Here is a 72,089-nt window from a genome sequence, read left to right as displayed (position 1 = left end):
ATATCTCCTCAGATCGCATAGGATATCCACACTCGCAAGCGTGTGGTGAATCCTTGACAACAAAGCATTGACTCCTATAAGTGTCGTAACTGTACCCAATCTCGACACCTGATGACCCTCATAGAGTTGGTAAACGAGTCAAAGTACAATACTAGCATATAGAGCCTCCATGATGTTTCAAGTAGTAAGGACTAATGGTGTACAACCAAAACCGCGGACTTATCCACTCAATTAATGATAACCACTTGGAAAGTCCGAATAGGGTAGTTCGATCATCCATCATATGAATATCCATTTGCATGCTTCGAACATCTCTATGTTCCATACCAATGAAATGTGGTACTCAGCATCGCAAATGTTAGTCTCAATCTCGAGCGATCCTTATCCTTATTTGCGGACGGCTCAATTAAAAGAGTGGGTGCCCGGTGAGCCAACTTGTGGCTAAGGGCTTTGATGACTCTTTGTATAAACAATCTTTTGTTTAATATTATTTACACTTTTATTAATGGCAATGACTTTATCTTTCTTCATATTGTTATATTGTGATATACTATTGTTGTTTTGATAAAGACCTTGAATATACTATAGTGTATGTAAGATGTGGAAGAACATGGGGATGTCTATCATGAAACACATCTTATAGTCACTGTGTATTCTAAACTGTTCCTAGTCGATTGAGCCGTCCGATAATAAGGATAAGGATCGCTCGAGTTTGAGACTAGCATTTGCGATGCAGAGTACCACGTTTCATTGGTAAGGAACATAGAGATGTTCGAAGCATGCAAATGGATATTCATACGATGAATGATCGAACTACCCTATCCGAACTTTCCAAGTGGTTATCACTTATCGAGTGGATAAAATCCGCGGTTTTGGTTGTACACCATTAGTCCTTACTACTTGAAACATCATTGAGACTCTATATGCTAGTACTGTGCTTTGACTCGTTTACCGACTCTATTGGGGTCATCAGGTGTCGGGATTGGGTACAGTTACAACACATATAGGAGTCGATGCTTTGTTGTCAAGGATTCACCACATACTTGCGAGTGTGGATATCCTATGCGATCTGAGGAGATATTAGTGTGACGAATCTCTGGCCAGAGTACATGATGTGTTTTAAGAAATGGTTTCTTAGAAACACATGCGATGTCACTATTTGATCTTCAAGATGTATTGCATAGTTATCGAATCTCGAACGACTCTCGATATACCAATGGTTGTTGATTCGATCGGGATATATGGATGAAGGGACCGTACTGTACGCTAACCAAAATCTATTGGTTCTTGCAGGCACTATCAGTGATACCTAGGGAATCATGGGGCGATGTTGCTAGGCGCTCTTACCATGATTCGATGGGCAAGTCGGAAATTGTTGTTCTGAGTCACAAGGAGTTGTGAGCCCACGGCTAGCTGTATCCCTGAACCATTGAGGGTCACACAGAGTAATGGATTTTTAATCCCCGTTGAGATAGTTAAATTTAAAGAGTTAAGTTTAATGAACAAAGAAGTTGTACTTCTTATTTAAGAGTAGAGGAGTAAGATTTCCTAAAATGACATAGGGATGGGCATTTTTGGAAATCACTGAGTTCGGATTCAGAAAAATTTATTTTGACTTTAAAAGGTGCAGAAATGGTTTCTGTGCACATTGGTGAAATCGGTTTATCAATCGGAGTCATGATGAATTTTATATTAATTTCTGAACATGCGGGCTTTGCTTGTCGGGCTTGAACTTATGACTAATGGGCCCTAAGGTGTTAGCGGCCTACATTATAAATAAGTTATTGCAGTACAGAAATTAGACACAACAGGTCACAAATTTTCAAAAACCTAGTTATTTTCTCTCAATAGTGGCCGCCCCTCCTTCCCTCTCTACTCGGGAAAATCCAGCCTGTGAATTTTGAATTACAGTCTGGTTTAACGGATCAAATTCGTTAATTCTCTTCGTAGAAACTTCTGATAGATTTTCTAGTGCAATCTATCAGAGGGATTAATTATCCGTTCATGGACCTGATTGAAGAACAGTTCGTCCATCAGTTCCAGGGATATACAACAAGAGCAGAGCAATCTGTTGGTGTCCATAATCTCGATTCGAGATTGGAGGTAAAAATTTATAATTGTTATTTAATTTTTATACACACAATTTAATCGTAAGGTTTTGATACCCAATATGGAATCGTTTCATATAAAAATTTTAAACTTCCGCTGCACCGGGTATCAATCCTGATTGATCTGATCGCCGCATTCTCCAACAGTGGTATCAGAGCCAGGTTGCTCAGATCAAGCGATTAAATTAATCGATTGTACAAAAATTTTTAAGCCTCGGTTTTTGAAACAAAATAAATATTTTAAAAAAAAAAAAAAATTCGGGAAAAACCCGGGTCAGCGATTGGATCGCTGCCCGGGGGGGGGGGGGCAGCGATGGTCGCTGCCCATGGGCAGCGATGTGATCGCTGCCCAGGGCAGCGCACGGCGCTGCCCAAGGCAGCTATCGTCGCTGCCCTAGGGGCAGCCGGGCTTCCCGGCCCGAGCCCTTTGGGGCGCGGGCAGCCCGGGAGTGTCCCGAGCGGCCCGCGGAAAAATTAATTTTTTTAATTTTAAATTAAATTTTAATATGTTAAAATTATATTTTTGGTCCGATCGAAAATTGTTTTTGATTGGTCCACGAGGCGTCGGATCGAATTGTTCGAGTCCGAAAATTTTAAAATTGATTTTTGGATAAATTTGAATTTTTGAAAAATTTAAATATTTTATCCGTTAAATTGAATTTTGAAATTAATTATTTTTGGTACAATTGATGATAAGATATGATCTTATGGATATATTGAGTAAAATATGATTTTATGTATAAAATTGGATTTTATAGATAAAATATGATTTTATTTGATAAAAAGATAAAATAAGATTTTGTATGTAAAATAAGATTTTACATATGAAATATGATTTTATCCTTTTAAATTTAAATTGCCATTGCATGTTATCCAATAAATTAATTTTGAATTAAATGTTATTGGATAAGGATGATCGATTGTCATGACCAATTTTGTAGGTGTATGTTAGGAATTTACATTTGTTTTTATTGTTGTTGGATTTATTAATGGGCCTGGTTTATGGCCCAATATGAATTTTCATATGTAATAAAAGTGGGCTTGGTTTATGGCCCGTTCCCACCCCTTAAAAATGTATCCCCTACTTGTCATTGTTATTTATTGTAAATACATTAGATTTAGTGGGACATGAAGATTTGAAGATGGAGGTGGGCCCAGCAGACAATAAAGACAGAAGAAATGTAATAGGATTGCATTGCATACTGCATATTACCTAGGATTGGACTAAGACTCGTGATTGGCAACCACGGGTCGATTAGAAATGGAATCGATCATCCTATATAATATGTGATATTATTGTTGTATGCATGTTTTAGACAAAATTGTGTGAATCCGGCAAGCATACAAAATTTTAAAAATGATGAGACAAATTTTCAAAATTAAAATCCCTCATTTTAAATATGATTTAAAATTGATATCAAGATAAATAAAGGAAATTTAAATTTGTTTAAATGTTCCTACCTTCCATCAACGATCAATGTATGAGATGCTACCCGCGGATATGGTCCGGCTCATATTATTGGGGGGGCCCGTTCGTTGGAAAGCTGTACATTGGATCGACACATGTTGTAAGTTGGGTGGAACTCCCATGGGATCGGCTCATATTATTGGGGGATCAACATGGCGACCGTCCATCACAACTTAATATTGATGGGTCATCTTGACATGTCACAATAAACGGCGTCATATTATTGGGCCCTTATTGGACATGAGGTAAAAACGTGGAGGTTGCTTTGGAAGCAATTGGGCTCTACCTTTTGAAAATTATGGTTGGCTGATATTATTCGGGACTATAGTTTGTCAATTGGACTCCATGTTCTCACTAAGGAAAACAGTTTCCCGTTTTCACTAGAGGGTAGTGAAATCGTTAAAATAGTGGGAGTGAGATTCATAAAATAAATTTCGCCTATTTTATGTCTTAGTAAATTACTTAAACAATCACTGATATTTGTCTGTTTCTTTTCAGTATTTCATAAAGATGAATTCGCGTAATCCACGTTTCTCGATCCTCGAACAAAATAAATTGACTGGCGCAAACTATACGGAATGGTTCCGTAAGTTGAAGATTGTCTTGACTTCGGAGAAGATGCTCTACGTGTTAGAAAAATCTCCTCCGAAGGAAGCACCAGCTGACTTAAGTCCGGAAGAGTTAGCCAAACTTGATACATGATGGGACCATGATATCAAGGCCAAATGTTATATGCAAGCCTCGATGTCTGATGAACTCCAGAGGCGATTTGAGGATACCGTGAATGCTGCTGACATTCACGTACAACTCAAGAAACTTTTTGGGGCTCAATCGAGGGCTGAAAGGTTCGCTACTGTAAAGGAGCTAATGACGTGTCGCATGCGTGAAGGGACTTCGGTCCGTGATCATGGGGTACGAGTGATTTGGCTCATACAGAAGTTGGTAACCCTTGATTTGGTGTTGGAGCATGAACTCAACGTGGACTTACTACTTCTATCTCTTCCTTCTTCGTTTGACGGATTTGTGGTGAATTTCAATATGAACAAGATAGAGGTCTCCCTTGAAGAGATGGTCAATATGCTTGTGACATATGAATCCACATTAAAGAAGGATAAACCGGCTTTCTTGGTGGGCTTCTCTTCTTCTGCTAAGAAGGGGCCAAGTACAAAGGGTAAGAAACGTTCTGCCCCACCCAAGAAAATCGAACCCGAGAATAAGTACAAGACAAAGGCTTCAAACATGGAAAAATCCAAGGATGTTTGCCATTACTGCAAGAAGCCCGGTCATTGGAAGCGTAACTGCAAGGAATATCTAGAGCAGTTGCGAACTGCGAAGGGTATGTTCTATATTGAAATAAATGTTTCACTTAATACTACTTCTTGGGTATTGGATACCGGATGTGGATCTCACATTTGCAATGATTTGCAGGTGATGACAAGAAGTCGCAGGCTTAGAATGGGTGAGACCCAGCTGAGGCTCGGAAATGGTTCCAGAGTTGAAGCTAAAGCTGTGGGAGATATTTATTTAATTTTGCAGAACGGTTTTAAGTTACTTTTGAGAGATGTTTTATTTGTTCCGGATTTGATTAAAAACATTATTTCTGTTTTTATGCTTGATAGAGATGGTTATTCTTGCAATTTTGTGAATGGGATTTGCAATATTTACAAGAATGAATGTTTGATTGGAAATGGACAACTTGAAAATGATCTATATAACTTAAAACTAAAAGACGTTCCAATAAATTATGTTGATAAACCGGCAACAACAAACAAAAGGAAAATCGATAGTCAAAACCCGGCAAACCTTTGGCATGCTAGGCTAGGTCATATTTCCTCAAGGAGGATGAACAAGCTAGTGGGAGAGGGCATGTTTGATATGTCTGATATTAACTCTCTACCTACTTGTGAATCCTGCCTGAAAGGAAAAATGACTAAATCTCCTTTTAAGGGAAAACCTGAGCGTAGTCAAAATCTGTTGGATTTGATCCATACAGATGTTTGTGGTCCATTTAGAGTTGGTACTCAATATGGCCACACCTACTTCATTACCTTTACTGATGATTATTCTAGTTATGGGTATTTATATTTAATGAAATATAAGTCTGAAGCATTTGAAAATTTCAAAGAATTCAAGGCTGAAGTAGAAAACAAGCTAGGTAAAAGTATTAAAGCACTTCGATCGGATCGAGGTGGAGAATACTTAAGCACCGAGTTTTTGGACTATCTGAAAGAGAATGGGATTCTCTCTCAGTGGACTCCTCCTATGACACCACAGCTGAATGGTGTATCGAAGCGTTGTAATCGAACTTTGTTGGACATGGTTCGATCCATGATGAGCTTCACTGAGCTTCCACCTTTGTTTTGGGGCTATGCGCTTGAAACGGCGGTATTGTTGTTGAACAACGTCCACACTAAAGCAGTGGACAAAACACCATACGAGTTATGGAATGACAAAGCTCCTAAGTATTCGTACTTGAGGATTTGGGGATGTCCTGCTTACGTGAAGCAGACAGTGGGAGATAAGTTGGATAGTCGATCCACCTTATGTTATTTTGTAGGGTATCCGAAGAATTCAATCGGATATTATTTCTATTATCCTGCTGAAACAAAGGTGCTTGTTTCAAGGAATGCCACCTTCTTGGAGAAGGAGTTCTTCTTGGATAAGAAAAGCGAGATGATGGAACTCGAAGAAATTCGAGAAGAACCCGAAATACAAAATAACGATCCTACACCTCAGGAACCATTGATAGACACGCCTGTACCTAGAAGATCCGAGAGGACTTCTAGACCTCCTATTCGATATGGTCTTCTTCTTGAAGGGGATCAAGATGAACCCGATGTTGGATGTGATCCAAGAAACTTCAAGGAAGCAATTTCTGATGCGGATTCAAATTTATGGCTTGAAGCTATGCAGTCGGAAATAGATTCGATGCATACAAACCAAGTTTGGTCTTTAGTAGATCCTCCCGATGGAATTGTTCCAATAGGGTGTAAATGGATCTACAAGAGAAAGCTTGGGCCTGATGGTAAGGTATTGACCTACAAGGCGCGATTGGTGGCGAAAGGTTATACTCAAAGACAAGGAGTTGACTATGATGAAACCTTTTTCACCAGTTGCAATGTTCAAGTCCATAAGAATCCTTATTGCCATAGCTGCTTGGTATGACTATGAGATATGGCAAATGGATGTGAAGACTGCTTTTCTTAATGGAGATATTAAGGAAGAAATCTATATGAAGCAGCCTTAGGGGTACACATCCATGGGAAGCGAGCATAAGGTATGCAAGCTTCAGAGATCAATTTATGGTCTAAAACAAGCATCAAGAAGTTGGAACCAGAAATTTGATGAAACAATAAAGGATTTTGGTTTCATCAAGAACCCGGAGGAACCATGCGTGTACAAGAAAGTAGTTAAGGATGCTGTGACATTCTTAGTACTTTATGTTGAAGACATCCTACTCATTGGGAATGACGTAGGGATGTTGCAGTCAACAAAGATATGGTTATCAGGTAGATTCTCGATGAAGGATTTGGGTGAGGCATCCTATATTCTAGGGATACAGATCTATAGACATAGATCTAAGAGAATGATAGGACTCACTCAATCAACCTACATCGACACCATATTGAAACGGTTTTCAATGGATGGGTCCAAGAGAGGACATATACCCATGTGTCATGGAGTTTCTCTATCCAAGTCTATGTGTCCCAAGACGGATGAAGAGATAGAGAAAATGACACATGTACCATATGCGTCAGCCATAGGTAGTATCATGTATGGGATGATATCTACCAGACCGGATGTAGCATTGCTCTGAGTGTCACGAGCAGATATCAAGCTAATCCCGGTCAAATGCATTGGAAAGCCGTGAAGGACATTCTTAAGTACTTACGAAGGACTAAGAATATGTTCATGGTATATGGAGGAAGAGAACTAAAATTGGAAGGCGATACTGACTCTAGCTTCCAAAGTGACGTGGATGACTCGAAGTCAACCTCTGGATTTGTGTTCATGCTCAATGGCGGTGCTGTCTCTTGGAAGAGTTCCAAGCAGGACACCACAGCGGATTCCACCACTGAGGCAGAATACATTGCAGCATCAACTGCTGCTAAAGAGGCCGTTTGGATGAGGAATTTCGTCCAAGAGTTGGGCGTCATTCCTGAAGTTGTTGGTCCAGTCCCGGTGTACTGTGACAACACGGGTGCCGTTGCTCAGGCAAAGGAACCAAGGTCTCATCAAAGATCCAAACACGTACTGAGGAAATACCACATCATCCGGGAGATTGTGGAAAGAGGAGACATCACTGTCGAAAGAGTGGCCTCTGCAGACAATATCGCTGATCCACTTACTAAGCCCTTGCCAGGACCATTATTTGACAAACATCGCGAAGCAATGGGTCTACGTAGTATGACTAGTTGGCTATAGGGCAAGTGGGAGATTGAAAGAGTGGGTGCCCGGTGAGCCAACTTATGGCTAAGGGCTTTGATGACTCTTTGTATAAACAATCTTTTGTTTAATATTATTTACACTTTTATTAATGGCAATGACTTTATCTTTCTTCATATTGTTATATTGTGATATACTATTGTTGTTTTGATAAAGACCTTGAATATACTATAGTGTATGTAAGATATGGTAGAACATGGGGATGTCTATCATGAAACACATCTTATAGTCACTGTGTATTCTAAACTGTTCCTAGTCGATTGAGCCCTCCGATAATAAGGATAAGGATTGCTCGAGTTTGAGACTAGCATTTGCGATGCAGAGTACCACGTTTCATTGGTAAGGAATATAGAGATGTTCGAAGCATGCAAATGGATATTCATACGATGAATGATCGAACTACCCTATCCGGACTTTCCAAGTGGTTATCACTTATCGAGTGGATAAAGTCCGCGGTTTTGGTTGTACACCATTAGTCCTTACTATTTGAAACATCATTGAGACTCTATATGCTAGTACTGTGCTTTGACTCGTTTACCGACTCTATTGGGGTCATCAGGTGTCGGGATTGGGTACAGTTACAACACATATAGGAGTCGATGCTTTGTTGTCAAGGATTCACCACATACTTGCGAGTGTGGATATCCTATGCGATCTGAGGAGATATTAGTGTGACGAATCTCTGGCCAGAGTACATGATGTGTTTTAAGAAATGGTTTCTTAGTAACACATGCGATGTCACTATTTGATCTTCAAGATGTATTGCATAGTTATCGAATCTCGAACGACTCTCGATATACCAATGGTTGTTGATTCGATCGGGATATATGGATGAAGGGACCGTACTGTACGCTAACCAAAATCTATTGGTTCTTGCAGGAACTATCAGTGATACCTAGGGAATCATGGGGCGATGTTGCTAGGCGCTCTTACCATGATTCGATGGGCAAGTCGGAAATTGTTGTTCCGAGTCACAAGGAGTTGTGAGCCCACGGCTAGCTGTATCCCTGAACCATTGATGGTCACACAGAGTAATGGATTTTTAATCCTCGTTGAGATAGTTAAATTTAAAGAGTTAAATTTAATGAACAAAGAAGTTGGACTTCTTATTTAAGAGTAGAGGAGTAAGATTTCCTAAAATGACATAGGGATGGGCATTTTTGGAAATTACTGAATTCGGATTCAGAAAAATTTATTTTGACTTTAAAAGGTGCAGAAATGGTTTCTGTGCACATTGGTGAAATCGGTTTATCAATCGGAGTCATGATGAATTTTATATTAATTTCTGAACATGCGGGCTTTGCTTGTCGGGCTTGAACTTATGACTAATGGGCCCTAAGCTGTTAGCGGCCTACATTATAAATAAGTTATTGCAGTACAGAAATTAGACACAACATGTCACAAATTTTCGAAAACCTAGTTATTTTCTCTCAATAGTGGCCGCCCCCCCTTCCCTCTCTACTCGGGAAAATCCAGCCTGTGAATTTTGAATTACAGTCTGGTTTAACGGATCAAATTCGTTAATTCTCTTCGTAGAAACTTCTGATAGATTTTCTAGTGCAATCTATCAGAGGGATTAATTATCCGTTCATGGACCTGATTGAAGAACAGTTCGTCCATCAGTTCAAGGGATATACAACAAGAGCAGAGCAATCTGTTGGTGTCCATAATCTCGATTCGAGATTGGAGGTAAAAATTTATAATTTTTATTTAATTTTTATACACACAATTTAATCGTAAGGTTTTGATACCCAATATGAAATCGTTCCATATAAAAATTTTAAACTTTCGCTGCACCGGGTATCAATCCTGATTGATCTGATCGCCGTGTTCTCCAACACAATTGACTAGGAACTGTTTAGAATATACAGTGCTTATAATATGTGTTTCATGATAGTCATCCAAGTATATTATCACATCTTACATGCACTCTAGTATATTCAAGGTCTTTATCTAAACATCGTATAGTACGTCACAACATAATAATATGATAAAAGATAAAGTAAATGCCAATATAAAAATGTAAATTATATTAAACAAAGATTGTTTACATATAGAGTCACAAAAGCCCTTAGCCACAAGTTGGCTAACAGGGCACCTACTCTTTCATCGAATAGTAACTAATTTCGTATCTCTGATCAAACATGTTTGACGAATAAACAAGCTTTTGCTCCCTTAATAACGCCTTGTGCATCGCGCAACACTACCCCACACTAGATCGATAATTTTGACATCAAATCCTACATCAACATCTAATCTTGAATTGTAAAGTGCCAATGGTTTCCACCGCCAGCCTCTTCAAATCATTCACACTGGCTGCACACTGTAGAAGCTAATCAGAAAATAATATTTGCATATATCTCAAAGAATGAATACACGAGATTTTTATATACAACAATAAAATCCTAAGAAAGATAAACATTACAAATAGGGGTGCAAACGAACTGAATCGAGCCGAATAATGGCAAAATTTTAAGGCTCGAATTTGGCTCGATAAGAGAATATATATTCGAGTTCGAGTTAGATTCGAAGCTCGATAATTTCAAATATTTTGGCTCGAGCTCGGCTCGAAACATTCGAACATATTCGTGAACTATTGCTCGGATAATATGGTTCGAAAGCTCAAAATGTTCGAAAAAGTTCGAAATCACTACAAGAAAATATGGAAACAACAACATAGATATAACAATGCTTTGATCATGAAAGTGTTGTTAAATGTTGTTTGTTTACCTTTAACAATGTTTTTAATTAAAAACGTTGTCTATGAGCGTTATTTTCGTCTCAACGACAACTCTTTTAATAAAAAACGTTGTTAATTGTGTTGTTTAAAATGTCTACGACAACGCTTATTATAAACCTCTTGGATGAGCGTGTTTTTCAGAAATATGGATATACATGGATACACAAATATATACATTGCATAGATACATACACATATAATTAGTCTATTTCTCTCTCTCCTTCCCAAAGCCATTCTCGCGATCACCTTTCTCTCCGAACCCTAGCAGCCTCGCCATGCCGTCGATTTGCCGCCATAGCCACCGGAAAGCTATTGGTTGAAGCTAGAAAAGGTAAGAGCTCGTACTTGGCTTCAATTTAATACCAAAATGTTGAGGAATCTCGGGCCAATGCTCAAATCATCACGTCCCGTTCGTGATTGGAGCTGCGCAGGTTCTTGTTCTTTGCGACTTTGTGCTATTTTTGGTCGTCTCTTGGTTTTCCAGCTTCACTCAATCGATCGTCTCTCCCCTTCGCTCAATCGATCGTCTCCCCTACTCCGCGTTGCTCTGTCTGAAATTAGCCACCAAAAAACTACCAATTGCATATTTGGTTCGACGTTGGGTAAGATTGTTCTTTTGCATCAGTTGTTTTTATGGAGTAACTTCGAGGATTCGATCAGCAGAGAGGTGAGTTTCTCCTCGCGCATTGGATTTTTGAAGTTGTATTCATTTGTGGCGGATATGATATGAAATATGTTGATTTCATAGGTCGATCCCACTGTTTGGTATCTTAGTTATCTATGTTTGGGAAATTGTAGATTTGTGAGTTTACTAAGGAAAGAATGAGCTGTTTTTTAGTTCCTCTGTTTTATGGTTGTGGTTCTTTCTAGTTTTTCTTTCAATTTTGGCTATTTTGGTTTCTAGATTAGTTTTGGGGAGTTCTGACCACTGGCCACGAAAATGTTACGAGGAAATAAGAATTTTTTGTTTTCAACACGGGATTAAATTTCTGAAACTTGAAGAACTACTACTGTTTATAACTGAAAAAGGTGAATATTTTATATTTATATGGATCTGAACACTGATATTTTAGTTGATTTTACTGTGTCTCCATTATGTTTCTTTTCTTTCTTTATTTTGGGAGGAAGGAGATGATTTGTTTCTGCCGAACCTCATTATTTTTTTTTTCAAGTGTGTCAGATCAAATTGCACAATCTCTTTGGAAATTATTTGGGGTAGACCTCATATGGAGCTGAGTCTAGTTATTTTTCATGTCTGATCAAATCGAGCATTCCTAGCAGACACACATATATGTTGGCAGATACAAAGCAGTTCTTTTAGCAGCTTATGTTGAGTTTCTGGTTAGTTTTTCATGAATTCAGATGCTTCATTTCTCAAAATCATTATAGTCGCTGAACTTTTCCTTCATTTAGGGACTTGGGCTGCTAGCTATGCAAGCTCATTATCCAAAACTGAAGCCACCTCTCTACAATATATATGATAAAAACTCTCATTGTGTTCAAGTCAGTGGAACCAAATTTGTGCTCCTATTTGTTGGCCTTTACTCCGCAGCCATTGGATTTGGAGAAATAAAAGCTGCATTGCCATCACATGGTGCTGACCAGTTCGAAGATAAAGATCCGAAGGAGGAGGGACAGAGGTCGAGTTTCTTTAACTGGTTGATATTGGCAAGATGCTTAGGAGGTGCTATTAGTCTCACTGTTTTTGTTTGGATCCAAGATAATAAAGGGTGGGATTGGGGTTTCTTCGCGAGCACGATGGCTATGTTCTGTGGCTTACTGATATTCGCTTCTAGGATTCCACAGTATCGTATCCATGTAACAAATGGGAGTATTGCCCTCTCTGAAATAGTATAGGTGAACATAGTAAAAGAAAAAATTAATCTTTGTTTTATATTCTTGCATGGACTAAAGTTGATTTATTTTTTGTTTGTCCGAAAAAGGTGTATGTCGCAGCCATCCGGAACAGAAAGCTTAAACTTCCTGATAAATTTAATGACTTGTATGAGATCAATAACGACAGGGAAGCATCGAATCAATCAAAAGTTTTGCCACACACCAATGCATTCAGGTTCCCTCATTTTCAAAGGAATTTAAATATGTATATGACATAAGATGAAGAACATGTTATTTGCACTTTGCCCCCTCTTTTTCCTTCTCCTTCCGAACTTTTTCCCTTCCCTATTCTCTCCCTTGTCCCGTTCGTTTCCTTCACTCCTCTCTGTATGCAATTCTTCAATTTCTCACTTTTAGTTTCATTTGCATTCTTTTTTAACTCTGAATTTTTCATTCTTTTTTTTTCTTTTTTAGGAATGGAATGCTCCAAAGCCATGCACTTGAATTTACTGAATGGTGCTATGCAACGAGTGATTGTGCGCCTTGTTTTCCTCTTCATGTATTTTCCATTTACTTTGAGTGCGGTCATCTTTCCTTTGTATAACTGAGAGAATATTATGGGGATAAATAGGCAGAGGAAATCACTCCAACTAAATCACAATAAAACAATAATAATTGCTTTCAGATTAATCAGATCAAAGTGTTTGCCAACTCATCATTTTTTATCAAATAGAAATAATGTTTTTAGTGATTATGTCATAGTATGGTGTTGTACATCTCAGTATACACTTAAAAAATTATTTTGTTAACATCACTAAGTTTACGCTTCCTTGAACAATTCTTATGGATCATTATGCTATTGAGGAGGACATGTTTGTTTCCATGTATTAGTAAGGATGTGCTTATCTCGCAGGGTCATGACATTTATGGACTAAGTGATTGGAGTAAAGTCGCAAAACATGTAGGAACAAAAAGTAAATCACAATGTATTGATCATTATAACATGATGTATATGAACTCCCCATGCTTCCCTCTTCCGGTATGATATATTTTCCCACATTTGTACTTTAAAAAGGTCAGTTCAACAATATAACCTTAAGAACTGTTTAATGCAGAATTCCCTTGGACATGTCTTATGTCATGGAAAAGAAAAAAGAGGAGCTCCAAGCTATGGCCCGAGAACTCAGTGAAATCAATAAAGGTCAGCCAATTCTGTTAAATATTTTGCTAACTGGAACTAGATAAACTTGCTAGAGGAGAACTACAAAGTCATAAAATATCCTGCCTATGTGTTCATTTGTTAACATGGTAATCTGTTCAAGAGAAACATGGCTTATTTATTCCTTCTCACAGTGAACAGACGTGACTCTTTCCTTCAGGTTATTTTCTTAATTTTATGTTTTTACAAAACTTACAAACTTTGGCATGTTTAACGAATGGTTCCAAATTTGGTAAGCTGGGCCAGCCATATTGTGAGAATGTTTTCTATAGGTCTGTTGATGTCCTGACGTAGTGGAGATCCTTTAGTGACTAGGTTGTGAGTTCATTGGAGTACATGCTCTACATGAGGTGAAATAATTTAATTTCCATTTTGTATAACTCATAGGAAACTGTTTAAATTTACTTCCTAGCGGCTTATCTTTTGATGATTCATGATATGAATAAAGATTTCTCAACGAGTCCATTTATTATGCTTAAACAACTTATATTTTATATCTCCAAATTTTCAAGACGTATTCAGTGGAGAGCAAAAACAACACATCGCGGGGATGTTTCTATGAAAGAATTGTTTGGATATAATTCCAAGAGGCAAGATTTCCAGATTGAACATGATAACGTTGCCGAGAAACTACTGGCTGATATGGAATTTAAGGATAGCAAACACAGACACTGAGCCATTTTAGAAACGACAGATGTTGCATGTATACAGTAGAAGGTAAATTTTAGTTTCTTGTTTGTTTCTCTATATTTCTTGAGTTGCATTATTTTCTTATTATTGATATATTCTTTCCCCTCTTTATGCACACAATCCAGTTGATTCCTGGCTCACGTGTCATAAATAAAATGTCAATGATTTTTTTTTTTGACTTTGATTTCTTGGTTTTTGCTTTGAATTGGAACTATAGCAGGAGTTTCAGGCCTTGACTACGGTTCCTCTGTTTTTATTCTATAGGAATTGGTTCTCTGCTAGCTTCTGTTCACTTTGTAAGATTCTTGTTATCCCAACATTAATCTTATTTGTTAAGAAATGTGCTTCTAGATTTTACTACATATATAGATTTTTAGTTGGGAAGTAATAGTTACAACATCGCCGAGTTTACCTCAAGAGTACAACACCGTAAGTTTCTAATTTTCGTTCGATTTAATCTTCTGCAGATTAATTGTATTTTACCCCATATTAGGAATTTTGATTATTATCGGTAATCATTTTTTTCCCATTCATTCTGACATTTTCCTGCTAGTAAGTTTAGTTCTATGATGAAAACGGACATATGCAAGTAATGTATGAGTACATTTCATTTATTTTGGGAGGACCTGGCCGTGTCGATAGACTGGGGACCTTTTACGCCTCTAATTTTGAACATGGGCATTTTCATGTGAATTATGATTCATGAAACTAGCATATGACATTTACATCTTCTATTGGATTTTGGTTAAAGATATTGTGTGAGAAAGAGACAATGAAATGTTGGTACCTATCTTGTCTGAAAAATTGGAGTTCGACACAGAGAATGGCAGAGTGAGGGGATGATTAGAACTAATTAATTTTTTATCGATCTATTCTTTAATATAGCTTAATAGCCAAGAATGATAAAACAATTTTTGGACTATTTGAGATTGGTTTGTAGATTTAGTTTTTGGCTATTTTTTAATTGAAAAATGAGGCATGTGTTTAGTGTAATTTTTTTTTAAAGTTTCCATATTTCAAATAGAGTTGGTTTGAAATGATTTTAATCTCAAAGATTTTGTGTCGACATTTTTCATGCTTTATAGTGCTACAACACCTTCTATTTGTCACAGTGCTCTAAAATTTTGAATTTTGAGTTTCGTAATTCGTAGTTACTATATTTCTCTACTGCCAAATGTGATTAAGTTTAATTTTCATTTTGATCTATTCATATTTGTTTTATGTTTGTTTTTAGTTTTAATAATTTACAGTATGAAGTTACGAATTAAAAGAAAAGAGATTGTTGCGGCTTTTATGAAAGCTTGGGATGTCAATTACATGTGTTGAACGGAAGAATCAAAGTTTTTCGAGATTAATACATAGTTTTTTTTTCTAGTGTTCATTCATTTAGAGTTCTATTATTTTTTATATTTGAATGATTTATAATATTGGAAGATTGGATATTAAATTTTATTTTACAAATTTTTGAATTTTGAGTATAATATTGAAATTTTGTGAATTAAAATTTATTTATTTTTGTTTTTTATTTGAAAAAAAGACAATGCTTTTTAAATGTTGTCGTATGAGATTTAAAGCATTGTTAAAGCCAGTGTTGTAAAAAAATCCGCTCAACGACAACGCTTTTTATGCATTGTCTTTTTGAGAAAAAAAAAACGCGAAAAAAACGTTGTCGTTGACCGAGATCTTTTACAATACTAGCTTTGACAACGCTTTTCCGGTGACATTGACAACGCGAAAAAAGCGTTGTCTTTCACCTTTTTTCTTGTAGTGAATGTATATATTTATTATGTGATTATATTATATTAATTAAATATTAAGGTTCGCAAACTATTGAACAGAATAAGTTTGGCTCGAGTTCGGCTCGGAAAAAAGTTCGAACATGTTTGAATTCGGCTCGAGTTCGATAAGCTCGAATATGAATCAAATATTTATCGAGCGGGCTCGTAAAGCTCACGATAAATATACAATATATTTCAATAGGCTCTCTCAAGATGGTGAGCTCATAGAGACACCAATCTTGGAACATAGAAGATGAAGGCGAGAACCAGAGAGCGGCCTTGTTAAGGTATCATCCAGCTGGTAAGAGGACGAGACATGAGAATCACAAACTTTGTAGCTCTGAACCAGCTCACGTACAAAATAATAATCCAAAGCAATGTGCTTCATGCGAGAATGAAATACATGATTCACACATAAATAGGTAGCACCGATGTCACAATAGAGAGGAACCGGAGAAGACGCACGAACAACACCAAGTTCAGCAAGAAGAGAGCCAACCCATTGTACCTCCGCAGCGGCAGAGGCGAAGGCACGATACTCAGCTTTCGTAGAATAGAGAGCAACAAAGCCCTGCTTTTTAGAGCTCTAGGAAACTGGATTGGGACCTAGAAACACAATATAAGCACCAGTGGACGTGCGATCATCCACATCACCAGCCCACTCCGCATTACAGTAAGCATGTAGAGATAGAGACTTTTGACGCTGGAGAAGAAGACCATAGGAGCACGTACCATTAAGGTAACGCAGAAGCCACTAGACATCCATCCAATGCACAAACGATGGAAAGTGTATAAACTGAGATAGCTTGTTCACAGCAAATTCAATATCTGGGTGAGCAAACGAAAGATACTGTAGACTACCAATCGTTTTACGATACAAGGTGGCATTGGAAGGGGACGAGTCATCAGACAGGTGTAGTGCAGGGGACGTGTCCATAGGCGATTGAGTCGGCTTCAAGTCAGCCATGTTAACTCTGGTAAGGATTTCAAGCAGATACTTTTTCTGATAGAGACGGAGGCCCCTACATAGGAATCCACTTCAACACCTAGAAAGTAAAACAAGGAGCCCAAATCCTTGACAGAGAACCGACAGCTTAACTGATCAATGAAGTCCTAGATGGCGCCATAATTATTTATGTGAGAATCAAATCATCAACATGGAAAAGAAGATACATAGTAACACTTTGAGAACATAAAATAAAGAGAGATGCGTCAACACGGGAGATAGTGAAGCCAAGACTGACTAAAATTTGCCGAAGGACCGTGTACCAAGCACGGGGCGCCCGCTTAAGACCATATATTTTTTTTGTTCAACTTGCATAAGTAAGATGGAACATTAAGATCAACAAACCCAGGAGGTTGCGCCATATACACACAATCATCTAACTGGCCCTACAGAAAAGCGTGATTTACATCCATCTGACGGAGAGGCCACCCATGGGAAATGACAAGGGTTAAGAGAATGCAAACTGTAGTGGGTTTCACCATATGACTGAAAGTATTAGTGTAGTCAATTCCAGGGCGCTGATGAAATCCCTTCGCAACAAGGCAAGCTTTGTAGCGGTCAACAGAACCATCATGTTTCTGCTTAATCCAAAACACCCATTTGCAGTCGATCACATATTGATATGGGATAGAGGGGACAAGATTCCAGGTGCCATTGCGAAGAAGTGCATCAAATTCCTTAGACATGGTATCATACCAACGGGGATCCTTGAGAGTTGTAGTATGCGTGGATGACTCAGACGAATAGTTGTTAGTGATAGCAGTGAGGACAAAGTGAGGGTTGGGCTGAAGATATTATTTCTGGAGCGGGTAACCATAGGATGAGGAGAAGGATGAGAAGTCTAGGGAATGCGTGGGGTGGTTGCGGCCTATCTGGGAAAGGGTTTAAAAGGCCGAGGTATCGTGGGTTTGGGCTTGGAGACGAGCGCAAGCTAGAGAGATCATGTGGGCAGAATAGTGTATGACAGAGGAGGACAAGGAGGTGAAGAATCACCAGACGGGGAATCCTCCACAGGGACACCACCAGGCAGAACTCCAGGAGGGGAACCAGCACCAGCGCCACCACTAGTAAAGGAAAACACAGACTCAGCAAAAACAACATGGCGCGAGACAAAGATTCTGCCAGAGAAAGGCTCAAGACAAAGATAGGAAATCTGGGTAAGGGACCAGGGAGAAGAGCGATGGGAGAGCTTATGTGGAGCATAGGGGAAAAGCCACAGATAGCACAAACATCCAAAGATATAGAGCTTGGAGAGATTAGGAGGAGTAGAAAAAAGACATTCAAAGGAGGACTTGTATGAAAGGTTGCGTTTAGGTAACTGATTAATGAGATATACTATAGTGTCAAAGGCATATGACTAGAAAATGAGTAGGAACCGATGCATGGTGAAGGAAGGCAATGCCTGTTTCGACAACATGACGGTGACGACTTTCAGAGTAGCCATTATGCTCAGGAGTGTGAGGGGGGTGTTCATGTGAGAAATATCTTGCAAACCAAGATCTTCTTTGAGTGCCAGTAATTCACCACTATTATCAGTGTAAATAGTGAGAATAGAATGATTAAACCATTTTTCGACGAGAGATTTACACCATCGAAAGACAAGAAGAACGTATTTTTGTTTTAAGGGATAAAGCCATATATATTTACTTTAATGATCAACAAATATAACATAGTATTTATAACCATCACATGAGAGAACTGGGGAAGTCCAAACATCATAGAAAACTAAATCAAGGGCAAATTGCGAAGAAAGAGAGGAGGCATGAAAGAGTAATTTATGACTTTTATTGCATTGGCAAGAATTACAATTAAATTGACGCAACGGAGAATTAAAAAGACGATAGGGACTTAGACACAACTAAATGACATAAGACTCGATCATACGGGTGACCTAGACGACTATTCCAAATAGGTAATGACACAAAATGTAGTAACCCGGTTTCCGTTTTAAGCAATTGAGTGTTTAAGCATGTTATAATGGTTAAAACATGACCGATGAATCTTAATTTGGGTTTATTAAGTATAAAATCAGATTCAAGACGTCCGAAAATGATCCAAAGGGTTCCAAGGACTCGAGTGGTTCGAAAAGTCCAAACTTGTGAGCAAGGAGGATCAGTGGTTCTGAAGTGTTTGGAAGAGGCGTTGCAGTTCGGAAGGAGGGTGAGTTCGAAAGATCCAAACCCACGATCAGAAGTTTCGAAGTCCATTAGTCAGAACAGGGTATGAGTTTTGATTGGTGATTTGACTCGAGAGATTTCGGAAGGTCCGAAATGTGTCGGCATCAGTGTATTGTCCAATCAGGGACACACGTTTGGTAGTGAAAGATCAGAAGGATGATCAGAAGCTCTAAAGAGCGTTCGAAAAGTCCAAACTGTCGATCGGAAGCTCTGATCTTTGTCTATAAATAGGGGCCAAATTTCTCATAGTTAGTGCATGTTTTAGGTGTGAGTTTTGAGCCAGTGTCTAAATCTTAGTGTTTTAGTCTTCCTCTCGAGGGTCGGACATTAGCGAGGTGCTACGAGACTTGTAGCGGAGTTGTGCTTGGATCAGGGCCTTCGATATCAGTAGGCGGACAATGGATGTATGTATAATTCTGGGCTCTTATTAGCTATTAGGAGTAGCTATTAGTTTAGTTAACACTTTTAGATAAGTATTGGTGATTGCAGGCTTGGATTGTAGACAGTTGTTCTACTAGACCAATAGTTGAGGTACGTAAGTACTGACTAAGATAGCCAGTGAGTATGCATGTTTATGTGTTGCATTATTATGTGATGCATTATTATCTGGAATGAGATGCATGGCATTAATGTTCATGATTTATATGCGGCAATGACATATCACGTTGAGCATGTGTATTCTTTTGAGATAGCCTGTTGTTTCTAGGGTCGCCCAGTCCTAGGATTTCTTTGTACGATCAAGTACCGTGCGACACCCACTGTATCGACAGAGAAGCGTGTGCGGTTTACCTAGGACAAGTGATGGTCCAAGATCAAATTTCAATATGTGTGGCACCCACTGTATCTTTGTAGCAGCATGCGCATACTGGTGGCACCTGTGTTTTGAGCATGATGTTCCAGATCTTGATCCCAGTGTACCAGAGCAATCATTATTTCATATTGCATGCATTATATAGACTTGTGTGCTTGTATTTTTCGTTTTGGGCGTTAGCACTCACGTTTTTGTTTTTATCTCGGACATCTCATTCGATGAGACAGGTTTGCAGGTGGATCATGAACGAGATCCATGGTTGATCGGTGACCAGGGCTTAGGTAGCAGGGGTCACCAGAGGTTTCTAGTTTAAAACTTTATTTCGGTATTTATTCTTTGACTGGGTTGTATTAATCTTACTGTTGGGTTTCCAGTGGTTCACCGGTTGTATTCTTTTTGGTTGATAGTATTTGGTTTAAGTTTTCGTAATTTCTTTGATTATCATTGTTTAAGTTTTAACTGCATGTGCAAGTGTGATTAGTAGGCGATTCCGGAGTGGTTTCACTAAATTTATTGGAATCGGAGCATGTATTAGATTTTGGGATATTGAGCATTTTGTTGGGATTGATTTATGTTGTGTCTTTGTAGAGATGACTAGACATGATGAGGAGAGTAGTCTGGGCAGTGTCAGTATGTAGTGACCATGCATGGAATCACCTACTAACTGTCAACTAATAGCATGCATTAAACTTAATACAGCAAAATACTTAACAGAGTAAAACGTGCGGAAACATAATCCATAAATTACATACCAACTTAGTAAAATATATCCAGGCTTAATACTGTAGTGATACAACCATATCGAAAAACTTAAAAGTAAACATTATACAGCTATATTAAATCCTGCTGTATAATAAACTCCTCAAGTCTCCTGCTCCCTAGTCCTGCCTTGAACTACCAGCTCCGTCCATCCTGTGACCTGCCCCATGGAATATGGTGTCCAAGATAATAACTAGGACGTGAGCACTAACGCCCAGTACATAAACATGAGTAAACATATGTATATAGTGCATGCAACATGATGACTGGTAAAGGGTCATCTGAAAAGTCATGCTCAGTACCGGCGCCACATGAGTGCTGCCACCGCACGGATCAACCTCTGGGTGCAACCACACTCGTCAAGTACACCAGAGTAGTCAGACATAAATGTCCCCGCCGTCGCGGTACTCTCAGTGACAGACTATCGAGTATAGAGCTGAGCGGCTCTATAATCAGGTATATCAAGGTATAGGCTCAATGTGTATATGCACATGACATATGAATATAGAAAGCGGTAAATCATATATCATGCCATATAATAATTCCAAATAAATGCAAAATATAAACATGTATACTCGCTGGCAATCTCAGTCAATGTGAACGTACCTCTAAGCTAGTTCAAGTATAGTAGGATCCTAGGTTCCAAGCTTATATTCAGAAGTTCATCGTATCACTACAAAAGTTCTATAAGCCTTAACTAAGCTAATAAGTACTCCCAAAACTTAAATAGATTCCCGGACCATACCTTCGTCCGTCGATAGCCCTTTGAAGTTGCTAGTCCCGGATGATTATAACCACTCCTTGGTTATTCTAGAACCTCTATTATAACCGATAGGGCCCTCAAGGGTATAACTCACACTATATAACTGAAGAAAAAAACTCGGGAATTCGTATTCAAATTATGACTCCGAAGAGCCCTATTTATAGCCAAAAATCCGTCGGAGTTTGGAGCCTTCGAACTGGGTTCGGACCCTCCGAACCTGCATGTACAACACTTGTCAAAAATTGCGGATTAGTCATCTAGCATTGCTGTCTGGGGGAGTTCGGAGCCTCCGAACCCAGGTTCGGATGGTCCGAACTTTGTATTTGAGTTCGTCCGAACTCATTTTGGTGCCTCCGAACTGTCCGAGACCCCCAGGTCCCTTCCTACCATTTTCGGACGTTCCGGAGCTGATTTTCTACTTATTTTTACCAAATAAGGACTCCTTAATCATGTTTTGCCATATTTAAAATTATATGCCATATCATAGCATGAAAAGTGGAACTTGGCTATCACCCTTATATGCAACGATCCCTCTGGTAATTCTGAAGTCCAATTATGCCCTGGAATTGGTTAATTACTGACCTTTAATCATGTTTAACATATCATTATCTTAAAATGGAATCTGGGTTACTACACAGTAGTTGGGGGAATGAGGAGGAACAGAGGTATCCTCGAGATCGTCATCGTCGACAAGAGGATGATCCTCGTTTGTTTGACTTGCATAAGTTTATTCAGTAGGGGCTTAAGCTTTTGGTAGGAAGTGAGAACCCAGAGGCTGCAGAAGATTGGTTAGAACGCATTGAGTATTATTTCAGGTCTTTTTATTGCTCGAAAGAGCATAAGATTGAGGCCACCGAGTTTTTCAAATAGCAGGGCTCGCAAATGGTGGAGGTCTGCGTCGGCATCTGTGATGGCTGAGCAAGGGCATGTCACTTGGGCAGATTTTTGATGTGTTTTCAGACTTTCAATTTCCTCAAGCACTCCGTCAGACAAGGGTGATGGAATTTTTGAGCCTAAAGCAAGGGGAGATGACAATCGATGAGAATCGGCAGAAGTTCATCGACTTCTTGTTGTTTTTTTTCTCATTTCAGTGAAAGTTCATCTGCGAAGCATGATCAATTCATGCTAGGGTTGAATCCGGATATCTATGAGAGTGTGACTGTTTTTGACAATCCCACTACTTATGGGAGCTTGGTGAATCGGTGTAGGTAGGCTGAGAATAGTTCATTGAGGCGGAAGTCTCTACAGGCAAGTAGGACCCCGAGTGTGTTGACACCAAAAGGACAGTCGTTAAAGAAACCCGGATCTTCTTCATCTGCAAGATCTGGTGAGATTCATAATTTTGGTAAGATGAAGTTTCAGTGCGACCATTTTCTGAGAGAGCACCCCACTGAGAAGTACCGGGCAGCCGCAGGAGCTTGATTTATTTGTGGAAGTGTGGAACACTTCAAGAGAGATTGTCCTAAGCATGGAACATAGTGGACAGGGATCGATGATACCATCTCAGGCTAGTAGACCATCAGAGGTTTCAGTGCAGCAGAGAGCCGAGAGTAGGCATGGTGTAGGCAGCCAGCAGTATCGATTTTTGGGGCAGGTATATGCGCTTCGGAGAGATGAGTTTCAAACTAAGATGGATGATGATATGCCAGAGGAATTTTTACTATTTAGTTGTTTGGGTATCCTTGTAATCGGTTTGATTTTGTTTGCTTGTTTTGGGACTGAAATAATAATCGTATTGTATTTGGATTTTCGTTGTTTAATTCCAGTATTGGTTCTAGTTGATTTAGTTTTCGATTGATTGCTCAGTTTTGTGCCTAGAGGATCTGGTGTTTTATTATTTGAATCCAGAAGAATTAGTTCTCTTGCGTTTAGATCCGTGATGGATCAGATAATTTTGGAGAACATTTTGTGGTTACCTTCTCAGGATTGACCAAGACCTGATTTCAAAGATGAAATCTCTTAATGTGGGAATAATGTAGTAGCCCGATTTCAGTTTTAAGCAATTAAGTATCTAAGCATGTTAGAATGGTTAAAACATGATAGAGAAATCTTAATTTGGGTTTATTAAGTAGAAAATCGGATTCAGGACATCTGAAAAAGGTCTGGAGGGTTCCACGAGCTCGAGTGGTTCGGAAGGTCCGAACTTATGAGCTAGGAAGATCGGTGGTTCCGAAATGTTTGGAAGAAGTGTTGCAGTTCGGAAGCGGAGGGTGAGTTCAAAATCTCCGAACTCAAAATCAAAAGTTTTGAAGTCCATTAATAAGAATAGGGTATGGGTTTTGATGGGTGATTTGACTCGAGAGAGTTTGGAAGCTCCGAACTAGAGTTCTGTAAGTCCAAACTGTGTCGATAGCAATGTGTTATACAATCAGGGACACGTGTTTGGTTGTGAGAGATTGGAAGGATGATCAGAAGCTCCAAAGAGCGTTCGGAACGTCCGAACTGGAAATCGGAAGGTCCGATATTCGTCTATAAATAAGGGCCGAATTTCTCATGGTTAGTGCATGTTTTAGGTGTGAGTTTTGAGACAATGTCTAATTATTATTATTTTAGTTGTCATCTCGAGGGTCGGGCATTAGCTAGGTGCTACGGCTCTTGTAGCAGAGTTGTGCTTGGGTCAGAGACTTCGACATCCGTGTGCTGACGATGGACAGAGGTATAAGTTTGCGTTCTTAGTAGTTATTGAGAGTAGCTATTAGTCTAGTTAAATCTTTTAGATAAGCATTGATATATGGAATTATCTTGACTTGTAGGCTTGGATTATAGACAGTTGTTCTGCTAGACCATTAGTTGAGGTACGTAAGTACTGACTGAGATAACCAGCGAGTATGCATGTTTATGTCTTGCATTATTATGTGTTGCATTACTATCTGGTATGAGATGCTTGATATTAGTGTTTATGATTTATAAGCGGCATTGGCATATCATGTTGAGCCTATGTATTCTTTCAAGATAGCCTGTTTTTTCTAGGTTAGCTCAGTCCTAGGGTTTCTTTGTACGATCGGGTATCGCGTGAAACCCACTGTATCGACGGAGCAGTGTGTGCGGTTTACCCAGGACATGTGATAGTCCAAGATCGGAGTTTAGTATCTGTGGCACCCACTGTATCTTTGGAGTAGCGTGTGCATACTGTTGACTCCTGTATTCTGAGCATGATGTTCCAGATCTTGATTTCATTGTACGAGAGCATTCATTATTTCATATTGCATTCATTATATAGACTTGTGTACTCATACTTTTTGTTCTGAGCATTAGTGCACACGTCCTTAATTTGTTGTTGTTTTTTTTTTAATCTCGGACATCTCATTTGATGGGACAGATTTGCAGGTGGATCAGGAGTGAATCCGTGGTTGATCGATCAATGACCAAAGTTGGTAGCAGGGGTCACTAGAGGTGTAGTGACCCATACCGTGATCACCAACTAATCAGAAACTTAAGCATACAATTAAACATTAAATAAGCATAATCAGAGTAACTGCGGAATTAAGTCAAAATATTGAACCGACATAATACAACCGGTAAATAAATCTAAATAATACAACCCAAACGAATTAACTTAATACAATAAAAAATAACCTAGCGGCTAACCCTGGAATCCTGCCTTGACACCGCCTAACACCAAATATCTGGATGAACTACCTGCAACTGCCCCGTCGAATGAGATGTTCAAGAAACATAAAATATTGGACGAGAGCGAACTACGCTCAGAACGTAAGCCTGGGTAAACATACTAATATGATGCATGCATAATGAATGATTGGTTATCCATATCTGGGAATATTGATCTATCTTACTTAGACTGACGCCTAGAATATGAGCAGTACCATCGGAGAATCAAACCACTGGGTACATCCACTCAGTCCTACCCGGACGTGGATATACAATGTCCAAGAACACTAGAGTCTGCTCGACCGGTCGGTCACTGTGACTCTCAGCGTCTATCCATCCAAACAAGGGCTGAGTAACCCTACTACAGGTTCATCTCGAAAGAGACACAAGCTCAATATCGTCTATGCACGTGCATCATAATAATATCAAAGAAATAACATGTAATCATGCCACATAAATGCAACACATAAGCATGCATACCCGCTGATAATCTCAGTCAGTACTTACGTACCTTAATAATAATCATAGACATCCCAGCTTCTATAGTCCAACACTACAAGTCAAGATTACCAAGTATCACTATTACTTATCTAAAAGTCTTAACCAAGCTAATAGATGTTCTCTAATTCTAATAGGGATCTCATATTATACCTGCGTCTGTCGTCAGCTTGCTGATGTCGATAGTCCCAGAACTTGAGCATAACTTTGATACGACTCCGGGGACGCCTCGCCACCTTTCGGATACCAACTAGATGGCTAGAACCGCCCCTAACACTACTAGAAGAGAGGGAAAAAAATACCAAATTGGTGCAAGATTTTGAATTTTGGACCCCTTATTATAGACGGAGAACGGACGTTCTGAACTCCCGATCCGACGTTCCGATCTCCACATGCATGCCACTTTCCGAACTGCCATGATCGGAAGCTCCGATCACTACTTTAGAAGTTCCGATCCCATGCATGCAGCTACGTGTTCAAACATCAACGACATGTCACAAGTGCGCGTGGCCTAACTCGATCGGACATTCCGATCTCACGTTCGGATGTTCCGATCGCACCCTTGGCTTCCGAACACATTCGCTTGATCCGATCACTTCGGATCTTCTGATCTCGTTCGGACCTTCCGAACTTGCCCGAGACAAAATATCCAAAAATTCATATCTTAATATTGATTAAGTCTTTAATCAATCTTTAATAATGTTTAACCAATTAATCTTGTAAAATGAAACTGAGTTATTACAAGAGGTTTCTAGTTAGTCTTTATGACATGTTGATTAATAATAATGTACATTTTTCAATAAAAATACAATCTCAATTTTACAATACAAACTAAAAATAAGATTATATATAATGAGCAAAGGATAAATTTGTAACTCGTCACTTAACCATAATTCAATAACAAAATTGATCAATCAAAGTAAATATGTTATTGTTTATCCATAATTATTCCACTTGTTATAAAATTAGTTTAGTAATTTCAGTATTATTTATCTATTAACAGATATTTTAAAACGGGCTAGGCTCACCCCGCCATATAAAATAGGTGGGTTGGGGTGACAATTTCCCAACACACCTAAAAGGTGGGTCGTCCTGCCCCGCCTAATAGTGGGTTGTGGTAGGTTACGGGTTGGCCCGCCTAAACCAGTTAAATTACACGTAAGCCAACCGTGTTGGCTCATCCTGCCACTTAAAATAGGTGGTATGAGTTGGTTTTTTTCCAACCGTCTTAATTTTGGGCCCATCCTGTCCCGCTCCGCCTAGTGGTGGGTTGGGACTGTTTGTGGGCCGACGTCCACAGCCTAAAAATTCATCTTCATACTAAATAAGTGTTCAAATTTAATTAATAATAACAACAACAATAATAATTACAATTTTTTTTTTTAAAAAAAAAATCCAAAAGTACTTTTATAATATATATTTATTTATTTTTAATTTGATAAAAAGCTAAAAACTATGCACTATACTGACATGTACGGCCAATTCTTAATAGGTAAGTAACTAAATAGGCTGCATTTGGATACACTTGTTTGAAATAAATTTGATTTTCGATTCGTAATTTAAATTTGCAATGAATGTTTTGGAATATATTTTAGTCAGATGGTTTAAATATCACTTTTTCCTTTATTAGTTTTATGCTTTCAGTATTTTATTATATATATACAATTTTTTTGACGGACTTTTATTTTATTTTATTATATATACATTTTGAAGCAATTAAAATGATTACCATCATATATCATTTCAAATCTACCAAGACCAATTGATTTTATGCGTAATTTTTTTCGAATGCGAGCTAAAAATATTATGAACACTAGATAACTTGTTGCATGTATTGCATATTAGAATTTTTTTTATTTTTGTTTAAAAATTGTCTTTGGATATTAATAATTTTTTGCGATTATTTTGATTTATATATCATAAAAAATGAGGTATTATTTGTGAATTTTTATTTTGGTGAGGGATATAGTAGTAATTTTATTTTTGTGAAACCCGACCATACCAATAATGAATTGTGACTTTCGTGTATTCGCACATACATTTTTGTGTGACGAAAAATTGATTTTTTTTTATCAAACGTAATTTCAATAAAAAAATCTAATCAATTTATGATATAAAAAATAAATTTTTTCTAGGTTAAGAATAGTAATAGTAAAAATAAGTTAAAATATCATGGCTTATTAACCCACTCATTCTTTTATTCAAATAATTTGAAATTTGAAAATTAATAAATAAATAGAAATTATGATTAATTTTGTGGTATCATACCAAGAGACCATACAATTTCTCTAAGATACTCTTGTTCAATAAATACAAGTGTATTGATATACAGGTTATGTGCTTATATAATATTTTTGTAATTAATTTGATTTATATTTAAATAAGAGTAACATCATAGTTGTAAAAATTATTGAGATACTAAACTGTAATTTAAAATATCGAAATATAAAAAAATAAAACAAAACAAAAGTGTAATATATATATATATATATATATATATATATATATATATATATGAGCAATTTTGATTAAAAAAAAAAGTGTCTGAAAGACATTCTTTATATACATGAGAAGATGTATAGATATAGACTAGTGGACTAAGCATATATATTACATGTATAAAATAATAACTATAATTTATATAAATGAAATTAACATATTATTTTTCTTATTTCATTAAAAACTTATTTTTATGTGCTTTTATTTAATTATTATTATTATTAGTATTATTATTATTATTATTATTATAAATGCAATATGAGATCATGACTAAAAAATTATACGATGCTTAAAAAGAATTAAAAACCGATGAAACTTGAGAAAAAAGTTAGACGGAAAAATGCGTACGGAGTTTAGAGAAAAAATAGGGATAAATTTAGTCGATTGAGATATAACTTTAAAAAATATTTGTTAAATTTTGGGATAAAATTAAAAGAAATTTTGGTATGAATTGATTCATCAAAACAATTTTTATGAGATATGCAATATTATATAATAGTATATTATAGAGTATTTTGTATTCATATCTTACACACTTTTTGTTTTTGACATTCACCTTCCTTACATGTTATAAATTTTACACTCGATAACTGAAATGAATGTCAAGTACGGAAAGGGTAGAGGATGTTATTGCAAAAAACCCTTATATTATATTATAGTTAATATAAATATATTAAATAAAAAATGAAATTAAATTAATTTTTTGTTTGCTTAACACAAATATAATATTTATTATTGTTGTTAAACATATAATGGATTTATTAATTAAATAAATCCATCTCTATAAATATTTCCAGAAGAAGAAGGCCAAGGGTCTATGAAGTAAAGCATCTTCGCAATCATTTCTCCCGCAACAGAAAAAAGGGGGCGCATTTCACACTCAGCGCAAGTTAGCGAAGAAGAGCCACCTCTGTTCACGCCTTTTATTTTTTTCTGTTTTTGTTCCCTGAACTTAACTTCATGCACTGTTTCCACTGGCTGTCTTTTGCGCTACCTGCCGTGTGAAGCACAAATTTCTCGGTCTTTCTCTGTTGAACACATTGCTTTTTCTGTTGAAAGGAATAATCTAACTTTGTTGTTGATCAACGAAAAAGGTAAGCTCAAAAGTTTTTGTAGGAAGCCATTTCTAAGGGAACGTGTAGTGTGGGAGTGTATTTTCTTTGTAGTGTTTTTTTTTTTGGAAATGGGTTTAGCTTCATGTGTTCTTTTGTTTGTTTTTTTGTGTAAAAATCGGAGCTTTGTTGGTGTTTTTAACTTTTTCGTTGATCACGACGATAATGTGTTGTTATGTGCTTTACGATCACAATGATGCTGTGTAGTTATGTACTTTTATGGAGGTATGACCATACGAAAGTTTTAGTTGTTTTTGAAGTTTTTTTGTCCATCTATTCTTGTTTTGATTTTGATTATTTGAACGTAGATTACAAGTATGTAAGACTTCCCCTTTTGTGAGTAGCCCAAGAAGTAAAATGAAAGATCAAGTCTAGTTAATGAAGTATTAATTTTAAGAGATTTTTCTTGACGCAGATGTTCTCAAAAGCACCTCCGAGCATTCTGGGCAAGAGGCCTAACGAAGAGTCTAGCATAGAAAGGCCTAAAAAGAGTCCCTTTGGAGATGTAAAGGTCGAAAGTGATGCGCCTCTTGCTAGCAAGAATTTCTGGTTTCACGTTCTTTTGCCCAATGGCACGACCCTTGAGCTCAAAATGACTGAGCGTCGTAGCCAGATGCCAATTGAGGAGTTTATAGATGCAGTCAAAAGAGAGTACTTTAGTACTGAAAAACGAACTGGATCTTCACAGAAAACAGGAATTAACTGGACTTATGCAGATTTGCATTTTACGGATGCAGACGGGAACAAGATCAGAACTGAAGTGAAATTTCGTGATTTGCTGCCTAATAAGCGGCATATCCTTGTTCTTAATGTGAGATAATGTTTAGACAATCAATTATAAGTATATGTATGTTTCCATTGAACATATTCATAACTGTGTGCTCACCTTGATATAGGATGGTTCGGCTGAGCCTGAAGCATATGAGGTGTGTTGCTCGGATTGCATTTTGAAGTTATGCTATTTTATGATAAGAGGCTTGCCGAGTTTCCTAACCCAGAGATACGGGTTATTTGGCTGTCATGTTTCTTGATTCATACTTGGTAGTCTTCTTATTGGATTGTCCACTTTTGGCTTTGTAGGATATGTGGGATCTCACCCCTGATACGGAATTATTAAAGGAGTTGCCTGATGAATATACATTTGAAACCGCCCTTGCGGACTTGATAGTAAGAATTTGATGTGATTGGCTTCTCTGTTTGATATCAATAGTTGGTCACCAAAGGTATTAATATGTTGACTAGGATAATTCATTGCAAGCTGTGTGGTCAAATCGCAAAGTCGAGAAAAGATTAATAAGGTATGCCATTTTTTTTTCAGTGCTCGTACTTGAATCTAGATAACTGTTGGTTTGTTATCTTTTGGGAAACAATAGGATAGGAAAAATCCAGATTTCAAACTCTAAGTTGGAGAGAGTCGTGCTTAAAAGGATGCTAACAAATAAAATTTTATCGAGAAATGTAGTAGAGGAAAAAACTCAATTCCCGAGCATAACAATTTGAAAGAATTTGAAGGAATTCTGCTGGTTGCAAATTAACTGTCGTGTGAACACTCCCTTTTGTTGTATATGCACAAATAAAATTAAAGAGCTGCTGACTAGTCTATTTTCTTTGTTGTGCATCTCTTTTATATTTAGCTGGCCTATTTTAGTTTTTTACTTTAAAATCAAATTCTTCATCTTCTCATATGATTTGATGCTCACAAATGTTCTTCCATTGTATGCAGCGTGGAATTGCGTAGAAACAGAATTTCTATTTTCGACACCGGACCAGGAATGGATGGCGTGAATGAGAAAATTGTGAAGTGGTACAATGTTTTTACATTCTTGGGACATGTAGATGTATCTGTTCAAGAAATTTGATTCGTAAATCTTCTTGTAATATTATCTAACCTAAATCGGTTCTTTTTCTCAAGTCATTTGACGGGAAAAACTATTTTGGGTTACACAAATGCGAGTCCATTCCTTGTTTTGATGCTTGTAATGTTACGTATGCTCATCTGTTGAGAGCTATGTTCATCAACAAATCAATATTTTAGTTTAGAGCTTTGCTGCTTCTTTTTGGAAGTATTTTTGGGGTCAGACAGATTTGTCAATATGGATAGCTCGATAAGTGTGAACGTACACGTACACATGAGGTTCACTAGTTTTTCTCTATGCTTCTTCCATTTTGCAAGTTAAAAATGTTGTGTATTTTCTTTCAAGCTATCATGTTAAGCTTATCTGTTTAATTTTGATTTGATAAGTTCCTTTCCGTCACCATTATCTCATTTTTTTTACATCATCCAGGGGAAAAATGGGAGCATCCATGCACAGAGCAGAAAGGGAACAAGCCATAGGGGGGAAACCACCATATCTAATGGTGATAGTAACACGTGCACTATCTTATTGGTTCTTGTGAAAGATATAAATTACCTTGTGGTCATTTGTGTACTCCATTCATATAAAATTTATGGTCCTAAGGGACATGAGTTTTTTTTCCAGTCGCTAAGTATGCGAGGGTAATATGTATGAATCTTGGCAAGCGTGACTTGATTTTTTCTTTTAGAAGATATTTTGAGAAACATGTTCTGGTCTTCATCTTACACATTTTGTAAACCTTGCAGAAGTTCATCGCATATGAGTTCCCCTTTGGATCACCAATACACCATTGAGAAAGTCTTCAAATGCCTTGAACCCTTTCACCTTTATATCCTCCCTTCTGTGTAAACAGCTCAAACTTTTTTATGAAGTTCCCGTGATGCAGACGTATCACTCTCTTGGTCCAACTTTAATGGATTATCCTTAGAAAAGAAAGAATTAAAAATTTCCATGAAGTTGCCTTGAATCAAAATAAACTCTCTTGGGGGCCGACTTGAAATGGAAAGTACATGAAAGGCTCAGATTTTTGTGTTATCTTTTTCAACTGGTAGATTTGCTGTTCTTTTTTGTAGTCCCTCGTTAATCTTTTTGTCATGGTGAATTGCAGCCTTTTTTTGGAATGTTTGGCTATGGAGGACCTGTTGCCACAATGTTTTTAGGAAGGTATGAAATGCAAAAAATATACATGTGGTACATGTTCTTTAAAATATATTAAATAATAAGAGCCACTACCTGGGAGGAATAGCTTTATCTTATTTTTGCAACCATGTGTAGGCATGCTGTAGTCTCATCCAAGACCAAGACCTGTAATAAAGTTTTTACGTTGCACTTGGAAAGAGAGGCATTAATAAGCCCTTCAAGAACAGAAAACCAGTGGAAGGTAACTGACATATTTCTATGATTTCATTAATGGCTCTTCCTCCCCCTATAGCTGCTAAGTCAGAACTTTTTCCTGTCATTCTCTGAAGACAAAAGGGGGGATGAGAGATCCTCTTGACGATGAAATGGTTAAATCCCGTCATGGAAGCTTTACAAAGGTGACTTTTGCTTCACAGTTTTCCTCCACTGTTATCATTTTAAGTTGCAATAATTTTTTCCTATTCAGTTCTCAGTGCTGATTCATTTGTCAACCTTTATTTATAATTTTTTATTTGCATTATGACTTTTGATTTCGTGGCTTCACTGTAAGAGAGTATGTCAATGTAGTTGTTTTTGAGCAATGCCTGAAAGACATTCATTGCTAATAAAGTTCTGATGGAGAGGCAGAGAGCGTGGCGTTATTAAAATGAAATGCATTGCATCTACTGTTATGATCACTTAAGCCACATGACAAGCATGTACATCCATCGATCCCATTCTACAACAAAGGTGAAGTAGATGCACACAGTATGGGACATAGACTATCTGGATTGTGCTATCTATCCAGTAACATGTAGAAACAATGATAATAGGGCTATATCCTAGGTTTATTTATCTTTTACCTTCTTGCGTTTTTGAGGCAAAGTTAAAATTGAAGTTCTGCAGTTCTTCTTGCTCATTTCCATGGTCAGCATTGTCATTTATACTTGAAGAGTGCAGCATTGCATATCTATGATACAGTCGGTTTTTTTTGTCTTTTTTTTTTTTTTAAATCCGAGACTGTTTCCAGGTTTTCTAAATACAGATTTAGTGGAAAAAGCATGATATTTGCATGGAACAATATGAAAGTCGCTCATAAAGACAATACTCAACTGGCTTCTTGACTAAACTCTGATCGAGCAAGTCGAATTTTATTAGCAAAAGTTTACTTTGTTTTTTGTTTGATAATTAATATTGTTGCTGCTAACGCTGTCCCTTTTCTCTCTTTTTAAAGCTCCTGCTGGCTGTAAGTAGTAGTTTGAAGTGTTAATTAACTATTACCAATTAAAATGCAGTGTTTATCTTCATCATTCTTTTCCAATTTCAGAAGTAGAGTTTTGCACAAGCTGACAGATATCATGTTGTATTTCTAATTTTGGTTAACGTTTCATCATTATTGTATTGTAATTTTTTCGTGTTAGGAAATAATTGGATTGCTAACTAAAACTTAACCTTTGTTCGCGCCATGCTAACACCACCATTTATAAAACTTAACTCTGGCGTTTTAAGGTTTTGTGATAATTTGCTGTTATAGCATAAATTTGAGCGCCTTGCTAACCAAAGCTAAAGGAATAGAAGATTAATTTTTATGGGCTTTTTAGATCACAAACATATTCTACACGTCAAGAGGCAAATCACATGCATATTTCTTTGTTTTTTTCCTTTCTTTCTGGGAATATTGGTTTCTGATTTGCTAATTGCTATTCGGAATTATCGTTATCGATGTCTACGTTCACAGGTTGACATACTGGAGCCTAAAACAAGTAACGTGGATGTAAAAAAACTCCAGTGCAAATTGAAAGACATTTACTTCCCCTATATTCAGGTTTTTCTGCACATTATTATGCTCTTCTGGCTATTTCTACCATCAAATTTTTTTTTTTATCATTTCCTTGTCATTCTGTTGGACAGTGTGACGAAATGTCAGGCAAGACAAGCACACCCATTGATTTTCAGGTGAGTTTAAGACTCGAACCAAATTTTTGGTGTTTTCCTTTGGCAATTCCCTATCTGATGTTTCCTGTATCATGAATTGAATGCACCTACTGGTTAACTGTCTGCTTTTCCATGTAACAAGATTGAGTGTAATTTAGGGCTTCTGAATATAAACACCTTAATCAGTCAGTGTCGTGGCTGTGTGGTTCAAATGTCAAGATGGATTCAGGCACTCTTCTATCGTCGTAACAAATTTTGCAAAGGGATTCCGGAAATAACATCATGATGTAGCTTAAATGCCCAAATGATGCTCTCAATAATTCTGTGTATTCATGGAAGCACAATTCACAATTTTGTTCGAACCCTGTTTCCTCAGCCGTAACTGAGCTCCATGTCATTTTTTATTCATTCATTCGGCTAGTTTTTCTTTAAAGATATTGATGTGAAGGATGATTTTTTTCTCATTTCGATGAAAACTTGAGTTACTCATTTTAGTTTCAGTGCAAAGATTTGGCTTATGGTTTTAAGTAGAAAATTTTCATAATGAGCAGGTCAATGGAATTAATTTAACTGAAATAGAGGGAGGGGAAGTAGCCATAACGAACATGAATTCTTGCAATGGTCCAGAGTTCACACTGCTACTTCACTTTAGCTACAGCGACGATGCTTCTTCACAGACTTGCCAAAGTAAGCACATGTTTTTTTCGCTTCGATGATAACTTATATGTGTGATACTCTTCATGTGATGGCATGAGTGCCCTGATGTTGCATGTCTCATTTTGTACGACGGTCTCTTAAAAAATATGATACCTAAATCTCCAGGACAAAAATCATTTCTTGATGCAAATGCCCGGCTGAGGTGTGTTTACTTTCCAGTAATTAAGGTATGAGCAGAACTCCTGTCCATACGTTCCAAATGTTTCTAGATATTGTTGCTAATTTGCATGCATGCGCCAGCGTCGGTGGAATTATGAAAGCATGCTCTTACCCAAACTAATCCGCTTTTGGTTGGTTTCAGGGAGAGGAGAGCATCACAAGAATAATTGATAAGTTAGATGCTGATGGATTTGAAATCAGAGAGACCTTTGATAATTACAGCAGGGTTTCTGTCAGGCGCTTGGGTCGTCTCTTGCCAGATGCCCGCTGGGTGAGTCAATTCAACTTTCTTTTAGGCTTTTTTATTTTATTCATTTCAATCATTATAGCAGCTTGAAGTTTCTAGAGTATCCTCGTGGCTACATTTTTGAAAATCTATAACTAGAATCATGAATATTGCTTATGCTTACAATTATTATAGCACCTTGCAACTTTTAGAGTATTTTCTGAAGTGTCATAATATACTTGGCAAAATAATATGATTGGATCTCTATTGCACTCAAATTCAGTGACTTGAGAGAAATATATAATTAAAATGGTAAGAAACATATAAATAAATGTTACGATTTCGAGCTTTTCTTGCACTATGAAATCTAAAAATAATTATAACCTTTATGTTCGAAATAATCGCAAGTGCACGACTCAAGTTATAGTATAACGTATGACATTGAATACGAGTATCGTGCATAGAAACTGTATCACACAATTTCTACTTTTCGTAGCAAACTTTGTTAGCAAAGCTCAACGAAAAATGACATGTTTAATTCAACTATTAGAAAATAAACAATTTCTGAAACTCAAGCTCAAATAACACCAAGAGACAAGTATGCAGGAAATTTGAAAATCAAATATTTAACGAATAAGTTAGAATTTCGGTTTACCTTCCCCTTGATTGAATTAAATAATTAACTTCAACAATTGATTCGTGCTTTTGACAAGACTCCCTAAATTATTAACGTACTGTTTCAATTTATGCTAAACTAAATCGACACTTTGAAATAGCTAAATCTCTTCAAGTGTTTATCATGGTGATTGCATGGACGTTCCTTGAAATCTCCTAGCTTTCGACCTATTGGACTATCAATATCAACATGTATCCAATTTCATATTTCCATGCAAATTTTAGATCCACGGACTATGTTATTCGTTCATATTGTGATTTCTTCCATACGAAACCAATCACAATATAAGATAATGAAGAAATTAGCTATGCTTCAATAATTCAAAGAAAAACAATAACACAATCAAGCACTTGTCAAAGGTCAAAGATATATTATTATGGTTCAAAGTTTGGGGTAGGATCCCTAAATGCCAACAAAATAAATTTAGCTATGCCTAGAATCCATAATCTAATCACAAGTTAATGTTTGATAAAAAAATTAAATAAAAGATGACAAATGTTGAAATGAACGCAGCACACCCATTCTTTGTCTCTTCCTTCCCTCCTGATTGTGGCCGTCCAAAATAGTTTTCCAAACTCTAATTTTCAGTTATTTGTATCCTCCAAGATTCCAAACTTCCCATCTTTCTTTTTTTTTTTTTTTCTAAAAAAATATTTCCTTTTTTGATTTGTGTATCTCGCCTGGGCAGCAACTTCTCCCGCCCAGGCGCGATGACTTTTGGTTCCAACCTGGCGAATTTCACCTGTTCCCCCTAGGAACAGAAACTTTCCGCCTAGGCGTATCCTGTTTCTCAATTTTTTCTCATCACCCACCTGGGCACAAAGCCTTCTGTCCAATGCATAAAAATCGTCCTTCCCTAGCTCCAATTTCCGGCTTTTTCCTACATGAAGTCTCAAATATGTGAGTAAAGTCCATAAAGCTCAAAAATTTAAATTTTAGATGAAAATACGGAAGACTAAAAAATTTCATGCATTTTAGGGACTAAAATAAAATGAACTATTTTAGTATGCAATTTTGACTCCTATCATTTACTTTTCCACAGACTTGGCTTCCATTTATGGAACCAAAGGCAAAGAAAGGTGAGAAGGCCCAAAATCTGAAACGATGCCGCTACCGTGTCAAATGTTTTATAGGTATATAAAACCCAGTCTTGGAAACAGGATATTTCTTTTTCTTTTTTTGTGGTTTTTGGCATGGATGTATATTTGTCTTAGGAAAGCAATTTTATGGCTGCAGAGACAGATTCTGGTTTTAATCCAACACCATCCAAGGTATGAACTCAAGTATCATCCATTGCATATTAGATTGTTTAGAACCACGTAATACATCGATTTCATCGTAACATTTTGATAAATTTATGAACATTTGATTGTTAACCTATTTCTGTTTGCTCATTGAATTTTATTAAGGCAGCTACAGAGCCAAATTCTCTATTCCAAAGTGGAATTTTTAGTGGATGATAAGGCTGTGATGTTTCTGAAGATATAATCTCCATTACTTTTCATGTACTAATACATGTTTTGCATAGCCAATGATGTTTCTAACGCACACGTGTGAACTATGTGAAAGGGAAAATATTTACTCATTACTCATATATGAACACATGTTATGCATTGTATATGTCCATTCGGTTTTTAAATTGCTATCAAATGAAAAAAGGTCTAAAATCTCAAATCCACTTTTAGTTAATGTCTGAATTCCTTGTTCAGATCATACAATTTGTGTTATATATATTGTCCAATTGTTATGATTGCATGTTGGAGTTTCTTTCAATAGCTGCTGTTGTGTTAACCGAGTCTGCATTAATGATCTGTTAAACTTAAATATTTATATGAAAAATATGTTGTTTAAGATCATGACATAAATTGTGTTATATATTGTCCATCTGTTTTTTCGGTTGCACAATGAAACCTTATTTTGATGGGTGCTTTTGTTTAACTAAGTTTGCTTCGGTGTTCTGTCAAAGTTAAATGTTTAATATAAAATATGGCTCCACCTAAAATAAAGAATTATGAAATTTTACAGACAGATTTAGCCCACCATCACCCATACACCAATGCATTGAAGAATTTTGGCAGTGGGACCCCTGTAAATGGGAAAGGTAAAGTTGTTGGTTCTTCATATTCAAAAATGAAATTTGAACTTGCTACAAACTAATACCGACAACCATTGAATTGAGTCTTATTATTGCTCTTTAAAAATATTTTTGAAACAAATAGATTTTCTCAAGTAAACATAATTTTTCATGTCATGTAGAGGTGCAAATTGAAATCTGGAGAGATGGAAAGAAGTTGACTCTCACAACACTGGAAAAACAGTACAGTGATTGGATTTCGGAAATGCATGATCTCTATGATGATGAAATTGAAAGTGGTCTGGATCAACCCACTATTCTTATTTCTCCAAAGAGTAAAAAGCTTGGCTTGTCTTCGGATGGTAAGTTTAGCAAGAGTAATCTAATGGCTCACATTACTTTTAACACAATATATTGTTAGCAAATGATTTCCTCTTCGTTTCTGGTTTTTATTTAAAATGTTCATAATAATAATAATAATAAAATTGAAAATTACGACTTATTTTTTCTTGAATGTGTATACCATACATGATGAAAGTTTGTACACTTAGTTGTTAGGGTTCATAAAGAGATTAAGAGAAAAGGGACATGCTGGAAGGCAGGTCAGAGGATGAAGATATTAAAGGGGGCATGTGCTGGATGCCATAAAAACAATGTATTTGCTACACTAGAGTACATAATCCTTGAAGGGCTTCTGGGGGACGCTTGTGGTAAGTCCAGTGTCAATCAGGAGAGATTGTGACTTAGTTTCTATTTCGATACTTCTTATTGGCAGTTATGGTGATCTTCAATGTGATCTACTTGCTGATGTGTGATATATTGATATGTTTCAAAATTCAACCTCTGATACTTTTGATTTTTTTTTTCACTGTCCTTATCATCTGATTTTTTTTCTTCATGTCAAATTAGGCGAGGCTCGACTGATTTGCAGGTTGGTAGCTTTATTGATATTTTTATTAGACTTGGTTTATAGTTATGAACTAGTGACAGTTCTTACCATAAAAATTTTCCTCGGTCAGGCCACTCGGTCTACCTGAAGGAAAAGGTTGCAGTCTACCAAACAATGGAAACGATGTCCTTGACATTTGCGAGTCTCTATCATTACCAATTAGTGTGATTGACTCGGAAAAGGTTAGCCACATGTATCTTGAAATTGGTCATATTATGGTTTTACTCTTTATTTGTGTATCAAAAGTTAGTGACCCTTGCACCCCTTGAAACAGTGTGTAGCTGTCGGTGATATTGAGTGGGAAAGCCAACTTGATAAACATAGGCAGAAATTACCTTCTAGCATTGATCTACTAAGTTTTGAAGAATGCCAAGAATTGGAAATTGGAGGGGTTAGTTGATGCCATTACTTGTCTACTTCAATTTTCTTTAGGGTACCCCCAAGCCTCAGTGGCATGAAAGGTTTTCACACTTGGGACCCAGCCTCAGAAAACTCAACCATCTTCATACAGCTTCTGTTTGGATAACCATGTACTTCGATTTACAGGGATTCCCTACGGATGTTATAGAAGCTGGAGATGCATTCCCTCAGAAAATTGTGGCTGTAGTGCGACCAAAGGCTTTCACTTCTGCCTCCAGTCCTAAAAGATTGGACCAGAAGTTCATTGTGAGAGAAAATTATGAGATGATTCTAGAAGTCAACTTCAGAGTTTCTAAAAAGAGTACCAAAAGTGATCATATTTGTTCTGTGAGGATTAAACCCTCGTCCCACAAGGGGTTACAAGGCTTATACATATTTCTTTTGAGTTCAAAAATTGAAAAGTTTCAGAAAGCCGGGTTATATACATTTTATTTCTCACTGGTAAGTGCTATGAGAAAAATTATGTTCATTGAATAATAAAATGATGTGGAACCATTTGTGATACACTTCTACATTTGCAACTTCAATTTATTAGGCTGATTTGAAGGATGTACGTTTTCGACAAGTAGTGCAAGTTCAGGCATTGGCTGAAATTGGTAGTTGGAGGCTTGTGAATCATAGTCAGAATCCCCAATGCACAATCAGGTGGGGCCCTTCATTTTCTATTTGTGGTGATCCAATCGTTCTCTTCCTTGATCATCTTATAATAAGCCTTGTATAGTAGATATGTTTCGCGAATAGTTGTTCTACATTCCAGAATATTATAAATGAAATTTTCAGTGGTTTTCTCCTGTCGTTAAAAGTGTACGTGTGGATGTTTTCAACCAAAATTTTTAACAACATTTCCTCAATGAGCATTGGTTTGATACACTAGAATGCTCTGATGCACAAGTAAATCTTAATGTTAATATACGGTCCTTCCAATACTCATTTCTCATCAATTTTCTGTATAAATCTTTTTGTAGTTATTTCTTGAGAAAAATCCTGTAGTTTGTTTGCCTTAAACTAAAAATTGCTCAACTTTTTGTTAGTCATATTTTTTCTGAGGTGAATTTGTAATTTTGTTGGACAGGGTTGGTTGTCGCACCTCAGGTTTTTCAATAGCATGCTATGATCGATACGACAACAGGATCCCTTTCACTGGCACTCCAAGACCAACTATCAAACTTATCAAAGGCGGCCATGTTCTTGCTCAAGTACGCCACATGAAAGTAACAGCTGACAAGTCAATCATGATAATTAAGGTAAAAGCTATATTTGTCCCCTAAAATCTATGTTCATTCACAACTGTGCAGTACTTACTTGTGCTCAAATTGTTTTAGGACATTGTTGTTGAATGCCGTGATTTGGATAAGATTCGTCCAAAATATGAGGCTCACTTGAAAATAAGCTCCGAAGACAAAGCACTCTCTGTTGATTGTCCTTGTCAAGGTTTTTTGACTTCCTCATGGCTTCTGCATTACACGAGTAAATTTTTTTAATACATATCTCCTATTGATTTCTCACTCGAACGCCTTTCTATCGACAGTCCTTCCAGGACCTCCCAAAAAAATAACTACTCATCCACCAAAATTAAGAAAACAATTGCTTCCAGGACAAATTATTGAGAAACTGATGCTCGAAGTACGGCGATCCTCATTCCTCTTTTGTATGCCTTTTTATTTCTATCAGTAAAATTTATGTTGGTCAATGGTAGATTTTTCCAAAATGGTTGGCTTTTGGTGAATGATTATTGAGTAGTTGAGGAATCCTCTTATTTATTTACAAAAATAAAGATATATTTTACCAAAATCACGGAAGTTTTGAAATGGAGTCGAACCTGAATTGCTACTATTGTATTGATAATGAGAAATTCACTTTTTATTGCAGGTATTTGATGAATATGGTAACCACGTTAAAAAAGATGAGAATATTTTGTTGCGAGTCGATGGATTCTCATTTCAAGATGGCAGCTGCGTTGTTCGCAGTGTGGTTACTGATTGTAACAAAATGGTATGTTCACTTTCTGGACAAGCATACAAGTATATTTTCTGAAGTACTACTCTATAAACTTTGGCACTCTTTTCAAGTGCAGCTGCTATGCTGGGGATCATAGTCAAAATAAAACTTTTGGCTGCAACTGGCAGTTATTGGGTATAAGAGTAAACTCGATGTAAAACCTAATGCTTTATTAGATTTCATATAGAGTAATAACAAAATATCTAGCTACAAGGTTCACTTCATACTTTACTTTGAATGACTTATCTAAGCTTTACTTAATTGAATCGACAAAAAACTTAGAAAACCATTTAAAACAAGACTGAATAAGTAGTTTGGTTTTTATATGGTCATGAAAGCAAGGATTATATATTTAAAAAAAAAGAAAGCAAGGATTATTATTTAAATAGATTTATTTACTTTTTTTCTCTTGTTGCATTATTAAGCCTGCTTTTTAGAATGATACTATGGAAGTCAAAGAGGAACAACATTACTTTTGAAACGTTAAAATGCTATTATAAAACATTTGTGTTTTAACCTGAATTTTTTATGCTGACAGGTGGATGCCAGGGGTTATGTGGACCTGAGCGATTTTCTTAAAGTGTCAAAGGGATATGGCAAAGATGGTAGGCAGCTTTATCCTTTTCTGTTGTTTCCTTGGTGCTTTGTTTCCTTTGCATCTGTGTTCTACATCTGCTAGCTTAAACTTAATAGTTTTCAAAATCTCTCAGCCTGAACTTAATGATTCCATTTTCTAATAAATCTCGAGATCTCCTTACGTTTGACTTTAATATGGCAGCTATCCAACTTATTCAAAGCTTGCTTTTTCGATTTCATTATTAACAAAAAACTTCAGTGATCTGAAATAAATGACTCGAATAATCCCTCACTAAAACTAAGCCTGATTGAGGGGTGCTAGCAAAGGTACTAGAATTAAAGAAAGTGGATGCTGTCATGTGCTAGGATTCTGAACCAAGCTTCCATTTTCTGATTCACCAACCATAAAGCTCTTTTCACTGGAAGTTTTATCATGTACTTGCTTATAATTCTTCATGCAAGCACTCTTATTCTAGAACTAGAATTTAAGGTTATATGTTCTTATTACAGTATCCCTCTCTGTGATATCCAAAGACAAAGTTATATTCAAAATGGAGTTTCAAACTGAAAGAAGAGAACTTCGGACTGAGTCAAAGGTTTGAACCTTTTTCATTGCAGCCTCCGACACCAATGATTGGGAAATTTGAAACTTTTAAACATAAAAACCTCCCAATGTTTTGTTTGAATTTCCTGTCGGTTTGCTTCATTTTTACTATTTTTTTTAACCTTTCTACAATGTTGTGTATCTTGGAAACAGATTTTCAAATACCGTGAAGCAGGTTCTGAATTGGAGAATATCATGTTTGAAATTGTCAATTCTGATGGTGTTGTGGATGAAAATATAAATGATAATGAGAAACACGGGCAAATTCATACTCTTACACTAAAGTCAGATTCAATGGATATGGATGATTTTGTGCGATATAGCTTCTCCCGTGGGCGCTGTACTGTTCGCTCTATTAATCTTCCTCAGAGAAAAGGGACTTTCACGTTTACAGCTTCTCACTCACGTTATCCAGATCTGAAAGTGGATATAGAGGTTTTGACAGTTTCAACAATTCTTCTTTCGAGTTGTCGGGGCACACTTACACAAGTCAATTCTTGTATGTAGGTTCATGTTCAAAATGATAGGGGAGAGAATCTTGAAGTAGGGAATCATGAAGATTTCGGGGATCCTGAATTCTTTCCCAAAACTTCTTTCAGAAAGGTAATGACACCCCTGCGGACACCTACGCTCGATGTTCCAGATGTCGAGCCTGTTAATGTTTCTCCGCATGGTTTGAAGGAAATTATATTACATTCGGATTATTCAAGTTTAAAGAATTCAAAACTGGAGGATCAGAAGGCACAGACTGAAAATTCAGATCCAATGACACTGCCAGTTCATGGGTTAGCTTCTCAGGATAGAGGAGATTTTACTGGGCATTCGTTGCTTTGCTTAAAGGTAAATTTATATTTGCAGATATTTGGTTTTAGGTCTGAAGTTGCCAGCATAAGTTGATTTTCATGATAATATTGTGCATATATCCTGCTTTTTCCATATCTTAGAAGAGTTTTATGATCCAGGAGCTTGAGGATGATCTTGCTAACTGCGGGTTGACAATTGGTAAGCATGACAGTGATTTAAATATGCTAAGACAGAGGCAGTCAACACTTCAGCGACATATATCAGATCTCAAAGGTGCACACTTTTTTTTGTTTATTTGATACCAGCCTTTTATCTTGTCCAAAATTTTTTTTCATTTGGAGTAATTGTCTCCTTAACACAGTAAAAATAAATCGGCATCACCAGCTCAGTTATTTTGTGACACCTATCACTCATACTTAAGAAAAGTTGTGGAAATAGCCTGTTTTAGCTCGTTCTGTATGAAGTCTTCTATTTTCTTTACATTCTTGATAATCATGGACTCCTTTTCAGCTCTTGTAGTAGAAGTTGACGCAATGAGCACATTTGGAAAAGATTACATTGAGCAGAAAATTGAAAGCAGAGGTGATTCTGCGTCGGCTTTTGTTTGCAAATTTAGGAAACTAGCATTGGAAGAGAGGCCAAAAGGCATACTTGGGGTTGTAGCTCTTCTTGGATCAGTTCAGACCATCGAGCTTAGCAGGTTAATTCTTGTTTCTCTGAACTTAGAGTAAGTGAATTCATGGTAAAGTTGAGCTGTATTTATTTTCTGGTGTAGGATGTTGGCACAATATCTCGGTGAGGATCAGATGCTCGCGATAGTGTGTGAAAACTATGCAGCTGCTGAATCCTTTGATACTCGTTTCTCTAGCAAATCTTCAAGTGGAAGATATCTTACTCTGTGCCTAGAGGATACAAGGTATCAAAAGCGGCATAATTGATTCATACTTCATAGTCTAACAATTTTAAAATTTGTCATCACATTCTCCAAACCTGATCTACAGAAAGGCACAATGGTATCCTGGATAACAAAGATTGTCCTTACACTTGGTTAATATCTCTACTTCTAAGTAATAGTATCTCTGCTTTCAACTAATAATAACTTCCAAAATTCTATGATTGCGATTTCAGGACAAATGGCAATCAGTTGGAGAGTGATTCCCAAAATCTGGACTCCTTGCAGGAGCCTACCTTGCCAAATGGCTGTACCCCGCATGGATTTCTTGGATATGCTGTTCGCTTGGTAAACACGGAAGCAGTTCATTCACAGGGGATAACGAAAAGTGATCTTAGTATTCGACAAACATTATTGTGCTGCCTCTTTGGTGGGCTTCAAGTGTATGAAAACAAGCAGTGTATGAAAATGGCACGAGCCTGCATTAGGGACGGAGCAATCTCTTTAGATGGTGGCATCATAAAACGGAACGGACTGATATCTTTTGGCAGCTGGTAAATATATACACAATACACTGTTTCCGTTTTTGTGTTAAGCCCCAGAATCTCAAACGTTATCTTAATTTTTCTGCTTTTAAAATCAGGGAGCAAGTTACACCAGATGTCATATTTCCAGTTGTGAACAAGATGCCCGTTCCGTCTGCAAGTTTTAAAGCTTTAAAATGCATGGTAGAGAGGGAATCGGAGCTAGCAGAAGTAAACCGGGCTATACACGATAAGAACACATTGTATAAAATAGATATGGAAATTTTCCAACGATCGCGCAACAGGTATAACCTCTACTTGACTCGAATGCAATCCGCTCCACAAAACAGCTGTATTGATATTTTAGAGTGAAACAAAGTTACCTGGGAATGGATCGACTCTGAAAGATGCGTGAATGCTTAGTTTGTTGGTTGTCTTGTGCTCCAGTGTTCTGTATTTACAATGTAACTAATGCAATAGTTAGATTGATTTAATATTTTTTCTCTGATCATTGTCATTTTTTTATGAAGTTGGGAATGATATTCAAAATTCAACTTCAGGCTGTAGAATCAGCTTTAGGGTCCTTTCTAGCTCCATGCTGAAAGGGGGTCGTTCGACCTTACAAAGAAGGGGGGGTATTACCGCCTCTGCATTTTCAAGGCTAATATTTTATATTTGGCCACATTGCTTTTTCATGGGCAGATATTAGCCTTGAAAATGCTGAGGGGTTAATGGTCGAATGACCTGTTGGAAGGGAACTAATCTTGCTCTATACTTAAGTTACAAGAATTTGATATATTTTAATTTTAGATTGCTGAATAAATTGATTCTTAAATCAGTTAAAATTAATTCTAAACCAAAATCAATCTAAGAGTAAATTGTTAATAAAATCCCAAATTCAAACATAACTTTCTTTTAAATTCCTACCCTAAAGATTTATTTCCATTCTTTCCCTAAGACCACCAAACTTGGTTAACAAATATTTAATTCTTGTACTTGTTTTCTGCCAGATTTTGTGTTTATTTATAGTATAGAGAATTATCAGAAAATTTTGGTATCAAAGCCTTAGGTTAAATATTCAAACATAATATTACCAAACTTGGTTAACAAATATTTAATTCTTGTACTCTGCCAGATTTTGTGTTCATTTATAGCATAGAGAATTATCAGAAAATTTTGGTATCAAAGCCTTAGGTTAAATATTCAAACATAATATTATTCGTTAAATTATGTTTATCTTTGGTGAGGAGGAGTGTTCTCTAAATTCATGAATTCAAACGAAAGTTTGAACAAAATTAATTTTATTTATATGGAATTATCAAACAAACAAATCTATTTAAAAATATATTCTATACTATTGATCCCATTATTGAGGATTAGGACACCTTCACTAGTTCTTAAGGAATTAAGAAATATGATTTCTAATTCCCGACCCCTAGAGATGACCTCAGATTCCTCTAAACTTTTCGGAGATCTTAGAGAAATCCAAAAGACGGTACAATATTGAAAGGAATGTGTTTACACGTGACTTAAAGAATTCTTTCCTAATTTACAACAAATCTTTTACTAAAGGATTTTGCCTTTCTAAGACTCATTATAATATATATATATATATATATATATATATATGTATATATATATATATATATATTTTCGTGTGCTAAATATATGTTCACATGGTCAAATTTATTTGATTCCTAATGAACACTTGTTTCTATCTTATGAAAGAACTCAATTAAGGAAAGTTTTCCTAGACCACAAAGATTATATATATTCAAGGGAAACAGACGAGCAACAGAGAGACCGATAGACAGAAAGATAGTTTACTGCAAGATTTTAGAGAGCTTGAAGATCGAAGATCATTGAAGAAGGCTTGAAGTAATTTTCGGCCGATTGTTGCTGGTATATCGTATTGCCGTGGAGTGTTGGAAACACTTGAAGATCATACAAGTGAAGTGTGTTCTAAGAGTGGTTCCTTGTCGTTTCAAAGTTTCGGCATACGTGATCTGACATCCTATTGGTTTTTCTATTTTGGTTTTTACTGATTTTTAGGATGTTATTTATTTTCTTAACTTGTTGAGAAAAATAGCTTTTCATAAATAATCACTAGTATTGATTTTTGTAATCTGAATATTTTTCTAATGATTATTTTGTCATGAGGCACAACACAAGTATTTGATACTTGTGAAAAATTATATGTGTTATTTATTATTTAAGTTTATTTATTTCGCTATATGTTTTCTTGAATTATTAACAACACTGAGAGATAACACTTACTCTAAGAATTTTACATTCACTATTTCCTGTTAAGACGTCAAATATCCTTACAAATGGCATCAGAGCCATCACTTGACGATACTACGTGTGATTTTGATTTTTGTGTTTAACAGGAAATTACCATGGAGATACCAGATCCCGGAATGAGTCACCGTCCACTGACCTTGGATGGATCTAACTTTTCAGTCTGGAAAGTGAAGATGCGAGTTTACGTCAAATACATTGATGAAAAAGCATGACAACACATTTTGAATGGTTGGAGTCCACCAAGGAGAACTGATGGTGAAAGAGACTTTCTACTCAAACCAAAAACTGAGTGGAGTTCCGATGAAATTCAATCATCAAACCAGAATGCGAAAGCTCTAAATGAAATATTTTCTCATGTTGATTCTAATATGTTTGCATTAATTACTAACTGTGTTTGTGCCAGAGAGGACAACTTCAAAAGCATTATGAAGGATCTGAAAGCGTTCGAAGAACAAAAAAGAGGATACTCACAACTCAGTTTGAAAATCTGAGAATGGAAGAAAGTGAGTCAATTGATGAATATGAACGTCGTCTAAGAAAGATTGAGAATGATGCAATTGATCTGGGAGAAGCAATACCAAATGAACGTCTTGTAAGCAAAGTGTTGCTATCTTTTCCCGCAAAATTTCACATGAAAATCTGTGCTATTGATGAAGCAAAGAATACATCTACATTAGGTCTGGATGAATTGATGAACTCACTGCGGACGTATGAGCTAGAGATGAACATGGAGAAAAAAGAAAAAGGTAAGTCAATTGCCCTTCAAATTTCAAATGACTCATACAAAAATTTTGTTGATTGGTCGCATGATCTTAATGAAGCGGATCTAGGATATGATTCAATTGCCTTGATCACTAAAAATTTTGGTGACTATCTGAAGAAGATGAGGGAAACAAAGAAGTTCAGACAGAAATCTAAATCCCTAGTCACTCCTAGCACTGAACGAACTTTGAAGATATGCGGACCAGAACAGGAAAAGTCATCAATCAAAGGTCAAGCAAGACCAAAAACTGAAGGAAAAGTCCCAACCATGCCCAAGAAGATTGATTCTGTGCAGTGTCATGAGTGCCAAGGGTACGACCACTATGCATACGAGTGTGCTAACAGACTTCGTAAATGTATGAACATCACCTTGAGTGATGATGAGTCTGAAGGAGATCACGAATCAAGTGAAGAAGAAGCTCACACTACATTGACTGTCATGATGCAAAATAAAAGCAGTGTTGCCCCAAGTGTTATAACACGTGGGTACAATACTCGCCAAAAGCTTATGTGCATGAATGCTTTAACAACTGAAAAACGGATAATCAGGAAGTTGGTGAGGATAAATTCTCTCTGGAAAATGTTCAAAAGATGTATGAAGAGTTGTATGCTGATTGGATAACAAGAAGCAAGCACAATACTGCTCTTTCAAAGGAAAATAGTGAACTGAAAGTAGTTGTTGATAAACTTGAAGTTGTTCTAAGCAGGAAGGACTTGGAATTGTACAAAATCAAAGATGAGCTTGGCAAAGAAACTGCTACACTTGTCGGGTCTAATTCAAGCAAAGCCAAGTTGGAATTAATATTGTTGATGAGAAAGGATGACAAAGCTGGTCTAGGTTTTGAAACAACAAATTTGAAGTGGGGGAGTCATAAAAACAACCTGTCTTCATCAAGGAGAACCGCCAATCTACAAATACTCCAACCATCATTACTAAGTCAAGTACTGTTCCACCAAAGCACAAATTTCTGCTTCGAGAACAAAGCAAAGAAATCGTAGGTTTGTATGTCATTACTTTCACAAACAAGGTCACATCAAGCTTTACTGTTTTAAAATCAGGTATGATTACATGTACTGAAGTAACAAGCAAATGTTGTCATCAGTGTTGTCCAACACTTACCATAACATTGCCAAGAAGAAAAACATTGTGAAAAGGGTTGGGTACCAAAAGCTAAATCTAACTGTAATGTTGTTTATACCTCTTTGAAAACTGATGTTGCAGGTAATTGGTACTTTGACAGTGGTAGTTCAAGACATATGACATGATCTAAGAAGTATCTTTCGGATTATGTTGAACAATAAAAAGGATAAGTGACGTATGAAGGTGGAGCTAAAGGAAAAATTGTTGCAAAAAACACTTTGAATGTGGAAGGACTGCCCAAATTCACAATGTCCTACATGGAGAGGGATTAAATGCTAATCTAATTAGCACTAGTCAATTATGCGATGATAACCTTTACCAGATCAGCAGACAGTTGTTATCAACTTGGAGAAGAAATTGCATGCAAAGATATCAAAGTTGATAATCTAGACTTATTACATCAAAAGTTAGGACATGCTAACTTCAAAGCACTAAAGAAACTGAGTAAGTTTAATGTTATTCGAGGCATGCCAAATCTAATTTCAGGAACACCTTATGTTTGCGGAGCATGTAAAAAAGGTAAACAAACTCGTGTGTCGCACCCAATGTTACAACACTTTAGGACAACACGCTGCCTTGAACTCCTGCACATGGATTTAATGGGTCCCCTAGAGGTTGAAATTTGTGGAGGTAAGAAGTACTCATTTGTATATGTTGATGACTTCTCAAGGTACGCATGGGTAAGTTTCTTAAGAGAAAAGTCTAAAACTTTCGATTCGTTCAAGAAATTGGTAACAAAAACTTCTAACTTACTTAATTTGAAGGTTTCCAGAATTAGAAATGACCATGGTAAAGAATTCAAAACTCTTTATTTAATCAGTTTTGTGGAAAAAAAGGTATATCACATGAGTACTTAGCCCCCAAGATACCCCAACAGAATGGTATTGCTGAGCGCAAACCGTACCTTACAAGAAATGGCAAGGGTAATGCTAAGCTCAAAAATATTGCAAAAATATTTTGGGCTGAGGCTTTGAACACTGCATGTCATATTTCAAATAGAGTTTATTTGAAGAAAGGTTCTACTCTGACATCCTATGAGATTCTCATGGGAAAGAGGTCTAACCTCAAGTACTTTCATGTCTGTGGGTGTATGTGCTATGTGTTGAATGACAGAATGCAACTAGCCAAGTTTGACTCAAAAAGTGATAGATGTTTATTCCTTGGTTATGATTCAAATATTCGTGCCTATCGGATGTTTAATTTGAGGACTAGGACGATTATTGAGTCCATTAATGTTGTATTTGATGATTTTGAAGATTTGAAAGGAAAAAAGCTGAAGATGACATTGATGATCTGCTGGATTTCATCACACCCCAAGAGAATTCAAGTGTTGTCCCATCCAGCACAATACCTAGCCCAACACTGAGACCAACACAAGAAAATGAACAGAATACTAAAAATCAAGAGGAATCTGAAGAGGAAGTGTACGATGGTTAAAAAGATATTTCAAGTTGAATTCAGAAGATTCATCCAGCGTCCCAAATCATTGGAGATGCACAAGGATGCATGAAAACCCGAATAAAGGAAAAAGTTGACTACCAAAAGATGATAGTGTTAGTATGTATGAGTTCCACATACTCTCAGGTAAGACACTCATGTTTCATATCCAAAGTTGAACCAAAAAATGTGATTGAAGCTTTAAAAGATGAATTTTGGGTCAATGCAATGCATGAAGAGCTTGAGAAGTTTGTGAGAAATGATGTTTGTACCTTAGTTCCTCCACCTGATCATGGTAATATAATTGGAACCAAATGAATTTTTTTAAAATAAAACTGACGAGTCAGGAAATATTGTGAGGAATAAAGATAGGTTGGTAGCTCAAGGGTACACGCAGGTTGAGAGGATTGACTTTGATGAAACTTTTACTCCTTTAGTCCGTATTGAGTCTGTCCGACTTTTGCTAGACATTTCATGTCACATGAAAATGAAACTCTTTCAAATGAATGTTAAAAGTGCATTTTTGAATGAAATTTTGAGTGAAGATGTGTATATGAGACAACCTAAGAGATTTGAAGATCCACACCACCTAGATCACGTATAAAAATTGAAGCAGACGCTATATAGATTGAAACAAGCCCCTCGTGCTTGGTATGGAAGATTTACAGAATATTTGCTCAACATTGTATTCAAAAGAGGTGAGGTTGAAAAAATACTTTTTGTGCAAAAAGGTCAAGGTAACATTATTATTTGTCAAATTTATGTTGATTACATAATATTCTGTGCTTCATCTCGAAAACTTGTGAATGATTCTGTTAAGTGCATGTCTTCCACCTTTGAAATGAGTATGGTTGGTGAATTAAACTATTTTTTGGGCTTACAAGTAAAACAAATGAATGATGGCATCTTTCTGTGTCAAAGTAAATATGCTAAGAATTTGGTGAAGAAGTTCCGCAATGAGAATAATAAACATATAAAAACACCAATGGGGTCGAGTGAGAAACTTGGTAAGGACAGTGTTGCGGACAGGTTGACAACACTCTGCACCGTAGCATGATTGGCAGTTTGATTTGAGTGCAAATCGACCTGATATTATTTTTTAGTGTGTGTTTGTGTGGTAGATATCAATCTGATCCTAAAGTCACACATTTAAAAGCTGTAAAGAGATTTTTGAAATATGTGGCAGACACTTTAGAATTGGGTTTGTGGTACACCAAAGAAACAAACACAAATTTGATAGGATATAGTGATGCTGATTGGGCAGGAGACATTGATGATAGAAAAAGCATCACGGGTGGTTGTTTCTACTTGGGTAATAACTTGGTTTCTTGGTATAGTATGAAAAAAAATTGTGTCTATTTCCACTGTTGAATCCGAGTAGGTGGCAGTTAGAAGTGGTTGTACACAACTCTTGTGGATGGATCAAATGCTAAAGGATTATGGCCTTAAGAGTGAGATCCCAAATGTGTACTGTGATAACTCAAGTGCGATTGACATATCTAAAAATCCAGTACAATACTCTCAAACTAAACACATTCACATAAGACATCATTTTATTCGAGATTTAGTTGAGAAAGGGATGATCCGTATGGAGTTTGTTGGAACTAATAACCAACTGACCAATATATTCACAAAAGCATTAGACTTTCATAGATTTACCAGACTAAGGAAATCTCTCAGCATGTGTACACTCTAATAACTCACAGATGTTGTCCCCAAGTGTTGCCAACACGGAAGGACAACACCAAACATGCATGTGCATTTTTTAGGACTTTAGGCATTCTGCATTTTCATTTTGTCATATGTTTTGCACTGTGTTTTAACATTAACCAGTATACTGTAAGTTTTCTGAAAATTTATTTTAGAAAACACTTGCCATGATTTTTGTTGTTGCTCTAACTAAACCATAAAGTAGTTGAGGGATGTTCCTGAAATCCATGATCTTGTACCATGTGAAAAGTGGTTTCACAATTTAGAGTTTAGTTTGATAAAAATTTCATTGACCAATCTGTCGTGAAAATCAAACAAAAAGAAAATTAGAAGAAATTGGAAAAAGCTACCTAAAAGAGTTCGATGAACACCGTTATTTTAGTGTGCAGGCTACCACTTCTGAACTAAAAATTAATATGACTCATGGCTTTTGAAGTGTGAAAAATTTGTCAAAATATTTTGAATAATGTAGTATTACTTGAAGATGTTGCCAACACTAGTGCTCAACACGTACTGTTCACACACACTACATGTATTTTCCTATTGATCTAATTGCATTACATTCCGTTTTAGGCATATTTTAGGTCATGCATATATTAAAGTTTGTGAATATATTCTGCTATGGGTTCAAAGTTCGAAGACAAACAAAATTGTAAATTGCCCAAACTTACGAAAAATTGAATTATTTTGTGATGAATATGTTTCAGTGATGTTGAATTGATGTGGTGTTATTTATGGGCTGATATTGATTTAATCTTGAGTATACAATTTTTGGGTAATTACCTTAATTAATAAAGATTGTGCTTCTGATATTTTGAAAAATTACCCGTTGGCTTTTGTTACCGTTGTGGTAATTATAGCAGGAATTTGTTATGATGTGAAGGGTTGATTGTTGTTGTTTGGGTTACCGTTTAAATATCTAAACTCTTATTTATTGGGCATAACTTGATTTGTATCTTTTTGCCCTAATCTGCTGCACATACCTTCTCTCATACCCTGCAAATCTTTTTGTGTTTCTCATTCTCAAATTCCATAAAATGGCATGCAAGGGTTTTGATTCTCACAAAATTCGATCGAAAATGGGACATTGAGAGGAGGACACATCATCGGATTTCCCCCCTTCAAACCCCTCTCTCTCTCGAAATTGTTCCAGCAATTGAACAAACTCAACCTATGGACATTGTTGCCCTTAGAGAGCCAGACAATGAATTTGATGTTGAAAATCTGCCGGACTTTTCAGTGTTAAACCAAGTTTTCCCAACATCGGAGATTGCAAGAAGGTCGAAGCGCCGAGAAGGATACAATCCTGACTTTACTACTTCAAAGAGATCTATTTTGAATAAAGGGGGAGTCATCTTCATCTCGCTCGATGCTGGATAATCCAGATTTTTCCTCTGGAGATGATTCAGGAGATCAAGACTTTGAGTGAAACGACCCTAACTCTATAATAAATAAATATGCGGAAATTTTATTTATTTATTTATTTTTATTTTTTTTTACTACTAAATAAAATATGTACATATATGCCCATACATATATGCACAGAATAAAATATTTAAAATAGATACATGACTAAATAAATAAACAATTAAATACTTAAGTAAAATGCATCTTTGAAATAAATAATTATCTGAGTCAACCTCTATAATTCAAAATGTACTGCATAAATAAAATAAATAAAAAGTGTGCATGCACTAAAATATTTAATAAAATATTCAATCACCTCAACCCATGAAAATATTAAAATGTATCATAACATAACATATATGGTGACTCAGAAGCTGTCACGGTCACGGGGCTACTGCAGCACTGCTCATACGTCCTCACCACCGGTAGGAGTAACCTGCTCCTCTACGTACTCACCTGCACCATATCAGTGTAGTGAGCCTAGAGGCCCAACATGCATACTAACAAGGGTTTAAAATAATTTAAATCAATTTAATACTAATACATACATATACATGAATGAGCATGCTTAAAATTACATAACATAACTTACTTAAATAAACATAAATAACATAATACATAACATACATAATATCATACATATTTGAGTTGTTGAGCACTTATTTTCTTAACATCGAATGGTCCTATCCGTAAGTGTGACCCATACTTATAGTGCGACTGATCAGTCTAAGAAACCATCGTACGAGGCTGATGGCGAACCACCCATACATAAATGGCAGAAAACTGCCCATACATAAATGGCAGAAACTGCCCATACATAAATGGCCACACTACTTCAATTTCCACCTAAAATATTTTTATTTGCTCAACCATAGAATTTCAATCATAGCATAAAAATTGATTTCATGAATGCATGTACTTAAATAAATTGTGTGTCCTTCATTTATATTTAAGTTATTTTCTAATATCATATAAATATTCAAATAACTTTTCATGCATAAAAATAATTAAATATAAACTCAGGACACATGCAAATTTCTCATGGTTTGATTCAGCTGCTGGCCCTAGACATGCAAGCCCATTAACTTAAGACTTGGCCCAATAAATCAACCAAAGCCCATTAAGACTAAATTAGGCCCAATAACACTGTCCCTGGCCCAATGGGCCCTAAAGTCCAATAACAGGCCCAATAACTTTCATGGGCTCCCAAGCCCATAAAAATTTCTGGCCAACTTAAAAATTTAAATAAAAATTATTAAAAGCCCAAAAATAAATAAAATAACCCAAAATAATTTAATGGAACCCAAATAAATTAAATGGTACTAATTAATTTTTTTTTTTGGGAATTTAATTAGCCCATTTAATTCCTAATTAACTTAAAAACTTAAAAATAAAAATACCCGAGCCCAATTAAAATAACCCGGACCCGGACCCACTTAACCCGACCCACTAACCTACTGACCCGACCCGGACCCAAGACCCGACCCGGAAACCACCAGAAACCCTAAGCCCGACTTCCCCCTCTCTTGTTACGTCTCGACCGAGAGCAGCAGGCCTTCTTGGCCTGCTGCCGGCCGGCTCCGGCCGCCCCTGGCCGGAGCGCCGCCGCCCGGACGTAGCCCACGTCCGGGCGGACCTAACCTGACCAGGCCCCAGCCCCCATGCAGCCAGGAACCAGGAACCCGAAGCCCTCTTCTCCCGAACCCTAGCCTGCGCCGTCTGCACCTTTCTAGCTTAAATCCATTCGGACGAGCCCTTCTCAGCCCCAAACCCTGCCATGGCTCGATCCTTAGGCACCCTAGGACCTTACCTGACCGAACCCTCAGCCCCGAACCAAGCCATGCCAACAAAATTTTCGTGAATCATGAATCATGCGTGCAATCAACAACATTAAATCGATTTTCTGAAAAATACTTAAAAGATTCAGATGCCTACCATAACTTACATGATATATATACTGATATAGCGTAAAAATAAGAAAAAGATCATGCCTTTCACCGTAGACGACGAGAAACACGGGCGTGGGACGGTTCCGGGACGACGGGGCGACAAAAAAATGAACTTTGGAGCTTCAAAGATCTTGGCTATGGTGTCTTCTTGAGCTGCTGGGTCGAGGAAGGAGAGTGGAGGGGTGGGATGGCGGCTGATGGGAAAGTGACGTGTGGGTGTGTGTGGGGTTGGGTAGATTAGGTTTTAATATTTAAGAAAATAGGTTTTTAGGTTAATTAATAATAATTAAAAGTTTTAAAAAAAATAATATAAAATTTAAACATTCTAAATAAAAGTTCAAATCAGAAACTTAAATTATAATTTATAAAATCCCGAAATTAGAAATTAGGGGAATTTTAAAAATACTAAAAAGTCAATATTTTGACTAATTTTGGATAAAAATGACCCCTAAAATTAAATAAAATTAAATACTTAAAATTTTTGAGATAATAAAACTCAAAATAATATTTTAAGGCTCCAAAAAGGTTCATAAAATAATTTGGCTAGAAAGTTGTCATCTCGTCCGTCCACGGTCCCGTCTACGCGATTAAATAATAAAAATACTAAAAATCATAAAAATCACTAATTATGGGTTAAATGCTTAAAAATAAATTAAATCATGCATAACTAATTCACATAATTATTTAACCCATAAATCATAAATTTAAATAATTAAATATCCTAATTATGCAGGCGGATTTACGTATTTAAAAATACCGGGTGTTACAATTCTCCCCCCCTTAAATTGAATTTCGTCCTCGAAATTAAAGTACTTACCCGAACAACTCCGGGTAGCGAGTCCTCATATCCTCCTCGGTCTCCCAAGTAGCTTCCTCCTCCGAGTGATTCAGCCACTGGACTCTGACCATCGGTATGACCCGTGTCCTAAGCCTCCGCTCCTCTCTAGCCAAGATCCGCACTGGTCTCTCCTCGTATACAAGATCCGGTGGCAACTGTAAGGGCTCGAAATCCAACACATGCGACGGGTTGGAGACATATCTCCGAAGCATGGATACATGGAAAACGTTGTGCACTGCCGCTAGCCCTGGAGGTAGAGCTAAACGATAGGCCAACGTGCCCACTCGCTCCAAGATCTCGAATGGCCCTATATATCTCGGATTAAGCTTGCCTCTCCGTCCAAAACGCGCTACTCCCTTCATAGGTGACACCTTCAAGAATACGTGATCACCTACTGCGAACTCCAAATCGCGTCGTCTGGCATCTGCATAACTCTTCTGCCGACTCTGCGCAGTCCTCATCCTCTCTCGAATCTGCGTCACGATGTCAGCTGTCTGCTGCACAATCTCTGGACCCAACAAAATCCTCTCACCAACCTCATCCCAATGCACCGGAGATCTGCATCTCCTCCCATAAAGTGCTGCATAAGGAGCCATACCTATAGACGACTGAAAGCTGTTGTTATAGGTAAACTCCACTAATGGCAGTCTAGTCTCCCAAGATCCTCGAAAATCGATGACACAAGCTCTCAGAAGATCCTCGAGAACCTGGATCACTCTCTCAGACTGACCATCTGTCTGGGGATGAAATGCTGTACTGAACAAAAGCCTCGTCCCCAAAGCTGTGTGCAGACTCTTCCAAAACGCAGATGTGAATCTCGGATCTCTGTCTGACACAATAGACACTGGTATGCCATGCAGTCTAACAATCTCTCTGATGTAAAGCTCTGCATACTGTGTCAAAGTATAAGTAGTCTTCACCGGCAAGAAATGAGCTGACTTGGTGAGTCTATCTACAATCACCCAAATCGCTGTGCAACCTCTGGCACTCCTCGGTAAGCCAACCACAAAGTCCATCGTAATATTCTCCCATTTCCATTCCGGAATAGGAAGAGGTCTAAGAAGTCCTGCTGGACGCTGATGCTCTGCCTTGACTTGCTGACAAGTCAAGCACTCTGACACCACTCTCCCGATGTCACTCTTCATCCCGGGCCACCAATACAATAGCTGCAAGTCTTTGTACATCTTCGTACTTCCGGGGTGAATGGAGTACGGAGATGTGTGAGCCTCTGCCAAAATCTCAGCTCTCAACTGATCGACGTTCGGTACCCACATCCTACCACGGTACTGAACAATACCATCCTCCACTGTATACAAGAGATTACCTCTAGCCTCATCTCTCTGTCTCCATCGCTGTAACTCCTCATCAGTAGACTGTCCCTCTCTAATCCGATCTCGCAGAACTGGCTGCACCGTCAACACTGACAAGCTCGGTGCACAACCACTCGGATAACACTCCAAGCCAAAACTCACACTTACTGAACTTTGCAAACAGTCGATGCTCCCTCAAAGTCTGCAAGGCTGTATGCAAATGTTGTATATGCTCCTCAATGCTCCTCGAGTAGATCAATATGTCATCAATGAATACAATGACAAACTGATCTAGATACGGCTGGAAGACACGATGCATGAGATCCATAAAAACTGCTGGAGCATTGGTCAACCCAAAGGGCATCACCAAGAACTCATAGTGCCCATATCGTGTCCTAAATGCAGTCTTAGACACGTCTGAATCTCTGACTCTCAGCTGATGGTAACCAGATCGCAAATCGATCTTGGAGAATACCGAAGCTCCCTGCAACTGATCGAATAAATCCTCTATCCTCGGTAGTGGATACTTATTCTTCACTGTGACTCTGTTGAGCTCTCGGTAGTCGATGCACAATCTCATGCTGCCGTCCTTCTTCTTCACAAACAACACTGGAGCTCCCCATGGAGAAAAGCTAGGACGAACAAAGCCCTTCTCCAACAGCTCCTGAATCTGCTCCTTCAACTCTCTCATCTCTGTAGGAGCAAGTCGATACGGTGCCTTAGAGATAGGCACAGTATCCGGCAACAACTCAATACTGAACTCCACGTCTCTCACTGGTGGAACTCCTGCAGCATCGTCAGGAAAAACATCTGGATAATCACGTACCACCTCTATATCTGATAAAGATCTGCTAGAAATGTCTGAGGTAGTGGTCACACTAGCAAGAAAGCCCTGACATCCATGGCGCAATAATTTCCTCGCACGAACAAGTGATATCATCTGAGGAATACTGCTAGACTGAGATGCAAAGAAAGTAAACATCTCACCTCCCGCTGGCTTTACTGACACTGTCCTACGTCGGAAATCAATCGAAGCTCCATTAACTGATAGCCAGTCCATACCCAAAATCAAGTCAAACCCGGTCAATGGAAGAACCACTAGATCTGCTCGAATGGAGTGTCCCTGCAACTCCAATTCCAGATCCCTGATGACACTAGTGGTAGTGATAGTCTGTCCGGATGGCATGGTAACATCGTAACCACAGTCGACAACCTCCGGTGTAATGCCTATCCGTCTGATAAAATCTCGGGAGATAAACGAATGCGTGGCTCCTGAATCTAGCAACGCAAACGTGGAGTTGCCTCCAACTAGAATTCTCCCTGCACGCAGAAGATTCCCAACAATTCATACCACTACGCTCCCAAGGTTAAAACACTACAACCCTTAATTCTAATCACAAAGAAACAAAATTCTTATTCTAGCATGCTGATAGTTAAACTCAAGTAACAGGCATTCAAATATAATCGCAATAAACAAAAGCAAAGAATTGAAAAAGGTCTAGGGGTTAGGTATACCGGTGATCAAGGAGGTATCTGGGTCAGCCTCCTCTGCCTGCATCACATATACTCGCCCACTGACGTTCTGCCTCTGCGGGCAGTTGGCAATCTGATGCCCCGGCTCTTTGCAACGATAGCAGACTCCTTCTCCCATAAGACACTGCCCGGAATGCATCTTCTGACACTTCGGACATACTGGATATCTCCCTGGAGTAGGGGCCCCGCCCCTAGTCTGCTGCTGTGGCTTCCCCTGAGGCCTCTGCTGATTCGGGCCCTTAGATGGCCCTGTAGACTGCTTCTTCGCAGGTGGCTGCGAAGATGGTCGCTGATACCCTGTCTGCAGAAACTGCCTCTTACCCTGCTGCTCTCTCTGTATCTCTCTCCGTCCCTCCTCGGAACGAAAGGCCCTGCTGACTGCAGACTCATATGTAAAGACGTCTGCCATACGCACGTCATGCCTGATCTCAGCCTTCAGGCCTTCCACAAACTGCCGCAGCTTCTCCTGCGGACTATCAGCAATCATGGGCACAAAGTGACAGCCCCTCTCAAACTGGCTCACGTACTCCACAACAGACCTGTCCCCCTGACGGAGACTCATGAACTCCCGGATCATGCGACTGCGCACATCCTCAGTGAAGTACTTGGCGTAGAAGATACGCCTGAACTCGGCCCACGTCAGTGTAGGTAAATGGACCCCTCTAACTGCACCCTCCCACCAAAGGGCTGCATCGCCTCGCATCATGTACGTCGCACAGCTCACCCTGTCGGCGTCTGTGATCCCCATATAATCAAAGATGGACTCAAGAGAGCGAATCCATCCCTCAGCCACCAAAGGATCGGTGGTACCAACAAACTCCTTGGGCCCCTTCTTCTGGAACCTCTCAGCAACGTCCTCCTCATGGGACAGTCTGGGACGTGCAGCCTGCTGCTCCAACAGAGCAGTAATACCCGCCATCATATTAGCATTGGCCTGCTCCAATGCTGATAAAGGATTCTGCGGAGGTGGCGGTGGAGGCGGAGGTGGAGGTCCCCCACGTCGGTTCACTGGTCTGGGAGGCATTCTGCACCACCACATATTACTTTACGTAAATCGCCATGCATAACTAAGTGGTTTAAAAGTAATGCTAACTTAAATTCAAAGAATTAAATCATGCTATAAACACTTAAAACTTACAGACCGGTAGCGTGGATTTCTGAGCTAGCATAGCAGTAATGACCCCTCCAAGGACCGTGCTCTGATACCAACTGAAACGACCCTAACTCTATAATAAATAAATATGCGGAAATTTTATTTTTTTTATTTTAATTTTTTTTTTTTTACTACTAAATAAAATATGTACATATATGCCCATACATATATGCACAGAATAAAATATTTAAAATAGATACATGACTAAATAAATAAACAATTAAATACTTAAGTAAAATGCATCTTTGAAATAAATAATTATCTGAGTCAACCTCTATAATTCAAAATGTACTGCATAAATAAAATAAATAAAAAGTGTGCATGCACTAAAATATTTAATAAAATATTCAATCACCTCAACCCATGAAAATATTAAAATGTATCATAACATAACATATATGGTGACTCAGAAGCTGTCACGGTCACGGGGCTACTGCAGCACTGCTCATACGTCCTCACCACCGGTAGGAGTAACCTGCTCCTCTACGTACTCACCTGCACCATATCAGTGTAGTGAGCCTAGAGGCCCAACATGCATACTAACAAGGGTTTAAAATAATTTAAATCAATTTAATACTAATACATACATATACATGAATGAGCATGCTTAAAATTACATAACATAACTTACTTAAATAAACATAAATAACATAATACATAACATACATAATATCATACATATTTGAGTTGTTGAGCACTTATTTTCTTAACATCGAATGGTCCTATCCGTAAGTGTGACCCATACTTATAGTGCGACTGATCAGTCTAAGAAACCATCGTACGAGGCTGGTGGCGAACCACCCATACATAAATGGCAGAAAACTGCCCATACATAAATGGCAGAAACTGCCCATACATAAATGGCCACACTACTTCAATTTTCACCTAAAATATTTTTATTTGCTCAACCATAGAATTTCAATCATAGCATAAAAATTGATTTCATGAATGCATGTACTTAAATAAATTGTGTGTCCTTCATTTATATTTAAGTTATTTTCTAATATCATATAAATATTCAAATAACTTTTCATGCATAAAAATAATTAAATATAAACTCAGGACACATGCAAATTTCTCATGGTTTGATTCAGCTGCTGGCCCTAGACATGCAAGCCCATTAACTTAAGACTTGGCCCAATAAATCAACCAAAGCCCATTAAGACTAAATTAGGCCCAATAACACTGTCCCTGGCCCAATGGGCCCTAAAGTCCAATAACAGGCCCAATAACTTTCATGGGCTCCCAAGCCCATAAAAATTTCTGGCCAACTTAAAAATTTAAATAAAAATTATTAAAAGCCCAAAAATAAATAAAATAACCCAAAATAATTTAATGGAACCCAAATAAATTAAATGGTACTAATTAATTTTTTTTTTGGGAATTTAATTAGCCCATTTAATTCCTAATTAACTTAAAAACTTAAAAATAAAAATACCCGAGCCCAATTAAAATAAACCGGACCCGGACCCACTTAACCCGACCCACTAACCTACTGACCCGACCCGGACCCAAGACCCGACCCGGAAACCACCAGAAACCCTAAGCCCGACTTCCCCCTCTCTTGTTACGTCTCGACCGAGAGCAGCAGGCCTTCTTGGCCTGCTGCCGGCCGGCTCCGGCCGCCCCTGGCCGGAGCGCCGCCGCCCGGACGTAGCCCACGTCCGGGCGGACCTAACCTGACCAGGCCCCAGCCCCCATGCAGCCAGGAACCAGGAACCCGAAGCCCTCTTCTCCCGAACCCTAGCCTGCGCCGTCTGCACCTTTCTAGCTTAAATCCATTCGGCCGAGCCCTTCTCAGCCCCAAACCCTGCCATGGCTCGATCCTTAGGCACCCTAGGACCTTACCTGACCGAACCCTCAGCCCCGAACCAAGCCATGCCAACAAAATTTTCGTGAATCATGAATCATGCGTGCAATCAACAACATTAAATCGATTTTCTGAAAAATACTTAAAAGATTCAGATGCCTACCATAACTTACATGATATATATACTGATATAGCATAAAAATAAGAAAAAGATCATGCCTTTCACCGTAGACGACGAGAAACACGGGCGTGGGACGGTTCCGGGACGACGGGGCGACAAAAAAATGAACTTTGGAGCTTCAAAGATCTTGGCTATGGTGTCTTCTTGAGCTGCTGGGTCGAGGAAGGAGAGTGGAGGGGTGGGATGGCGGCTGATGGGAAAGTGACGTGTGGGTGTGTGTGGGGTTGGGTAGATTAGGTTTTAATATTTAAGAAAATAGGTTTTTAGGTTAATTAATAATAATTAAAAGTTTTAAAAAAATAATATAAAATTTAAACATTCTAAATAAAAGTTCAAATCAGAAACTTAAATTATAATTTATAAAATCCCGAAATTAGAAATTAGGGGAATTTTAAAAATACTAAAAAGTCAATATTTTGACTAATTTTGGATAAAAATGACCCCTAAAATTAAATAAAATTAAATACTTAAAATTTTTGAGATAATAAAACTCAAAATAATATTTTAAGGCTCCAAAAAGGTTCATAAAATAATTTGGCTAGAAAGTTGTCATCTCGTCCGTCCACGGTCCCGTCTACGCGATTAAATAATAAAAATACTAAAAATCATAAAAATCACTAATTATGGGTTAAATGCTTAAAAATAAATTAAATCATGCATAACTAATTCACATAATTATTTAACCCATAAATCATAAATTTAAATAATTAAATATCCTAATTATGCAGGCGGATTTACGTATTTAAAAATACCGGGTGTTACATTGAGGTTGTGGCTAGACCAAAGCCCTCAGATACTGCTGTTGTGCAAACTAAGAAGGACATTTCATCGTCTGATGAGGATGTGACTGCTCTGTATGTTGTGGCTCCTTCTGTTAAGCCCACCGTTCCTACTGAAAATGTGGCTACATATGCTCCTAGTGAATTTAATTTTTCTGAAGAATACGAAGCTTCATTGGCTGATTTCTTGGAGATCAGTAGGAAATCCAAAGCTGCATCTTTTGTTCCTCCTCGCATCTCATCAGATGAAGAACCTGATGCGGAGATGATGCAAGAGTATGATGACAATAGGCCTTAATTTTTTGAAAGTTCCTCTTCTTATAGCTCAGAGGAAGAAAATTATGATGAGAAATTCACTGATGATTCTTCCAGTGATGAGAATGAAAAGGATATTGACGACGGTGTTGCCGACACTGAGGACAACACTGCTGATTTTGATGCTGTAGTGACCCGTATCCAGATTTAATGATTAATGAGTAATTAATCAAATGATCATATTTAGATTAATTAAAACATGATTAAGGGGTTTCCAAAAGGATCTAAGAAATTCAAAAATGGATCCAAAACACTTGAAAATGGCCGGGAAGGTTCCGAGGGTTCGGAGGGATCGGATGCTCCGAACCAAGATCGGAGCCAAGAGCCAAGATCGAAAGCTCTGACGAGTTCAGAGGCTCCAAACTCAGATCGGAGGCTCCGATCTTGCATGGCCATCTGTCAAAATTAATTCATCATTGATGACATCATTGAAGGGACTTCGGACGCTCCGAAGTAGTGTCAGCAGGCGTCCTCTGGAAGCTAGACACGTTGTTGGCTAAGGAAGTTTGGACAGAGGGTTCGGAGGCTTCGATCGGGATCGGAGACTCCGAACATGTGATCGGACGGTCCGATCGCTGTCTATATAAGGGGCAACCGAGATCATTTCTCAGTGCACCATTTCCTCTTCTCTTCTTCTTCTTGTAGTCTTTTAGCTATTTAGGGGTTTACTAGTAGTCCTATTGGCGAGCCAAAAGTGGCTAGGTGCTACTGGGCTAGTAGCGGAGCTGTGCCTAAGTTTTGGAAGAAATCACCATCAGCAAGCTGACGATGGACGAAGGTATATCTTTTGCTTCCTAAAAATATTTAGGAATATGCAATAGCTTTTAGAGCTTAAATAATGATGCATGGGTATTTGCATTGTAGAGCTGATGATAGGCTTGAAACCTAGAGTGGGACTGTTAGGACTGTCTTTAGTGAGGTACGTAAGTACTGACTGAGATGACCATCATGATATATGATATATGTGTGTTGCATGAGTATGTGCTATGTGTTTCCCATGTTTTACTGCTTTAGCACATGCATGTTTTTATATATACTGGACTGCATCTCGTGAGGAGTCATGACAATTTCCATCGGTGATGAGTTACTCCTTATGGATTCGTGTTTGGGGAGGCTCAGCCCCTGGTTTTGCTATCACTAGGAGCGGCCATGATGGTGGAGTAGACGCTATAGTTGATAGGGGAATATACGAGTGACCCCGAGGACTAGCTATCCAGCACGGCGCTGTATATTCATGGTGTCCCTGAGCAGGCTTATTTACCTTTTTTTTAAAATCCCTTATGTGCTGCATATATTTTATATATCATTGCTTTCGTATTGAGCGTAGTCACTCAAGTCCATTATTTTCTGTATGTCTGGACACCCCATTCGACGGGACAGGTGCATGTAGTGCGCCCAGTAGCTTGGAGAGACCAGCGACCAGCGACCAGTGAAGACAACAGGATTAGCTGTAGGTTTTATTTTAATTCGATTGGGTTGTATATAGAATTTGTTTAGTCGATTTTATTCCACCGACCAGCATTTATTTAAGTCTTCTGCAGTGAATTTATGTATTCATTTTAATTGCATTCTTTATTATGATCTAAACTCTGATTAGGTAGTGGATCCGGGTTGAGTCGATACATTTATTGGTATCAGAGCTGCATGCAAAGAGACTTGGGATATATTATGGAGGCTTTGGGTTATCCTTGTAGGATTGATTAGACCATAAAAGAGATGATGATGAGGAGATTAGGTTGCCCGAAGACTATCATCATCGACAAGATTTTTAAATATTTGGCTTATGAGATTCCAACAAGTGGGGACAGGAGTGATGGATCGTGTCTGAGTTTTTGAGATTTTTACTCATGTGGATCCTAGTTTTGGATCGAGTACCAGATGCTAGGGACAGTGGCATAGGATTGGTTGGGACGCACTTGATTTTGCATCTGTTCCGTTCGGCCATGATGACACTCCTCTGAAGATTCTCCACTCGTAGTTGGAGAGATCGTCATAGAGATTTTATCTCATCCATTGGGTGTTACACATATAATAGTGATGCACCCGATTAAGTAATGAGAGTCTCTAGGTTTGAAGCATGAATAAATACGTCTGTCGGAGTATGCTTGTATCGATGCTTAGACAGATGAGAAACTTCATGCTCAAAATCAAGATGTATACGATGATTTAATATTGTGTTGTTGTAAATAGTATTTCAGTTGTAATTAATCATCAGACACTGTTTGTATCATTTCAAGTTATTGGATGTACATTTTTCATTGTATTTTGGATATTGAATTTGTATTACATGGGATTGTAATAAAAAAAATTATACATAACTTGAAGACAATGATACATGTATAATTTTGAAATTTTTCCAGCGAATTGTGTTTTCGACTGTGGTGATGTTGCTAAGGTTTAGCATGATTTTAGTTGATTAAGTGTTCAACTATTGAAACTCATAGGTTTTGAGTAAGCCGATTGTAATTGCTTGATGTGTGGTTAGTCTAGGTGTTTTCCTAGGACTGACCTAGTTAGTCGATTGACTATGGTTAGTTCCAGTGATGAGGTGATTCCTCAAGAGGCATGAGAATTTTGTTCTAACTGCATTCTTTAGGACGTTGGGTTTTGTTCTAAAGTTTGTTTCCTTAGAACAGTAGTTTGTTTGATCTTTTTATGTTGTGACTTTGTGATGATGTGTTTTTCATCAGAGTGCCAGGTCGATTAATACCAAGGGTTGTGAAAGATTACCAGGTTAGATGTGAGGAGGCGCAACCCTATGACGATATTATCTGGGAGCCTTTGTGCTTCAGGAGGTGGCGGTGGGAAGACTACTTAGTCTAGGGATTAGTAATAGTCACAACGGGGTATGACCTTGGTGTGGATAGATACTCAGTTTGGTATCAGTGGTTTTGATATTGTCTGGATTTTGTCAGAGATATTGGTTTGGGTTTTCTGCTGTCAGAACCAGTCTTGGAAGGATTTCCTTGACGAGTGAGTGCTCTGAACAGATAGGTCTGACTTAGGAGATATTACTAGACGGATGGATCTTGTAGGTAGATGGATTTCTACCGGTGATTGCGCGAAGTATCGTTTGAAGTATTCAGTTATTAAGCGTGGGATTTTTCATGGGATAGAAATGAACTAGGTTAATAGATCAAGGAGAATTTCTTGGGTTTAGTACGTCTTGGTATTCGCTTTGAGTAACAAGGTAACGATTAGTGGTTCTGAAATGGTGCAAGATGAGTTCCAGTGAATACTCTTAGATATTTCCTGATGCTGTCAGGAATAGATGTGTTGAACCAGCGTGATTATTGCATTTGGGAATAGTGGACTTGTGACAATTGGGTTGAGGTTATTGATCGAGCCATGTAGGTTTCGAGGATCGATGGTTGTCTGAATTGATTATCACTGACATGCCTAGTGTGAGCCGCAGTAGATCGACGTGGTCAACGAGTAGGATCAATCAGTGATGATTAGGATTTAGTAGATCGAGAGGTACGTGAAATATTATTTTGGCGCATTGTTCTTAGGAGATTTTTACTTGGTACAGTCTCAGAGCAGTTGGCGATTTGGGTATAATTGAAATCTATAAGATTGCCAAAGACGGATCTTTTGGGATTGCTGCTAATAGAGGATGATTGCGAGTTGACTTGTGTGGTCAAGTTTGGGTGCTAACCCGGTTATCAATAGTAATAAGATCAAGCATGAGGAATTAGTAAATTCTCCAGGATATTGTTTTCTTGTTAAGAAGAGGTTGATTGATCCAAGCATTGCTTAGTGTTGGCAAGGAAGAACTCAGGATTTTGGAAATGGAATCCAGTATTCGCTCCATTTCGTTAGTGAACGACAATCTCGAGGGCTGTTAGCCGAATTCTTTGCTAAGAATATTTGATTTTTCCGTGGGAATATGTTCGCAAGTATTGTGGATTCTTATGGGCTTTAGCAAGTGAACATTAGTTTCCTAGTTGAGAGATGTGACAATAGCTGAAACTTGGAGTCTAGCAGGATTGTTGTCACTAATCTTTCTAATGAGATTCTGATGTGATGTGCCATGCAAATACTAGAATGGATCAAGGAAAATTGTCATAATCCAATACGAAGGACAGTGCATCTTGTCTAAAAAAGGGTCACATCAGTACGAACTGATTGTCGAGGCTGTTGTGTTCCAACAAGAGACAATAATTAGATACGCGACATGTCGGGAAGGTTATTTCAAGCGTGTTAACTCTAGGAGTGTTATTTGAAGACCTTGGTGACTAGGTGGCTTATACTAGTACCAGGAGTGACGTGTATGTCAGAATCGTAGTCTTTTTCAATTCATGTCACGACTGAAGCGTTTTAGCAGGAACATGAGTTAGCAAAAATGTTGAATTCGTTAGGACTAGTTTCCTTTAGGATCAGTTGGTCAGATCTCGCGAGGATAGAATTAGTGATAATGGTGTCATCAGAGGCTCCGAGATGAGTTATACCAGGTGCAAATGACTGGTGAGTTTCGAGACGGGATATGAAGCATTTCCATATGCCGGTGTACTGTGGAATGTCCCAGTTGAGCATTTCGGAGGGATCTTGCCTTAGTATTGATGTGTGTACAGTAATTGCAAGTATGTATAACTATAAGGAGGATGTCCAAGGGTAGCTGAATCCTGTAGAGAGATTTGACTAGTCCATCGATACAAACTCATAGGTAAGTAACCTATGATCGAGGTGACGTAATTCGTAGTTGGTGATTTGGGTATACTCGCATTGTGCTTAGGACATTGGTACTTGGTACAGTCTCAGAGCAGTTGGCGATTTGGGTATAATTGGAATCTCTAGGATTGCCAAAGACGGATCTTTTGGGATTGCTGCTAATCAAGGATGATTTTGAGTTGACTTGTGTGGTCAAGTTTGGGTGATAACCTGGTTATCAGTAGTAATAAGAGCAAACATGAGGAATTGGTAAATTCTCAAGGATATTGTTTTCTTGTTAAGAAGAGGCTGATTGATCCAAGCATTGCTTAGTGTTGGGAAGGAAGAACTCAGGATTGTGGAAATGGAATCCAGTAGTCGCTCCATCTCATTAGTGAACGACAATCTCGAGGGCTGTTAGCCGAATGCTTTGCTAAGAATATTTGATTTTTTTGTGGGATTAGGTTCACAAGTATTGTGGATTCTTATGGGCTTTAGCAAGTGAACATTAGTTGCCTAGTTGAGAGATGTGACAATAGCTGAAACTTGGAGTCTAGCAGGATTGTTGTCACTAATATTTCTAATGAGATTCTGATGTGCTGTGCCATGGGAATACTAGAATGGATCAAGGACAATTGTCATAATCCAATACGAAGGACAATGCATCTTGTCTAAAAAAGGGTCACATCAGTACGAACTGATTGTCGAGGCTGTTGCGTTCAAACAAGAGACAATAGTTAGATACACGACGTGTCGTGAAGGTTATTTCAAGCGTGTTAACTCTAGACGTGTTCTTTGATGACCTTGGTGACTAGGTGGCTTACACTAGTACTAGGAGTGACGTGTACGTCAGCACGGCTGATGCGACATGATTGTCATGTGATGAGGGTTTCATTATGACATGATGTTGAGCTATGCTGAGAAACGCGAAATACGATTTGTACTAAACGTGGTGGATTGGTTCCCAGTGTTGCTCTGGAAGCTTGGTTGTACTTCATAGAGTTGTGAGGAGATTACCCAGTCTAGTAATCGTTGTAAGAAGTTACGTCGAAGTATAGCTTAATACCAGTGGGAATTCTCTTGAAGAGAGATTCATGATTTGCTAAATGAGGACAGTTTTAGGATGTGTATTCACACCGAGAACTTTTGGAACCATTAGATGGTTGGATTTAGTTAATGATTCGACGAATGTTGCGAACCACGTAGGTTTTTACGTGGGTTTCGTCTGTATAAGCTTCACTTGGGATAGTGAATTTGAACAAAACGGGTGTTTGTGTTCAAATTTCTCATGGTCAATTGGTATGAGATCAGTGCCTGAAAGTTGCGAGTGTCAGCTCGACAGAAGAATCTTGAAGGAATGCACTTTAATGACAGAAGATATATCAGTGTTGTGATACATTAGAGTCAAGAAGGTTAGACCTTCATAGAGTAGCGCAACAGTTTTCAATTTTTTTTCAAGAACCAAACTGAGGAGTTTGGGGAGTGCTGAAAGTGGTTCGGAATTTATGAAGCTTGTAGGGGTTGTGACAAGAAGTCTGAGTGTGTCGAAAGCTATATGACCAGACCTGAAAGTAAGGGTTTATAGTATGTTCTCGGGATTTACCCTAGATTTTGAGGACGAAATCTTTTAAGGTGAGGAGAATGTAGTGACGCGTATCCAAAGTTAATAATTAAAGATTAATTAATCAAATGATCATGTTTAGATTAAGCAAAGCATGATTAAGGGGTTTCAAAAAGGATCTAAGGAGTTCAATAATGGATCCAGAACACTTGAAAATAGCCGGGAAGGTTCCGAGGGTTCGGAGTGATCGGATGCTCCGAACCAGGATCGGAGCCAAGAGCCAAGATCGGAAGCTCTGAAATCAGATCGAAGGCTCTGATCTTGCATGGCCAGCTGTCCGGAATTAATTTGTCATTGATGACATCATTGAAAGGACTTCGGACGCTCCGAAGGTGGATCGGACGCTCCAAAGTAGTGTCGGCAGGCGTCCTCTGGAAGCTAGACATGTGGTTGGCTGAGGAAGTTTGGACGGAGGGTTCGGACGCTCCGATCGGGATCGGAGACTCCGAACGTGTGATCGGATGGTCCGATTGCTGTCTATATAAGGGGCAACCGAGATAATTTCTCAGTGTACCATTTCCTCTTCTCTTATTCTTCTTGTAGTCTTTTATCTTTTTAGGGGTTTACTAGTCATCCTATTGGCGAGCTGGAAGTGGCTTGGCGCTATGGGGCTAGTAGTGGAGCTGTGCCTTAGTTTTAGAAGAAATCACCATCAGCGGGCTGACGACGAAAGAATTTATAGCTTTTGTTTCCTAAAAATATTTAGGAATATGCAATAGCTTAGTTAAGGCTTTTAGAGCTTAAATAATGATGCATGGGTATTTGCATTGTAGAGCTGATGATAGGCTTGAAACCTAGAGTGGGACTGCTAGGACTGCCTTTCGTGAGGTACGTAAGTACTGACTGAGATGGCCAGCATGATATATGATATATGTGTGTTGCATGAGTATGTGCTATGTGTTTCCCATGTTTTGCTGCTTTAGCACATGCATGTTTTTATATATACTTGACTGCATCTTGTGAGATGTGAGTCATGACAGTTTCCATCGGTGATGAGTTACTCCTTATGGATTCGTGTCTGGGAAGGATCAGCCCCCAATTTTTCCATCACTAGGAGCGACCACGATGGTGGAGTAGACACTATAGTTGATAGGGGAATATACGAACAACCCCGCGAACTAGCTATCCAGCTCGGCGCTGTATATTCATGGTGCCCCTAAGTAGACTATTTTACCTTTGTTTTAAAATCACTTATCTGCTGCATATTTTATATATCATTGCTTTCGTATTGAGCGTATTCGCTCACGTCCAGTAATTTTTTGTATGTCTGGACACCCCATTCGACGGAGCAGGTGCAGGTGCAGGTAGTGCGCCCAGTAGCTTGGAGAGACCAACGACTAGTGGAGACAGCATGATTAGTTGTAGGTTTTATTTTAATTCGATTGGGTTGTATATTGAATTTGTTTAGTCGGTTGTATTCCGCCGACCTGCGTTTATTTAAGTCTTCCGCATCAAATTTATGTATTCATTTTAATTGCATGCTTAATTATGCTCTAAACTCTGATTAGGTAATGGATCCGATTTGGGTCGCTACAGATGCTGAGCTTGATCCTGCTTTGGCTTTCATCAATGACTTCTAATTGGAATCTTCTGCTGCTGAGTAGCCTATACATTCTCAGAGAAAATGTTGGGAAGAAATCAACATTGATGAAGAAGCTTTTGAGAAGCAGAACTTAGTGACGCTTCTAAAACAACAAGGGTTGTATTCTACTGTTGATGTTGCTGCTCCTTTCTCCAGGAAAGCTGTGCTGAAGTTTTACAACAACCTCACATCTCGGGCAGTAGATGCAAGCTCTACACAATTTGGATAAGTTTATGTCTGTGTTAAGGTTTACAACTTTACTCCCGTTACTGATCAATGAATTCTATAACACTCCGGACGTGGAAGAGGATATAGTGTCAGAGGATATTGATCATATCACTTTTGTGATTACTGGAGGTGTAGTAACCCAGAACCCATTTTAAGATAATAATATGATGAACATGATTAACGGTGATAATTTAACCAACTCAAGGGCTTAACTGGACTTCGGAAGCAAAAGTTGGACTTTTGTGCATGGGCCAGTTTGGAGGCTTCGAACCCAGCACTTCGGAGGCAACAAAGTATAGTATTGAACTTCGGAGGGAAGGCAGGATCGGAT

General features: G+C 37.9%; 2 protein-coding genes across 2 annotated transcripts; both read left to right on the top strand.

Annotated features, from left to right (window-relative positions):
* The first annotated feature begins 29,245 nt into the window (after window positions 1-29,245).
* On the top strand, window positions 29,246-45,559 carry LOC140860356 (structural maintenance of chromosomes flexible hinge domain-containing protein GMI1-like). The gene is made up of 38 exons (XM_073263342.1): window positions 29,246-29,501; window positions 29,935-30,330; window positions 30,416-30,445; window positions 30,600-30,686; window positions 30,762-30,817; window positions 31,243-31,323; window positions 31,805-31,877; window positions 32,484-32,539; window positions 32,651-32,756; window positions 32,845-32,913; window positions 34,233-34,319; window positions 34,406-34,450; window positions 34,981-35,116; window positions 35,252-35,313; window positions 35,448-35,576; window positions 37,250-37,340; window positions 37,444-37,478; window positions 38,233-38,308; window positions 38,464-38,643; window positions 38,833-38,991; window positions 39,191-39,212; window positions 39,301-39,412; window positions 39,505-39,621; window positions 39,777-40,091; window positions 40,186-40,295; window positions 40,723-40,894; window positions 40,973-41,081; window positions 41,179-41,273; window positions 41,520-41,642; window positions 42,187-42,253; window positions 42,735-42,820; window positions 42,982-43,263; window positions 43,336-43,668; window positions 43,791-43,905; window positions 44,143-44,332; window positions 44,408-44,548; window positions 44,761-45,078; window positions 45,168-45,559. Exons 2-38 carry the CDS (start codon window positions 29,935-29,937, stop codon window positions 45,418-45,420), a joined length of 4,914 nt encoding a protein of 1,637 aa, XP_073119443.1. The 5' UTR covers window positions 29,246-29,501; the 3' UTR covers window positions 45,421-45,559.
* A 2,286-nt stretch (window positions 45,560-47,845) lies between these two features.
* On the top strand, window positions 47,846-49,380 carry LOC140862678 (uncharacterized). The gene is made up of 3 exons (XM_073265711.1): window positions 47,846-48,586; window positions 48,664-48,952; window positions 49,337-49,380. The coding sequence occupies exons 1-3, from the start codon at window positions 47,846-47,848 to the stop codon at window positions 49,378-49,380; spliced, it is 1,074 nt and encodes a 357-aa protein (XP_073121812.1).
* The last annotated feature ends 22,709 nt before the right edge of the window (window positions 49,381-72,089 follow it).

This window comes from Henckelia pumila, chromosome 4, assembly GCF_033568475.1.
Source record: "Henckelia pumila isolate YLH828 chromosome 4, ASM3356847v2, whole genome shotgun sequence".
Taxonomy (NCBI): domain Eukaryota; kingdom Viridiplantae; phylum Streptophyta; class Magnoliopsida; order Lamiales; family Gesneriaceae; genus Henckelia; species Henckelia pumila.
The sequence above is the reverse complement of the archived record's forward strand: the minus strand, read 5'-3'. Positions and strand labels throughout refer to the sequence as shown.

What these genes read in the sequence shown, in the direction of transcription:
- LOC140860356 (XM_073263342.1), top strand. Translation starts at nt 29,935, where the DNA reads ATGTTCTCAAAAGCACCTCCGAGCATTCTGGGCAAGAGGCCTAACGAA. An exon ending in TTTACTTCCCCTATATTCAG is followed by an intron (nt 34,320 to 34,405) that starts GTTTTTCTGCAC and finishes TCTGTTGGACAG; the next exon opens with TGTGACGAAATGTCAGGCAA. An exon ending in TTACTGATTGTAACAAAATG is followed by an intron (nt 41,643 to 42,186) that starts GTATGTTCACTT and finishes TTATGCTGACAG; the next exon opens with GTGGATGCCAGGGGTTATGT.
- LOC140862678 (XM_073265711.1), top strand. Translation starts at nt 47,846, where the DNA reads ATGGAAGAAAGTGAGTCAATTGATGAATATGAACGTCGTCTAAGAAAG. An exon ending in AAAGCAGTGTTGCCCCAAGT is followed by an intron (nt 48,587 to 48,663) that starts GTTATAACACGT and finishes ACGGATAATCAG; the next exon opens with GAAGTTGGTGAGGATAAATT. An exon ending in GGATGACAAAGCTGGTCTAG is followed by an intron (nt 48,953 to 49,336) that starts GTTTTGAAACAA and finishes CTGATGTTGCAG; the next exon opens with GTAATTGGTACTTTGACAGT.